The 60,948-nt window shown below is 43.8% G+C and overlaps 1 protein-coding gene across 10 annotated transcripts; it reads right to left on the minus strand.

Annotated features, from left to right (window-relative positions):
• Positions 1-9,030: 9,030 nt before the first annotated feature.
• On the minus strand, positions 9,031-59,591 carry MREG (melanoregulin). Of its 10 annotated transcripts, none has more exons than XM_072121379.1 (7): positions 59,429-59,591; positions 54,184-54,258; positions 38,887-38,980; positions 32,656-32,812; positions 24,981-25,071; positions 11,835-11,998; positions 9,031-11,751 (listed from the first exon to the last, which is right to left on the minus strand). In XM_072121379.1, exons 1-7 carry the CDS (start codon positions 59,493-59,495, stop codon positions 11,650-11,652), a joined length of 750 nt encoding a protein of 249 aa, XP_071977480.1. In that variant the 5' UTR covers positions 59,496-59,591; the 3' UTR covers positions 9,031-11,649. The 10 variants fall into 10 exon arrangements, with proteins under 10 accessions (XP_071977480.1, XP_071977479.1, XP_071977486.1 ...); XM_072121378.1 differs by having other exon boundaries at positions 38,887-38,983; positions 59,429-59,589; XM_072121385.1 differs by lacking the exon at positions 59,429-59,591 and adding an exon at positions 58,422-58,549.
• Between the last annotated feature and the right edge of the window lie 1,357 nt (positions 59,592-60,948).

A 60,948-nucleotide genomic window follows, 5' to 3' on the forward strand; every position in this document is an offset into this window, starting at 1 on the left:
GTTTTCGGATGAAGTTATTGACACATTGGCGGCCTCTAGGAAGCCGAAGACGTTAAAAGTCTACCAACGTGTCTGGGGAATCTATAAGCAATGGTGCTTATCAAGAAGAGCTTCTTCTACTCATGTTCCTTCCCTCCTTCAATTTCTGCAGGATGGCTTAAAGAAAGGCCTGAAGTTTAATACACTGAAAGTCCATTTTACCGCCATTAATTCTTCCTTAGGCGGAATCTTCTCTGAGAACCTGTTGGTCAGGAGATTCTTCAGGGGTCTGAAGAAGTTAAAGCCTACAGTTATGTCACCTCTACCGTCTTGGGATCTTTCCATTGTTTTAAAGCATTTATGTCAAGAACCATTTGAACCAATCTCAGATATCCCTCTGCATCTTCTCTCCTGGAAGACTGTTTTCCTGGTGGCCATTTGTTCTGCAAGGAGGATTAGTGAAATCCAAGCCTTCTCCTGTAAGGAACCATATCTGAGAGTCATGGAAGACTGCATAATTCTTCGTACAATGCTGGGTTTTCTGCCGAAAATACCTTCTCAATCAGCTTTAAATCAAGAGATCTTCCTTCCTGTCCTGGGTACAGATGCCCCGGAAGAAGAGCAAGGGAAGCTTCAAGCCCTGGATGTGAAAAGATCAGTTCTCGCTTATCTCCAGAGGGCAGAAGTTTTTAGGGAATCTGAAGCCCTGTTCTTACAGTTCAGAGGTCCTAATAAGGGAAAACGGGCTAGTAAGTCTACCCTAGTCAGATGGATTAAAGATACAATTTCCATGTGTTATGATCTAGAAGGCCTTCCATCTCCTCTTAATTTGAAAGCACATTCAACGAGGTCAATGGCTGCATCCTGGGCGGAAATATCCCATATATCATTGGACCAGATATGCAAGGCGGCAATGCTAGTCCGTAGGCAACACAAAGATCCCCCCAAATAAAAAGTACTTATTGCTGCATAAAAAAACACGTGTGTTCATTGGCTCAGGGGTATTTTATAGGGAGTCAACCTGCCAATCTCTATTGCTAATTAATTGTTATCTTCTGTCCAAAAGGAGGATGTGAGACTTAACCCATTCAGTGCCGCCTACGGACTACAGGAAACCAAAATTTCGGTGAGCAAATTTCGATAATATACTGTGTATATGGGTATATATGCATCTACTGTGTATATACTGTGTATATGGGTATATATGCATCTACTGTGTATATACTGTGTATATGGGTATATATGCATCTACTGTGTATATACTGTGCATATGGGTATATATGCATCTACTGTGTATATACTGTGTATATGGGTATATATGCATCTACTGTGTATATACTGTGCATATGGGTATATATGCATCTACTGTGTATATACTGTGCATATGGGTATATATGCATCTACTGTGTATATACTGTGCAAATGGGTATATATGCATCTACTGTGTATATACTGTGTATATGGGTATATATGCATCTACTGTGTATATACTGTGTATATGGGTATATATGCATCTACTGTGTATATACTGTGTATATGGGTATATATTCATCTACTGTGTATATGGGTATATATGCATCTACTGTGTATATGGATATATATGCATCTACTGTGTATATGCCGTGTATATGGGTATATATGCATCTACTGTGTATATACTGTGTATATGAGTATATATGCATCTACTGTGTATATGGGTATATATGCATCTACTGTGTATATACTGTGTATATGGGTATATATGCATCTACTGTGTATATACTGTGTATATGGGTATATATGCATCTACTGTGTATCTACTGTGTATATACTGTGTATATGGGTATATATTAGAGTTGAGCGAGCACTAAAATGCTCGGGTGCTCGTTATTCGAGACAAACTTTTCCAGATGCTCGAGTGCTCGTCTCGAATAACGAGCCCCATTGAAGTCAATGGGAGACCCGAGCATTTTTCAAAGGGACCATGGTTCAGGAATAAAATGTGTTATTTAATTGAAAAAGAATGTCTTCTGATAAGTTAGCAGATGTATGCAAACATCTGCAATCTATTCTTCACTGTTCCGCGCGTATATTATCTCCCGACAAGTTAACAGATGTGAAGAACAGTGAAGTATAGAATAAAAACAGTGAACACAGGATCATTTAAGTGAAAAACGCAGTGAAAAACACAGTGAAGAATAGATTACAGATGTTCGGCACATCTGCTTACTTGTCGGGGTGATACGCTGTCCCGGGATCGCTCCTCTTCTTCCACTGAAGTCTCCCCGTGCTGCCCGATGTCTCCCCCGTGCTGCCCAATGTCTCCCCCGTGCTGGCCGATGTCTCCCCCGTGCTGGCCGATGTCTCCCCCGTGCTGCCCGATGTCTCCCTGTGCTGCCCGATGTCTCCCCCGTGCTGCCCGATGTCTCCCCCGTGCTGCCCGATGTCTGCCCCGTGCTGCCCGATGTCTCCCCGTGCTGCCCGATGTCTCCCCCGTGCTGCCCGATGTCTCCCCCGTGCTGCCCGATGTCTCCCCCGTGCTGCTTGATGTCTCCCTGCTGCTTGATGTCTCCCCCGTGCTGCTTGATGTCTCCCCCGTGCTGCTTGATGTCTCCCCCGTGCTGCCTGATGTCTCCCCGCTGCCCGATGTCTCCCCCGTGCTGCCCGATGTCTCCCCCGTGCTGCCCGATGTCTCCCCGTGCTGCTTGATGTCTCCCCCGTGCTGCCCGATGTCTCCCCCGTTCTGCCTGATGTCTCCCCACTGCCTGATGTCTCCCCGCTGCCTGATGTCTCCCCGTGCTGCTTGATGTCTCCCCGTGCTGCCCGATGTCTCCCCACTGCCTGATGTCTCCCCGCTGCCCGATGTCTCCCCGTGCTGCCCGATGTCTCCCCCGTGCTGCCCGATGTCTCCCCCGTGCTGCCCGATGTCTCCCCCGTGCTGCTTGATGTCTCCCTGCTGCTTGATGTCTCCCCCGTGCTGCCCGATGTCTCCCCGCTGCCCGATGTCTCCCCCGTGCTGCCTGATGTCTCCCCGCTGCCCGATGTCTCCCCCGTGCTGCTTGATGTCTCCCCCGTGCTGCCCGATGTCTCCCCCGTGCTGCCCGATGTCTCCCCCGTGCTGCCTGATGTCTCCCCACTGCCTGATGTCTCCCCGCTGCCTGATGTCTCCCCGCTGCCTGATGTCTCCCCGTGCTGCTTGATGTCTCCCTGCTGCTTGATGTCTCCCTGCTGCCGTTCCGCGCGTATCTTCCGACAAGTAAGCAGATGTGCCGAACATCTGTAATCTATTCTTCACTGTGTTCTTCACTGTCTTTTTCACTTAAATGATCCTGTGTTCACTGTTTTTATTCTATTCTTCATTGTTCTTCACTGTGTTTTTTTAATTAAATGCTCGATCTCGAGCAGGGGAAATACTCGTCCGAGCAACGAGCCGTTTCGAGTACCTTAATACTCGAACGAGCATCAAGCTCGGACGAGTATACTCGCTCATCTCTAGTATATATGCATCTACTGTGTATATACTGTGTATATGGGTATATATGTATCTACTGTGTATATACTGTGTATATGGGTATATATGCATCTACTGTGTATATACTGTGTATATGGGTATATATGCATCTACTGTGTATATACTGTGTATATGGGTATATATGCATCTACTGTGTATATACTGTGTACATGGGTATAAATGCATCTACTGTGTATAGATGCATAAGATGCATATACTGTATGCATACATGCATATATGTGTGTACATTTAAGTTATATTTATATATTATGCTGGGTATATGGTATGTATGTATATGCTCTATATACTATGTGTGTATTCCCATATGTGTGTGTATATACTGAATGTGTGTGTATTTGCTGTATGTGTGTATATACTTTATGAGTTTGTATATACTCTGTGTATTAGTGTATAAATGTATATGAGTGCATAAATGTGTGTGTATATATGGGTGCAAGTATATGCGTGTAGAACTTTATCTGTGTGTATATAAGTATATAAAGGTGTGTATATATCAGTCTGGGGGCGAGGCGGCTGTATGTAGCTGTGTTACTGGGGGCCAGGCGGCTGTATGTAGCTGTGTTACTGGGGGCCAGGCGGCTGTATGTAGCTGTGTTACTGGGGGCCAGGCGGCTGTATGTAGCTGTGTTACTGGCAGGGGTGCACCTAGCCTTTCTGCTGCCTGAGGCGAGCTATAAAAAGACGCCCCCCCCCCCCCCGACTCCATATATGTAATATATCATGGAGTGTCAGGACCAGACGCTATCATATTGGTTTAATGTGAAAATAAAGCAATGAAAAATACATAGAACATCCTACCGCGTATTACAGAATAAACACAGCGAGCTACTACAAAGCACAAAATACATACAACAATCCGCCATATAATATAAAATACAGCGTACCGCCACATACCATATAATACATACAGCGTGCCGCCATACACCATATAATACATACAGCGTGCCGCCATATACCATATAATACATACAGCGTGCCGCCATATACCATATAATACATACAGTGTGCCCCTATATACCATATAATACATACAGCGTGCCGCCATATACCATATAATACATACACTGTGCCTCCATATACCATATAATACATACAGCGTGGCACCATATACCATATAATACATACACTGTGCCTCCATATACCATATAATACATACAGCGTGCCGCCATATACCATATAATACATACAGCGTGCTGCCATATACCATATAATACATACAGCGTGCCGCCATATACCATATAATACATACAGCGTGCCTCCATATACCATATGAGTATACATACAGCAAATACACATATATAAACAGTATATACAGCAAATATACACACACATACATTTACAGAATATACATATATACAAACACACATCTATACAGACATTCATACAGACATATATATATATATACATACTTACATATACAAACATACATAGAAGTTATCTTCTTTCATCATCAGCCTTGTCCTCCAGGTGGGGGGGGGGGGGGGGGTTGCCGGGGAGGTGGGAATCGGTCCGGAGAGGGGGGGGGGGGTGAATCGGAGCCTGGGGGGAACCAGCGTGGACTTAGTGCTGGAGCAGGTACCTGTGCCGGCAGGTGGATGTGCCGGCGGGCATTTGGAGGGCGGGGGACTTTGGGCTGTGGTAGGTACCTGTGCTGGCGGGCGGGGGAAAGTGCCGGCGGGCAGGTGTATGTGATGGACGGGCCGCCGGGGGAAGTGCCGGCATGCGGGGAGATGTGAAGGGCGGGCCACAGGACGATGTGCGCGCGGGTGGACGTGTTGGGGGCGGGCCGCCGGGGTAGGTATCGGGATGCGGGGAGATGTGATGGGCGGGCCGCGGGGCGATGTGTTGGGGGCGGGCCGCGAAGGGGAAGTGCCGGCATGCGGCAAGATGTGATGGGCGGGCCGCAGGGGGAACTGCCGGCATGCTGGTGGATCTGATGGGCGGGCCGCGGGGCGATGTGCGGGCAGGTGGATTTGATGGGCGGGGGAGCGTGCCGGCCAGCAGGCGGGTTGATGCGATGGGCAGATCCATGTGGCGGCCAGAGGACATGCCGGCAGACAGGAGCCCGACGCCGCCCCCTCATCTAGCAGGAGGCGCGCCGCCTGAGGCGAGAATCTCAACTCGCCTCATGGCAGGTGCGCCCCTGGTTACTGGGGGCCAGGCGGCTGTATGTAGCTGTGTTATTGGGGGCCAGGCGGCTGTATGTAGCTGTGTTACTGCGGGCGAGGCGGCTGTATGTAGCTGTGTTACTGGGGGCCAGGCGGCTGTATGTAGCTGTGTTACTGGGGGCCAGGCGGCTGTATGTAGCTGTGTTACTGGGGGCCAGGCGGCTGTATGTAGCTGTGTTACTGGGGGCCAGGCGGCTGTATGTAGCTGTGTTACTGGGGGCCAGGCGGCTGTATGTAGCTGTGTTACTGGGGGCCAGGCGGCTGTATGTAGCTGTGTTACTGGGGGCCAGGCGGTTGTATGTAGCTGTGTTACTGGCAGTGAGGCGGTTGTATGTAGCTGTGTTACTGCTGGGATAGTGGAAAGGAAGCAGGAGGACGTGTCTGTACGCTACACTCAGTGGGGGCCTCCACCTGATTTTGCGCCCAGGGGCCCCCACCAACCTTAATCCGGCCCTGGACACAGTGAAACTATTAAAAAAATGATGATGCACAGCGTTCAATCCCCAGCATAGTGATCAGTCCATGGCACAGCACTCGTCACGGCCGTGACCACGGACTGATAACGGAATAATGTGAAACGGGCCTAAAAGCATCCATACCAACCAATCTGAGCTCAGCTTAAAACTTCTATAGAAAATATAAGCTGAGCTCTGATGCTTGCCATGAATAACATAGACAATTTTACCAAATACTGCTTTAAAGGGGTTGTCCGAGTTCTTGAAAAAAAGCTAAAAGTGGCCGGGACAGGGCTGCTTAAAAAAAATAAAGATGTACTTACCTTCCGGTGCCCTCCGGTATCCAGCGCTGGATTCAGCTTCCGGCCGGCCGTGGCCGGGCACGCCTATCCGTCCCTATACACAGCATTGTGTACGGGGGCCGGAAGGTTGTCGGGTCCGGCCGGAACTGAGTCCGGTTTGTTTGTTTACATGGCGCCCAGACCGGAGTGACAGCAGCGCTGGATACCGGAGGGCACCGGAAGGTAAGTACATCTTTATTTTTTTTAAGCAGCCCTGTCCCGGCCACTTTTAGCTTTTTTTCAAGAACTCGGACAACCCCTTTAATAAATGTGTCCATGATATACAGAGTGGCTTCAATTGTACTGTCAATCGTCAATTTACTAATATATTACCACATTCCAGAAAAAGAACAAACATTATCCATAATACTGTGCTATACAAGGCTTTGGTAATTAAGAGATCCACATGCTAATCCAAACATCAAACATCACATTCTCCAATTCATTTCATTTATTTACATATTAGTTTTTATTAACCGAGCCTTAGGGTCAATAAACTCCTAATAAATCATAATTCCCCATATACACACATAAAAGCAAATCATATGATATGCTGTATCAACACCACGATGATTAAAATGTCAACCTCCTCATGATCGTCATGCTTCAGACGTAAATATCTATCTACATTAACCCCTTAACTACCAGGCCCTTTTTCGTTTCTGCGCTTTCATTTTTTGCTCCCCACCTTCAAAACTCTATAACTTTTGTATTTTGTAAAGAGCATAGTGATGGTATTTAATATTCCTTGCCGTGGACATGGTGAGCGGGAAAAGAATTCTGAATGCAGTAAAACTAATGAAAAAATGCATGTGCGCAATTTTCTAGTATTTTACAGCTTTCACTGTGTGCCACAAATGACATGTCTACTTTATTCTTTGGGGTCGCTATGATCACCATGATACAAAATTTGCATAGCTTTGATAATGTTTTCATACATGTACAAAAATTAAAACCTCCTGTACAAATAAAAATTCTTCGTTTTGCCGTCTTCTGGCGCTAATAACGTTTTCATACTTTGGTGTACGGAGCTGTAGGTGGTGTAATTTTTTGCAAATTTTGATGGTGTTTTCAATGCTACCACTTTGAGGATTGTACGGACTTTTGATCACTTTTTATTGAATTTCTTATATTTTGCAAAAAAGTGTTCAGTAAAAAAGTGCCATTTTCAAATTTGGGCACTAATTTCCGTTAAGGGGTTAAACACTGGTGTATATTGGTAGCATGGCCTATCTTTCTTCTATAAATGGTATATTCTACCCCTACCATGTCCCCAGTATAGTGATATCCCACATATCCAAATTATCTTTGGAATAAGGTCATTATAAACCTATATTTCTCACCACTGGACACTCTCCCTAAAAATATGAAATTTCATCTGAGTACAAAGTGATGTGAAATACTTGTAAGGCTGCAGCGCCAGAACTATTAGCCCTCATATTACAGGGTTTCAGCAGCTAGCATTGGTCCCATAGTTTTGAAGTCCTTGTATCAGATTTTGTTCATTCGTCTTCTGTGCAGTCCGTGGGATTTGGCCAACATACGGGCCTGTATCATTAAAATCCTCACCTGCTACAGAACCTGATAGTACACAGCTCAGCTAATCCAAAACCTTATAATACTCATTGCAACAGAACCTCATAAAACAAATACAAGTTACTCCAGAACTCCATTATACGGTTTCTGTAGAATGTGTTCGACATAACTCCTGAAGGTGAAAAGGGGACAAAAGATAGGTCGTGTGTAGTGTGCCCTTAAAATCCAACCTAAACACCACCCTTTACACACCCACACCCTTTTACTCTCCAGTTTGTGCCCCAATCTCCCCCTGACATTTCCCTTTTACATTGTGGACTCCCCCTCACATTATGCCTCTTCCGGGTGCCTCTCACAATGTGACCCCCTCATATTGTACCCAGCTCCACCTGATATTGTCCAGTCTTTACATTGCCCCCCCCCCCCATAGTGTGGCTCCCCTCAAATTGTGCCTCTGCCTTCTCACACTAACATTGTGAGCCTCTCATATTGCTCCCCCCAGCTCCCTCCGATATTGTGGCTGCTTCATACTGTGCCCCTCTCCACTCCCCCTTGTTTCTGCTTAACAAAAGAAAATAATGAACAGACGGTAGGTATTTCTCCCCGCAGCAGCTGTATTCAATTCTGCAGAGTTGATGATCCAGGACATACCTCCCACCACCTGGGATGGCATGAAGGAGGAGACGTGGACTTGGTCCATTGTAGCTTCCCAAAGTACTGGCAAGGAGCCAGGTAATAGGAATTAACTTTTTAAAAGAATTCATTCTAGTAAGAATGCCAACAAGGGCAATTTGAAATCAACATGGTATATAGGCTATTGGAACTTGTTGTCACGTATAAATGGTATTTCTGATGATAGGATCCCTTTAAGCCAGTCATGATAACCAGTGCTACATCTGTATAACACACCAAAGCCATCTAATGGTAGATATCAGAAAATTCACTTTTCCCTTTGTAAATCATTGGTGTGCAGTGTTATGGTACTATGGACATTTGAATATTTTGTATTTGAAGTAAAAGAGAAAAACATAAAATAAGGGTCTAGTAAACACAAGCTTTTTATTTGGCACCTCTTTTTGCTGATCAAAGGAAACGAAGAAACATCAGCATGATAATAGTTACACTTTTGTTTACTGACTTTTTTTTGTTACATACACAATAGTATAAGAAGAAATATAAAATATCTGCAATGCACAATAAGCGGAATCTGTACAATATTATGTATTAAGTATATGGATTAGAACACTAATCAGTAAAACACGCCTTTTGTGGGCCTAATTCTTGAAAGAAGCAGTTTTTTTTACCCTTAAACTTACAGAAGTTTGCAGCATATGACTACACATCAAGACTTTGCTGGGTCTGATTTGATGCTGTTAACCTTAAAAGGATCCTGTCACAAGAGACCCTTTTTTAGCTTCCCTATGCACCCACAGACATTTAATAGCATATCTACACACAGTTTTTTTTTATAAACATTCTGTCATTTGTGGATCAAATGATAGTTTTTATTAAACTTTACTCCCTGCTAGCCGTGTCTCGTGGGCGTGTTACTCATAGAGGCAAGTCCCTCCAGCTCCTGTGTAAAATGTTCCCTTTCCTTCACTTTGTGAAAAAAACTTCCTCCTTCCTCCTTTTTTTTTTACAAAGTGAAGGAAAAGGAACATTTTACACAGGAGGGGGAGGAGACTCAGTGGACACAACTGGCAGGGAGCCAGGTAAAGTTTAATAAAAATTATTATTTGATCCACAAATGACAGAATTTTGATAAAAACTATTTGGGGATATGCCATTAGTTGTCTGTGAGGCATATGAGAGGCTGAAAAGGGGTTTTGGTGACAGGTTTCCTTTAAAGGTAGTCATTAATCTCTGCAGCTTGTTCATATTTAAAAGTAAACCACTTAAAAAGTAAATTCAGATTTCCATTGGATATTCAATTTATACAACAAATAGCTAAAATAGCTGAGCCATCGTCAACCATTGAATGATAGTCATGCAATGTATATCCATGTATATATCAGGTTTAATACCCTCCTCCCTATTATGTAACATAAGTGGTTAAAGGGGTTTTCTTTATATGAGCAATTTTTAGAAAATATAATAGCAGATTGACGGGAAATGACCCTGGAGCCCCTCACAGATTGTCTTTTCTAAATTAATACATTGAGAATTGAAGCAGACATCACTGTTCTCCGTTTAGTGGTCAGACAAGGTTACTGCAGATCAGCTGACATTCTGATATTGCACGTGTTGCACCTATTGCAGTCAACATTACAGGGATTGCTGGTTTTATTTAATTTTCTATGAACCACCTATTAAAGTTTGCGGTAAGAAGGAAAAGAAAAACTCTCACATTCCCAGGCTTATCTTTAGGTGGAGTCCTTTACGCAAGTGCTCCTCGGCATCTGGCGTGCGATGCAATCCATAAACAAGGTGAAAGAAAGCCGGGGCACATCAAGGTAAAATCCAAAAACTTGTCTTTATTGAAGATTCATTTAAAAATAGCACATGGCAAGTGTGCCTGCTCACACACCTAGGCTTTTCAGCTTACCACAAAGCCTTAGTCATTAGTCACCATGATTAAGGCTTTATGCTAAGCTGAAACACATAGGTGTGTTATACCTACACTGAGCAGGCACACTTGCCATGTGCTATTTTTAGATGAATCTTCAATAAAGACAAGTTTTTGGATTTTACCTTGATGTGCCCCGGCTTTCTTTCACCTTCCACCTGAAGACTTCCAAAATAACTGCCCTTTAAAAAAGGGCATGAACCTGAAAATTTCACAATTGCTCTATAAAACAGATAAAGTCTACATTGAAATTAACCTAAATGCTTGCCTTTTAATGTATTTTGGTCTTTTCTTTTAACAATTGCACTGTTGAATGCAAACCTCCACTCCCTCTAAATGTCACAGCAGCACAGAGGATACTGCCAACAGTGCATAGCGCTGGCACATCAAGCTGTGCATGCTCAGGTCCCTTGTGTGGGACATCATTGATGATATTCCATACATTCAGACACAGAATTGGATACAATCTATGACTGCACCAATGGAAAGTAGAACGGTGGAAGTAGAAAGGAAATTAGAGGCACTTGCCACGTAGTCAAGACAAAAATCTGAACAATTTCTGGAAATGCAACTGAGATATTTAGGAGAACCCCTTTAAGCACCGATATAAAATAGAGGTTGGCCTTTGGCCTAAAATTCTGTCTCTAAGATATAATGGAGTAAATATTATTACTGTATGTATGTAGTCTCTGCCGCCAGGAAGTACAACCAGAAGATCAAGGGTCACATTTATATTTGGCCATGTTTCTAGTCTTGCAACAATGATGAAGAATCAGTTCTTGTTATTGGAAGCTTGGTAGAGGTAAGTGACAAGTCTGTCAGCAGTGCAGCAGTGGGACCAGAAAGTACTTCCAGTAGGTAACTAGTCGTGACATCAAATCTGCTAAACAGACATAGAATCCAGGATTGAAGGTAAAGGATTTTGCGTCCTTTGTACAGAGAGACCCATTTCTTTGCAAGGTGCAGACTGTGAGATTACTTTGATTCAGATCAGTACTTGAAACCAAAAACAAAGTAGGATCCCACAACCAGGACTCAGAAAGGCTTTGTCTTGCTCTGAGCTCTGCTAGAAGGACATGCAAAAGAAGCATCACTTCATCATTTTAGATCCGGTTTCCTCGTGTGTTTTAGGATATCTCTCGTGCGCGATGTTAAAAAAATCTTCTACTGCATCAAGACAGATCAGTCGGTCCTATGTGAAGAAACAGAATGTACAGTATGAGAAAGTGCTCCTCGCCCCAAAGTTCACCCCTGATAGAGAAGTAGGATTTTTACCATAATATAGAGGTATCTCTCTGGCAGATCCCATCCTGCTGGGAAGATGGTTGTATCATCGGCAAGTCGCAGAAGAAGCTCCATTGCCTTCTTCATGTTTTTAGGGCTACTGATAGTACTTTGCTTTGTAACAGACAAGAGGGACTCAGCCTCTTTTTGGAATCCTGGAAAGAACAAACAAATGGTCGATGTCAATGTATAAAATCTTATGTAATATTTAACAAACTTTCATAAAACCAATGCAATAGCCAGTCATTTTCCTACTCCTGGCATCATGGCATAGTTTAGAAGGCTTAGAAGGCCTCCCCTGAAAATAAGAACTAGCGGCAGTCATTGCTACATCTCCCCCGATACAATACATAACATTAGTAGCTCATTTAGATCCTGCAAGGGTTGTGACTTCAGTGAAGAATTCATTATAAAATCACTAACTATTGCACTGCAAATGCGATACGAGCAGCTTCCTGGACAAGAAGGGGTCATTGAAGTAGAGTGGAACTGCTAAACATGAGATATTGGGCCGATGATTCTAATGAAATGTAGTAACAAGAAATTCAGCATGAAAGTCAGAGTTTGATTTCTCTATGCATTTACATTACAATACGATTGTGTGTGTTTAACTTACCTTGCACCCGGACAGCATCCTCTGTGTAGTCCCAGAGCTTGGGCTTTGGTTTGCATTTATTTAAAAAAAGAAACATGAGCCTTGTCTGTGCTGCAGCTCTCAGCCCCCACTTTTGTGCTCCTGTACAGCACAAAGGTCGGGGCTGAGAGCCGAGGAGTGAGGAGCACAACCAAGTCACATGTTGTTTTCTTAAATAAATTCAAACTAAAGGCAACTGCTGGTACTACACAAAGGGTGCTGTCAAGAAGCCAGGTAAGCTAGAACACACAATTACATTGTAATGAAAATGCTTAAAGAAAGCAGAAAGACAGATTTGTAATGCAGGTGTGATGGGCTTCTGTAACCTGTCTTAAGTCAGGTCAGGTTCCCTGTAAATGTACTATAGATTGTTGTATATGGAAATTGAATTTCATCAGAAGAAGTCTTGTGACTCTACATTTATTGCTGAAAAAAAAAAAAAAAAAAAAAAAAAAAAAAATCAGCATAACAATCAGATTTTTTTTCATGGCAAAATAAGACATCACCTGAGAATAGGATCCAGTGCCTCTTTAGGAGCAAAAATTGATGTATTTTGTGGAATATAGCGGTAGTTTCTGACACTTTACAGTGACATGGACTGATGCAAATGAATATAGATTAAATGTAAGCACCACTAATGCTAATGCTATAGACAATGTTGTGCCTATTGCAGAAGACAACAAGGTGTGAGAGATTACAGTTTCCACCCAGCCGGACTGTCACAGGACAAGGCCCATCCATCTGCCTTGGCAACTGGGTCAGAGGCGGAGAGGAAGCGGACACACTTCTGGATCAACATGGTATAATATAATAATTTGACCTAATAGAAAGATGTCTTTTTCTAACCTTATTTACTATGACACTCAAGATCACTCTTTAGACTGTTCCATTCTTTGCTGCACCTTGTGTTTTTTGCTATATTTTCTATGTGTAAGGAGAGCAGTTTTGTATATAGAAATGATTCCTCAATGACTTATCACTATATACTGTCTTCAACTCCTACTTATCCTTAGGAGCTGTTCATCATGGGTTAAAACAATAGTGCAGAAGTCTACAACTAGAAGGAAATGGTCCTAATGTCAATTTACCCAGAATGGAGTTTATTAACAAAACCCACTTATGAGGGTAGTAATAAGCCTACCCCAAACCCACTGTATCATTCCACACATTCTGTATCCACACTGTATCATTCTTAGGCTACATTCACACTGACGTATGGAGGACGTATATACGGCCGATATACGTCCTCCATAGACGTCAATGGGCGCACGGCGCCCTACCGTGACCTATCTTTTCCTGTAATACGGCACCGTGCGCCATTAATTCCTATGGAGAGGGGCGGGGGTGAGCTGCACTCACCTCCTCCTCCTCTTCCCGTGCACTGCCGTTGCCCGCTACGGTACGGGTGGGCAACGGCAGTGTGAATATAGCCTTACTTAATACTGGATCCAAAATCAGGATCTGAATTTATTCAGCTTAAATATATCTTGTAAATAGCGCTATATAAATGGTGCAAACGCTGCCTGGATCTATGAGTGAGTGTCCCTGGTTTATCCACGCTTGATTTTGATGGTAGATTTTAATGTGACAAAAGATCACAAGCTACAAGTGTCTCTTGACTGAAAGTACATGTCAGTGAAATATAGGGCTGGAGTGAATAATAATAATAATAATTCCTTTATACTATAGGTCTGAGGAGCTAAATTCTGCTGCAGATGTACTAAGAATTAATTTTTGGGTATGTACCATATGTAGAGCTGTAAAATAAAGAAGAGACTTGTGGCTGTAGAATCTTTTATTCCTCATATCCTCTTACATGCCTCAAACCTAAAGATGTGTAGGACTGCAGCATTTCCCGGTGTCTCTTCCCATATGTGGCTTCTGCAAAAAAACATGGGTTTCTGCTGCAGTTCATTTGCAGTTTCCAACCTGTGCATAGCAAGTTAACATTAACAACCTGGGAACGCAGCCTGAGGGCTAAATCCAGAATAAAATGAGAGAGACATTTTTAAAGAAAACCTCCCACCGGATCGACCGGTACAGTTCTAGAGCCCTTTTTAGGGCTAATTCTTCTGTGGCTGATAACTTTAATAAACTTTAATTCACCCAGTATGTAAATTTTCTAAAGAGGCTACTGGGGCATGGAGTAACCGGAGCCGAGGCTACACGGTATGGCTACTCCACACCCCAGTAGTTTCTTCTTCTGTATAAACATGGGCTGAAAGGCCCTTCTGCTAGGAAGAAGCCATTACTCCAAAAGAAACATAAGAAAACTGATTAATGTATGCAAATGCACACAGGAACAAAGAAATTAATTTTTGGAGACATGTCCTGTGGTCTGATAAAACTAAAATTGAACGGCTTGGCCATAATGATCATTGTTCGGAAGAAAAAGGGGCGGAGCTTGCAAATCTGAGAACACCATCCTGACTGTGACACACGGGGGTGGCAGCATCAAGTTGTGGGGAGGTTTTGCTGCTAGAGGGACTGCTGAATTTCACAAAACAGATGCATCATGAGGAATGAACATTATGTAGAAACCTTTTGTCATTGATCTTTTTATTTTCATAATTTGTTTTACGTTTCCATTTTTTTGTTTAAAGAGGTGAGAAGGTTTCAAGTTTTAGTAGCAACTTCTGTGGGTTACCCCGCTTGACGGTAATAATCTGCAGGATGGAGACACGACAGGGCTCAGGAGGAAAGGAGCAAAATGTAGGTGTTAGAGCTCTGTTTTCACTAGATTGGTGTTGGGGGTGCCCCTGAGGTACCAGTACAATAGAAACCCCCAAGTAGTGACCCCATTTTAGAAAGGACACCCCTTAAAGAATGTATGTTGGGTTGTATGAGCATTTTAACCACTAAAATGCTGGCTCAAATGTAATACAAAGTGAGTACTGCAGAGTTAAAATTGTATTGCAATTTATCTTCCCTGTAACACCCAGGAAGGGGAAGCATTCTGGGGGCACTACAGTGAAGTCCTTCCCTTCATATACCCTGAACTTGTAGGTATAGCCTCATGTACTTTCACACAGCTAATACATCTTCACGCCATACCTTGCCTTCTTATTGGGCAGCTACTGTCAGAATTGAAGTCTCCCTTTAAATTGTACCAGGGTCTCATCCAGGGGCGGACTGGCCATAAGACCCACCGGGAGAAATCCCGGTGGGCCGACTCGTTTGGGGCCGGTCTGACATCTGTGGGGCCGGAGAAAAAAACCAAAACATTAACTCACCTTGGTAAGGATGGACTCCACGCTGAGGACCACAGGAATGGGAGGCTGGGCGCAGCGCTGCAGGGACTTCCCCCTGCTGTGCTTCTGCTGTCTGATGCCAGTGTCATCACGTGACCCGCCTCATGACGTCCCCCCCGGCATCTCTCCCTGCTAGATTTGGAGGCCTGAGCACTGCTGTGAGCAGTCAGCTCACAGAGACCACCGCACCCCCCCCCGCGATCGCCCCCCCCCCCCACGATCGCCTCCCCCCACGATCGCCCCCCCCCACACGATCGCCCCCCCCCCCCCGACGATCGCTACGTGGGACCGTGTGGCTGGTGTGTATGCCACGTGGGAATGTATGGCTGGTGTGTATGCCACGTGGGAATGTATGGCTGGTGTGTATGCCACGTGGGAATGTATGGCTGGTGTGTATGCCACGTGGGAATGTATGGCTGGTGTGTATGCCACGTGGGAATGTATGGCTGGTGTGTATGCCACGTGGGAATGTATGGCTGGTGTGTATGCCACGTGGGAATGTATGGCTGGTGTGTATGCCACGTGGGAATGTATGGCTGGTGTGTATGCCACGTGGGAATGTATGGCTGGTGTGTATGCCACGTGGGAATGTATGGCTGGTGTGTATGCCACGTGGGAATGTATGGCTGGTGTGTATGCTACCTGGGAATGTATGGCTGGTGTGTATGCTACCTGGGAATGTATGGCTGGTGTGTATGCTACCTGGGAATGTATGGCTGGTGTATATGCTACGTGGGACCGTATGGCTAGTGTGTATGCTACATGGGACCGTATGGCTGGTGTGTATGCTACTATTATAGTAGTTATATTCTTGTACATAGGGGGCAGTATTAGAGTAGTTATATTCTTGTACAGAGGGAGCAGTATTATAGCAGATATATTCTTGTACATAGGGGGCAGTATTATAGTAGTTATATTCCTGTACATAGGAGGCAGTATTATAGTAGTTATATTCCTGTACATAGGGGGCAGTATTATAGTATTTATATTCTTGTACATAGAGGGCAGTATTATAGTATTTATATTCTTGTACATAGAGGGCAGTATTATAGTAGTTATATTCTTGTACATAGGGGGCAGTATTATAGTAGTTACATCGGAAAGTAGTTGTTTATCGGAAAAGGTAGTGTAGTATTAAGTTGTGTTCTCTTAAAAAAAGAAGCTTTATTCCTGTATAAGGAAGGTAGTATGAATTTCTTTCTTTGTGCTGTACATGTTTATTTAGACCATCTATAAAAACAGTTTGTAACTCCACCCACATCACATGGCCATGCCTACTTGTTTTGACCCCGCCCACAGAATGGGGCCACTTTAAATTCCCAGTCCGCCCCTGGTCTCATCTATGCTCACATGTTTGGTGGGGGTATATGCCTGGGCAAACTTGGCACTAAAATGATCTAATATGGGTCTGACCTTAAATAAACTATCATAACTGGGGTCACCTCTGGGTGGGCACTGGGTGTTGTCGGTGTATTGCATAAACTGATGGATGGCTTCAAAGCGCATCCTGCTCATTGCCATGAACATCAGGGTGTGGTACAGAATGTCTGTGCTCCAGTAGTCAATGATTGCGGACTTCTTTACAATCCCCATAAACAGTATTATGCCCCAATACTTCATCTCTGCTCCAGTGACTTGTGCATAAAATAAAGAGGGGTTTTGGGCAATATGCTGTGCAGCGTATAGATTGGTCTGGACTACAATTAAACAGCTCCTCATCAAAAAAAAAAAAAAATTTAAAAGTCAACAGCTCTGAGCCCTGCTGTGTGAAATTTAATTTGAGGTTGGCCCACAAAGTCGGGGAATTGAGGAGTATAGTTATCTGGGGCTACCAATGTGGGGTCAGTGGAAGCCCCAGGCACTTCAACAGCAGAAGCCCCAGGCACAGGAACCCTATGACGCCTTCTCGAGGGCCCTTCCAGGTCACTGGAAGATGAGCAGGAGGATGATTATAGCTAAAAAGGGGACATCATCCCCACTTGCTGACTCAGTGTCAGAGGAAAGCATGTTGTGTGCCTCTCTCTCCTGGCCAGCGTGGCGTTTGTGACATTTACCTATCCCCATTCCTGTTCCCGCTTATTCTGCTTTGTGCGTGTCCCTGACTCCAAGGGTGCACGCTGGTTTGCAAAGATTTATAGTGCCAGCGCACCGCTGATGGTGCTGGCCATTCCTGGCTATGGCTAAAGGCAGGCCTCTCCCAGCATTCCCTGCCGGATCTTCGTGCTCTATGCTATTGAAAAAGTATATACCCTTGTCTGGTACTGGTTTGTTGATTTCCCGTTGTGACCCTTGTTCAGTGTTTGACTTTGATCCTGTTCCGCCTGCCTTGACCTGTTGCTACGTCCCAACTCTGATCCTGTGCTGCCCGTTCTGACCTACTACCTGTCCCCGACTACGATTCTGCCTAACATCTATGTACCTCACCTTGGCTGCCAGCGCAGACAAAGTCGCACCTGTGGAACGACCTGGTGGTACCACACCGCAGAAAGTCCAACCCGCTTTGCAGCGGGCTCTGGTTGAAAACCGGGTGCCACTAAGATTAAGGTATCGGCTTACATCATCATCCATGGTGCTCCAGTGGGTCCACTATCCCTGGAGCCTGACAAAGGGACTCAAATTATGTCCTAAATGGGAAAATTAAGCACTAGAAGGGGCGTCTACACAACAGAGACAGATCGCCACTTGAAACGCCAATATTCAACTACTTTGCACCTCTCCAAGAGAGCTCACCCTCTCCTGTAAAGGTCTCTATGAAGGCAGAGAAGGATCTCCCACCCCTGGTCCATACAAATGACATGGACCATACCATCACTGCTCCCTCTGATACATCGGTTATGGCTGCAGGCAATATTGTCCAGCCTAACCTACCTCCAGCTGAGGTCGCTGTTCTCATGCTTCAAGGCCACCCTTAACTTTTGGCTTTAATTTTTCTAAGGGAGACATGGACACGTTAGCAGTGAATCTCAAGGGAGCTTGGCACCAAGATCTACATAAATTCCAAGTGGAGGTTGACTCCTTACAAGATAGTCGAAAACCTATAAGCTTTAAAACTGGAGGTCTCTGCAGCGATTTATGAAATTCAAGACAAGGCAGAGACCCAGTCTGTGCAATTCTGGAATATTGAGGGTCATCTGGAATAATATAAGAATACGGGTGACACACCCCCGAGACCTGGTCCCACGGGCATCTTCAACATGCTTCTGGAAGCTCAGACCTGACTAGACCTTGCAATGTTATATGTAGGATCCACTTTTACTTTCTGAAATAACAGATAATGCAAAAAGCCAAGCAAAAATAATACCTGGACTTCGATGGGGCGAGGATTACCTTTTGCCCGGAATTATCCAGACGTACACTTCGACAGAGAGCTATCCTACATCCTCTCCTTCAAGTACTTCAAGACAGGAACTTGATGGGGCTTCCCCTTGCGCTCCATGCACATTCTGGAAACGGTCAAGGACCTATCCTCTTTCCTATAAGCCCCAAACCTTCCACACATGACTCTTCCAGTCTGGGACTTGTCATCTGATAATCCCGTTCCACCACGCAGATGACCTACCCCAAAGGGGACTGAAGGGACTCTGAGATCAGAATTGCCTCGCCCCAACAACAGAGATACCATGAACGTCCTTCAATGGACAGTTCACGCTTGGGGTTTTACCTCCAAAATAACTTTCTGTGTAGTATCCTTTTATTTGAATCAACATGATGCATGAAACGTTGGTCCTTATATCTTTTTCTTGCCCTTTAATAACTCACTTCGTGCATCTTAGTGTCTCCACAGTGGCTATCTTGCAATTTAGCTCCATGAGCAGTAATAGGCCACGCTCCATTAATATTCCCCTAATTACTGAAGAATGGTAGCAAGTCACTTTGTAGCCTCCTATAACGCAAAAGGCTGGAACTTGCCTGAAAAACACCAGATGTTGTACCCCTATTACAATCAGAGCGTCCAAATTCTATGAGTTCAGGAAACTTATTTCATGACAGACCATCAGAAGGCAGATATTACCCTACGCATTTCCACTCCCTGAACCCGTCGGGTAAATCTAAGGAGGTTTCTATTTTCATACACCAATCTGCACATGTACTGTTCTAGACACAAAGTTAGATGTGGAGGCTAAATACATCTTCCTTTGCTGCTCACCTTCTTAACAATAGGTAATCGCATATAACTCTCATTAAAGGGTGGTACAGGTAATATCCTATGCTTGAAGTTGGTGATTGGCATTAAGCTGCTCCGAGGCTCCAATATAACCAGTCTCCTAAGTAGGGGCTGGTAAACAGAAAAAATTGGGTATTTGGGGCTCTGATGGGGTCGCTATACCGAATCAATATAAGTATCAAAAATGACACTCCTTAATGAAAAACATGCATTTTTTATTCGGATAAAAGCATAAAATAGGATACCAATAGGTGGGAAAGGATCAGCTGTGCTCTAGTTTTCAGCTCATCTCCCTCATTAACACAGACACTAAAATTTATGCCAAACTAATACCCTGTCGAGTCACTCGCATCCTGAGATACTTGTAGAAATTCCACTGCACTCCTGTTTCAGTATTTGATGGTGCCAAAATAGGGTCCCAACCCCGTATGCAAGTAAGGAAATGGAAGATGGCGGAAGGATCTGAAGCGGCGGATACCGCTTCTATCTTCCAGGCTTAGCATCGCTATACAGTACAATCCGCATCTGAGGAAGGCTTTTTGACCGAAACGTCACGTATATGTATTAAAGGAAACCTTCCACTTCTGATGGTAGGTATGACATGTAAACACCGGGCACCAGCTCAGGGTGAGCTGGTGCCGGAGCTTACCTTAGCGAGTGTTTTAAACCGCTATATCGCGGTTTAAACACATTTTGATTTACAGCCCCGAGGTAGCTTCGGCGCTGCGCGTGGCCGTGCGCGCGTGACGCCTCCGGCACTTCGTATGGAGGCGCGCGCGCGCACGCCTCACCCTGAGCTGGTGCCCGGTGTTTACATCTCATACCTACCATCAGAAGTGGTAGGTTTCCTTTAAAGTGGATTGGTACAAGAATGAAAACATTTATTTTCAAAATTGGATGGAGTGCCATCTTCCATATCTTTACTGGCATCCTGAGAGACCTGATCCACCTGGACCAGGTGGGATTCATTCCTATCAATGAAGCTAGAGATAACACGCTGAAATCCTTCTCTTTAATACACCAAGTCAAGTCTGCAATAATTCCCAAGCTTGTATTCTTGATGCTAAAAAGGCATTTGATCGAGTTGATTGGGCCTTCCAGGTGGGGACCCTACTGCAGATAGGGCTGGGCCCTAAAATCAGGATAAACATCTCCTTCTCCCCTCCTTTCTATATTAACAATGGAACCAGAAAGGGCTGCCCTTTGCCCCCCCTCCAATATGTCCTAGTTATCGTGCATCTCCTCCATGCAATACATTCCCATTCGGATATCAAGAGGGATAGAGTGGGCAACAAGGAACATAAATGCTCTGGTTCTGCAGATGATGTTCTGATATACCTCACAAATGCGGAAACCTCCCTCCCCCTGCTGATGGAGGTTCTTGAAACCTTTGGATACTTTAGTAATCACAAAACTAATGTAGCAATGGGACTGGGCCTCTTAGATTGCGTGATCCATAACCTCCGCTTTAGATAACCATTCTCCTGGCAAACAAAGGCCATTACTCATCTGGGGATTCAAATCCCTGCTCTCATCCACATATCCCTGATCTATGACAATCTACTACAGTATCTTCAGAGAGACTTGACAAACTGGGCATCCAAGCTCTTCTCATGGGTGGGCAGCATTAACTGTATCAAAATGACTATACTACCAAGACTACTCTCTTTCAGACAATCCCGCTTGCTCTTCTGGAAACTAACGGGGATCATTAACAGATTATTGTGGTCTCCCTCTAAAATAGCTAAGGCTACATTAATATGCAGGAAGCTGCAAGGTGGGCTAGGCCTTCCTTACTGTAAAGGATACTTTCTTGCTGCTTCATACGCCATAATCCTGGACTGGTTTCATAATAGCAAATATAAACTAAGGGTACCGCTGGATGATACCCTAATCCCTGCCTTGTTGAAAAGGTTTCCCTGGTCTTACACATAGCGTAACCTTCCATATGTCACCTCTCAGTTCTTGAACACACTAAAACAGCTATGCACACAAGCGTTTTTTGACCCAGATGACCTTATGGTTCCTATCACAGATAACCCGGACTTCCCTCCAGGCTGCTAGCCTGGAATTTTTGCCCCCCTCTCGTATTCAGAAAACACCTACAGGGTTCCTCACTCATCCCACTTAACACAGCCGTTACCTCAGCCCTATACAGCTCACAAGCATCCTGGAAATACACTTAGCTGAAAAACTTCTATAACACCAATAGGAGTTGCCTCAATCTACATGGAGAGCTTAGGCCCTTCGAGTTACTATGTATATCCCCCAACACAATTCCTCATTCAATTTCAGTGATCTACAGCATTTTCTTAGATGGGAGGAGCCAATTCCCCCTTTTGCGAGATCCTAGGAGAAAGAACTTGACAAAAACATTTACCCCAGATGACTGGTCAAAAGTCGATGAACTCTGCCAAAAGATGTCGGTTTTCTTGAAGAGCGGAAGAAACGCATTACAAAACATTATCTAGAAGGTACTGAACCCCAGGTAAAGTTCATTCCTGTCTTGTAAGGAAAGCAATAAGCGAGAAAGATAAGGCGTTTAAGGTGCTCAAACTTGAAGGTAGCTATGAGGCATTACAGGATTATAGCGAGAAAAATAAATCCTGAAAAAGCAGATAAAGGCTGCAAAAATAGAGAATGAGAGAAATATTGCCAGGGAGAGCAAAAATATTTTTCAATTTCAATTATTTTTCAAGTATATAAATGATAAGAAACTAAAAACGGAGAGTGTGGGCCCTCTTTGGAATAACATGGGGTTCACGGAGGAAGGAGATGAGGAAAGGGCCAATCTACTGAATGTCGCCTTCTCAACTATCTTTACCCAGGAAAATCTCCTGGTGGAAGACACGATGAGGAACAATGTAAATTCTCTTTGGAATGTCAACAGTTTAACCCAGGAAGAGGAACAGCACTGCCTTACAACCACTAAGATGGATAAATCACCAGGGCAAGATGCCATACACCCCCAGGTTCTGTATGAACTATGTACCGTGATAGACAGACCGTTATTTTTAATATTTGAAGATTCACTGAGGACTGATTATGTTCCACAGGACTGGCGCATAGCAAATGTGGTACCAATATGCAAAAAAGGGTCAAAAAGCAATCCTGGAAACTACAGACCTCTGACTTCTGTTTGTTAGAGATCCTATACTGGAGTATCTCACTGTACATAACCTCATAACCCAGCATCAGCATGGGTTTATGAGAGATCGGTACTGTCATACTAATCTGATTGCTTTCTATGAGGAAGTAAGTTCCAGACTGGATCTGGGGGACGCTGTGGATGTTGTATATCTGGACTTTTCAAAGGCATTTGACACCGTGCCGCATAAAAGGTTGGTATATAAAATGAGACTGCTGGGACTAGGGGAAAATCTATGCATTTGGGTAAATAATTGGCTTAGTGATAGAAAACAGAGGGTCATCATTAGTGGTGCATTCTCAGATTGGGTTATTGTTACCAGTGGAGTGCCACAGGGGTCAGTATTGGGGCCACTAATGACCTTGTAGTGGGTTTACACAGTCAAGTTTCAATATTTGCAGATGATACTAAGCTGTGTAAAGTAATAAATACTGAGGTTGAGAGTTTAACATCACAGATGGATTTGTGGAAGCTTGATGAATGGGCAGAGAAATGGTTGATGAGGTTTAATGTAGATAAATGTAAAGTTATGCACTTGGGCCATGGAAACAAAAAGTATAATTATGTTCTAAACAGTCAATTACTTGGTAAAACTGGAGCTGAAAAGGACTTGGGGGCATTGGTGGATGGTAAACTTAATTTTAGTGACCAGAGCTAGGCGGCTGCTGCTAAAGGAAATAAAATTATGGGATGTATCAAGAGAGGAATAGATTCTCATGATAAAAACATAGTTTTGCCCTTATACAAATCCCTGGTCAGACCACACATGGAATACAGTAGAGCTGGAACAGGTGCAGAGGAGAGCAACCAAGATTATTAGGGGAATTGGGGGGATTAGAATACAATGACATTACAAAATTTGGGATTATTCAGTTTAGAAAAAAATACCACTGAGGAGAGACCTCATTACAATGTACAAATACCTGAATGGACAGTACAAGGAGCTCTCCAAAGATCTTTTTATACCTAGTCCTGTGACCAGGACAAGGGGGCATCCTCTACGCCTAGAGGAGAGGCAGTTCTACCATCACCATAGACAAAGGTTCTTTACTGTAAGAGCAGTGAGATTATGGAACGCTCTGCCGCAGGAGGTTGTTATGGCGGACTCGATGTACATGTTCAAGCGAGGCCTGGATGCCTTTCTGGAGAGAAATAATATCACGGGCTATGGGGATAAAATATTTATTTAATTCCTAAAGGTTGAACTTGATGGACTTGCGACTTTTTCCAGCCTTATATACTATGATACTATGACAACAAGTGGCAGAGCAGGAAGGGTATCAACCTGATCAGAAAATTGACAGGTCGACAACTAGATAATGACCATGCCCACTTGCTTTTGTCTATGCTCCCTGTAGCTATACCAAAGGCAAAACGTTCATTGATGGTGTTTCTACTGATAGCAGTGAGGTCACCGATTCTGAGGCTTTGGAAATCCACCTGTACCACAATGGTGTCCTCATGGTTTGCAGAAATCTTATCACTACAAAGGTTGGAAGAATTGTCAGCAGAGGTCAACCGATCTGCCTTGACTTGGGGCCATGGATGGAGTTTATCCGCTCACCTGAGTACTGCACACTAGTGGATTAAGACATTCCTTAGCCCTCCTCCCCATTTTCCCCTCCGACTTTCCTCCCCACACTGTTTACCAAGTCTTACCCGTTTCATTTGCTTTGTAAGCATAAAACTGTTGCGCAGAAGCATATATTGTAAGTTATACTTTTATAGATAACGTCTCTGCGGATTTGTAAGTCTTCCACGACTAACTCATATTTTGGAGTCTGATGTATATGGGCTCTCTACCGCAAAGCTACGCTGTCATTAAGTTGTGTCCATATCATTTTGTTGACTTTCTTTTGCACCCAATAAAGAATGAGAAGAAAAAAAAACCCATTAAAATCCCGTAAGGGGATTTTTTTTTTTTTTTTTTTTAACTTACCCAAGTCTTCCAGAATTCGCTTCCACCTTGTTCTTACTTCTCTTCTTGCTTGCCTTAAGGTGTAAATTTCATAGTTGAGTTTTTGCCATTCCTATAAGGAAACCAGAAGGTAAAACAGAACATTTATTTCTTGTTAGCTGTCAGAGGATGACACACACAGCTGACAAATGTACCACAGCCTTACCAGAATCATACCAACCAGTATATGCAACTGGAAATCATGACTCCTGAAGCCAATACTAGATTTTCTGTGTTGCTTTAACAGTGTTATTTATTTATGATTTCACCAGAATTTTAATATAAAACCTATGAAAATGTGTTCATGTCAGACTGGCATATGTTAGGCCTACCAGAGGTGGTGATCTTGAGGACTCACCCTTCAACCATAAGATACCATTAAAAAAATAAATCATATCATGTAGGATGTATCACCAACAATTTATAATATTGGAATGATCTTATACAAAATAGATCATAATATCAAATTATTATTCCATTCACTTACAAATGAAGATCTCTGGGGCCCAATTTAAAGTGTTAAAACCAGGAGCCCACCAGAGGATTCTCTGATGCTCTGGTGGGCCAGTCCGACACTGGATAGGTTCCATCAACCCCGATGATCATGAGAATCAGCTGGTATGGTAAAATTCAACTGAACCGAGCTGTGCCATGTGCAGTATACATGTAGTAGTCTACTTGGGGTCATATTAAAGTGACAAATGCCACAATCCCTTTAAAATAGTCTAGCCCAACATCAACGCTGGCCCTAGAAACCTAGGATTCGTATACAAGTCCATACATCATAACATTTAAATCCGGACGGGCTCCAATTTCCCTACATCAGAATTACTTGTTTCTTTTGTATGACCCATGTATGAGATTTCCAAATTGTTGTACAAATAAGCCCCCTTTTACATAACTGCGTAGAACATTTCACGTGTAAAAGCCTTAATAATAATCCTAGCTGCACAAACACAGATTATGAATAAAACTAATTCCACCAGCTCAGAAAGTTGGATCATCGACCAAGAACAGTCACAAACCCTCATAGTATAAATCAGTAATGTCAAGCTGATTATTTAATGTGAGAAACATGGTTGAACCTAGAATAAACTTTTGAACAGCAATTGTTAGAACATGCATCTTTGTAAACAAAGGAGTCACAGAAACTGTATCATACGTGACTTTTGTTAGCATCACAGGTTAATCCTGCTGAAAGAATGCATTAAACTACAATACCTTTCATGACTGCTGCTAAGTAACATTTAATAGGAAGATGGACTAACACTGAATTGCTGTAGCAGGCACATTAGCACCAAGTCCCCCTTAAATGTGTATGGGAGAAAAAGGTACAGGGACTATTAACCCCATAGCGCAATAAGACGTACCCTTACTTCTTGTTGCTCATGGGGGAGTATGAAGAGGGCTCACGGTCTAAGCCCTCTTCATACTCAATGGGTGCTTGCTTCACAATGAAGCAAACACACGTCGCTAGCACCGATTGCGGGTGTTAAACCTTTGATCGCCGCTGGAGGCATTAACGCCGCCATCTTGGCTCCGATCGTCGCTCTCCATGACGTCATTGGGGAGCGGCGATCCGTTGACATGACAGCCTCAGGTCACACAAAGATCTGAGGCCATCATGTTTTAGGCTATTACAATGTGCAATTTGCACATTGTAATAGATGGTGTGCAAAATCCCCATATACTGTCTTACTGTAGTATGGAAGTATATGGTAGGATCAATCAGACAACCTAGGGTTAAAGTACCCTAGGAAGTCTGAAAAATAGTAAAAATAAAAAAAAAGTAAAAAAAAAAAAAACATTAAAAATTAAAATAACCCCCCTTTCCTTAGAAGTCCTATAAATAAACAGTAAAAATCATTAACACATTAGGTATCGCTGCGTCTGAAAATGCCGATCAAAATATAATAACGTTTTTCACTGCATTTAACCCTGTAACGGAAAATAGTGCCCAGAGTCACAAATGGCATTTTTTTGCCATTTTGAAAAATCCAAAAAAATTCAATAAAAAAGTGATCAAAAGGTCGTACAGTACTAAAGTCAAAAGTCGCAAAAAATGATACCACTCACAGCTCTGTACATTAAAGTATGAAAAAGCTATTAGTGCCAGAATTTTTTTTGTACAGGAGGTTTTAATTTTTGTGTGTATGAAAACATTATAAAACCTATACAAATTTGGTATCCCCATGGTTGTACTGACCCAATGAATAAAGTAGACCTGTCTTTTGGGGCGCTCAGTGAAGGCCGTAAAATCCAAGTCCACAAGAAATGACAATGTGTTTTTTCATAATTTTCACTACATTCAGAATTTTTTGCCCGCTTCCCAGTATACGGCATAGAATATTAAATACCGTCACTATGAAGTGCAATTTGTTACGCAGAAAACAAGCCATTACAGAGCTCTCAAAATAAAAAAAAAAAGTTATAGATTTTTGAAAGTGTGGAGTGTAAAATAAAGATGCAAAACCGAAAAAAGGCCTGGTCCTTAAGGGGTTAAGGTCCTTTGTTGGCATAGGGTGTTGTTATAGGAAGCCATATAACAGAACTCTGACATCTATGGGGCTCTATATTTCTTAGGGATTTAATGTAATGTAGAAACCAAATCTTTTTTATCCCTTTTTTCTGTCAGGTTTGATATGAATCCTAAAAGAAAATATAAAATCGAGGCACTTTCCACCTGAGCTTGTTTTTCATTAGTTTGATTTGATCAGAGAGTAGGATATCTTATACTTTTAAAATATACAGGCATTTAAAATTTTGCCCACAATTGTTTATAATATCATTGCAAAGCAGGAAACAAATACTAGGGGGGGCCGCGTTGAGGAGCATGGAACATGTAATAAGTAGAATAAATAAAGTTACATGAAGTGTATTGTGTACTAAGGGGTAACAGCTTCGCTGCGCAGTGCACATAGTGCAAGTACAAGGTGAGGGAAGGGCTGCAGCATTAGATAGAGAGACAGAAAGTTCTGTAGAATCACTGACTGGGACAGAGGAACTGATAGGGATCAGGTGACATCTTGTACCTTCTGTGTAGTTGACATCTGTACCCAAAGTCCTAAACACACTCAGCTCTGCTACATACACAGAAAGAGTTCTTGAAGCAGGAAGCAGCAGTCCCTCCCCTCTTCGGAGACAGATTTGTTTGTCAGATGGATTCACTGGGCTTGTCAGCATAGACAGGGGTAGGAGCTACTTCAGCAATGTGATAAAACAGAAATATAGAAAAGAAACTGATAGATATAGGTAACAAAATTAACAGGCAAAGTTGTTCTACATCCCTAGAGCTATTGATTTGTAGAAGAAAAGCTTAAAAGCTTTAAACCTAGTTCTTTAAGAATATTCTTAAAAAGGAAATCTACCATCAAAATCAAGCATGATAAACAAGGGGCACTGTCATTGACCCAGGCACCGTAACTTTGGTAATTTTCTTGTATTTGTTATTCATGACCTTGTGCCCTCTAACATCCACTTTTAAAAGTATGCTAATGAACCTGAGGGCCTCTGGTGGGTGTTTCCTCTCTATTATTTTCTTTATCTAAAATGTTCTATAACAGTGATGGCGAACCTTTTGGAGACTAAGTGCCCAAACTACAACCAATTTTTATTACAAAGAATGGACCAAGGGGGTTTATTGCTCAAAAAGACACCAAGCTGCCACTGGCAGAAAAAAAATGTGACCATATCCGGACAAAAATGTGTGTCATAATATATTATAAAACATCACTTTTATTATTCACAAAGCTAAAAAATATGTGTAGTAGCGTTGCTACAAAGTGCTCTAGGGAATTAATACTAAAAGCACAGTAGGGTAGGCTCAATAAGTCAAGGAAGAGTATTCACTCACTACTGGTATGTCACATTGTCGCCAGAAGGACACATCGCCTTCTGGCGACAATGTGACATACCAGTAGTGAGTGAATACTCTTCCTTGACTTATTGAGCCTACCCTACTGTGCTTTTAGTATTAATTCCCTAGAGCACTTTGTAGCAACGCTACTACACATATTTTTTAGCTTTGTGAATAATAAAAGTGATGTTTCATAATATGTTATGACACACATTTTTGTCCGGATATGGGCAAATTTTTTTCTGCCAGTGGCAGCTTGGTGTCTTTTTGAGCAAACTACAACCAACACCCACTTATTTACCATGAAATTCCAACATGGCATTTGAAGCAGTAACTTATTGCTACCCATTCTTCCACATATTTCAATCGTATTGGCCCCCTGAGGCAACCAATACAGTTAATAGAAGGAGGACAAATTCAGACTTCTCTCGCTAGCTTCTCTGCAGAGGAAGAATGTTGGGTCCAGCAGGATGAGCTTCACAGATATTGCAGTTCTGTTAGCACCACCTCACTTTTACTGCAGTTCCAAACAGACAATGAAGTGTCACTTTAAAATAGAGCTGAGAGCAGAATCTCTTACTGGGACTGCAGAAAGTTTTGGTGGGTTTGGTCCTATTTGGTGAACTCTGTCTTGAGCAATGGTCTGAGTGCCACCTCTGGCACCCGTGCCATAGGTTTACTAAAATATTTATGTCCTGTCCAACAGATCGGTCATAAATATCAGTTTAAAGTGGATCCAACATCCAGACTTACCAGATCTTCTTGAAAACTCCTCATTTAATGTAAATTATACCATAAAGCTAATACTTGAAAAATGTAAGGTCAAGAGTCCCTAGCACACCAGAGTATCCCAGTAATGGTTGAGGTGGCATGGCTGTCATCCCGAGAGTTGTCATTTTGAATCAAGGGCAAGTTTTTACAATGGGAATGCAACATATCAAAGATGACTTGGCTCAAAAATCAATTGCTGTAGTCTATTGATTGCAAAATCTCTTTCGGTTCAAAATTTATCAACACAGAAAAATTCTCCATAAATTCTCATGCTGGTTCATAATGATTGGAGCCAATAGGGGAAATTTATTATTAGGCAGCTATTCGTGATAGTTCTATGTCTGCCTTCAGATTTATGAAAGTGGCAATCGCCCTTCAACAAATCTCTTGGTAGGATCTGGGAGTTCTTAAATACTCACAAAATAATCACAGAAATAAAATAATTGTAGTAGCACATATGCCAGGAGAGGAGTGGAGTGACCTTGCTATTTTTTTTTTTGCGCAAAATTATAAACAGTCGCAAATATAAATGCACCATTACACGGTGTTGTACACCCACAAACAATCCATAAATTTGTTGCGTTGGTAACATTTGCTACAATGAAGTTAAAACACCTTTGTGATTAGATTATGAAAAAAAATTGCAAAAAATAAAACAATGCGATTTAAAATGATAAATGTGACGCAATGGTGGGGATTTATAAAAACACTTTCTAAAATGCCTTGCACCACTTGCTTTTAGACTTTTTTGGGGTATTTCCCAACTTGTCCTGATAAAAGGGCATCACCTTCGGAGATGGGCGTGGCCTCGCGTGAAAGGGGGGTGGCTTGAGGGAAAACATCCGTTCGCCCAAAATTCTTTAGTTTAGATCAACTAAAAGTAAGTCTAAAGTAGGAACTGACAGTCTTATATTGCACCAGGAATCATCATCATAGTGATAAATCTGGCGCAGGAAAAGATTAGTGTTTTCTAGCTAGAAACTGATGGAACCTGAGACTAAGGTCTTCAACACCATAGACAAATCATTAAATACCTGTTCATCACAAGGAACATTTTCAGTTGTTGTTTCAACTATTTGTATTAACTTTTGAACCACAAGATATATTGCACCTCTAATTCAATCTGATGGCAATTGTTTTCTGGGACAATGCTGGTCTTATTTGAACGATTGGCCTCCTTCCCATTGGATAAACTTGTCCTTGAGCCAATGTGGCAGTTTTCATGATGGTGACAATGTTCTAGACAGGACTTAAATTATAGACCCTTTCACACAATATTCGCAAATAAAAGGGTGAACTTTTGAATCACCCTTTAGATTCTAGCCAGAATCTACTTCCTAAAAGTATTCTTCTTCACATACTCATATAGCAAGAAACCTGGAAAAATTGTACACAATCCGGAAAACATTGTAAGACACATTCATCTTGTGTTTCAGTGATTTATTTAGCTGTATAACAAGTTTAGCCATGTCACAATTGATGTGTTTTTTCCCACACAGTTTATTCTGTCTATTTTGTGGCAAATTTATGTTATTTATGATATGTCATTGTAATTTACTACCTCCATCATGTTTTTCAGGTTTTCAAAGGCTAAAAACAACTGTACCATATCCACAGAATTGCAGCCAATATTTGTTGCTAGTCACAAGAAATTACATGGGAAAAGATACAGAACTGTATATGTATGGTAATGAAGAAAGATGGATCCGGCACCAGTAGATTAGTGCTAAAATCCAGGAATCTTTATTGAATTCCTCATTAAGTTCAAATATTAAATCATCCATAGTCACATCTCAGTACACACATACTGCATGGCCAATCTGGATTTTACTGCTAATCCACTAGTGCTGGATCCATCATTCTTCATTACAGTTGCATCATCCCCCACAGGGCCAAGTCTTTTCTTTTCGACCTGGAGCCAGCCGGGGGCCAGAATACCGGAGTGGCGGGCTAGTGCGGCCTAGGGCACGCTGTGGTCGCGGTGCTTGGTATGGGGACCGGAGGGCTGTGCTACAGCCTGGCAGTTCTCCAGCAGGTGGTGTGTGCAAGAAATATGGAGAGAGAGGCTGATGTACTGGTTTCTCTCTGGGGAAACCCCTGAGGTATCTGTAGGATGAGTCGCTGGGTAATGGATGGGGAAGCCGTGGTGGTAAGCAGCTGTATCCAGGGATCAGACGGAGGCAAAAATGTGCAAATCAACTTACAGTTCTTTATTGAACAGCAGGCAGAACGGGTAACAGCAGGTTGCGGTTCCTGGGGTGGTCAGGGAGAGGGTTCTGCTTGAATGGTGCACCAGCCTGATAGTAAATGCCGGCTGGGATAGTTGAGGTGGAGCTGTGTCAATAGTGGAAGCTGCAGCTCTGGGGTTAGAGTCTCCTGATTCAGTTCCTGGGATCAGTATCTGTGGCAGCACTGAAGGTGTGCTACACACTGTCTCTCTCTTCACTCTGGCCATGTGGTAAGACCACGAGGTAAAACCACAGACCGTGTGCTCCCCCTGCACAGGGGTTTTAACACCCCCCCCCCCTTGGTCAGGTGGTAGCACCTCCTCAAACTTACTTCTCCAGCTTACAATACAGCCACATAATTAGATGAATACTTACACCAACTTAACTGTTGCCTTTCCAGACAGAATCTACAGATGCAATACACTATATTCTCCTAGCATTATCTTCTGGGTGAGTTGCGCAGGCTCGCCAGATAGATCCTGATATTGAGAGGGCACTATTCACAACAACACACACACCCTGGTCAGGGAACAGAGGCAAAGCAAGAGCAGAAGGTGGTGAGCAGTTTCTAATCATCCTTACTCTAAATATATGCCCCTTGATGGGTTCCAGCTGCAGCTATGTACACCATCCTTGATTATAGTTTGTGTTTCAGCATCAAAAAGGGACTCCTTGCATCATATTTTACCATAATGCAAGGAAACCTGTACATGACACTGAGCTTCATGGAAGCTGACTGCACAGAGTCCAGTTTTCATGGACAGATCGAGGTCATGTACTGTTGACCTTACACTCAACCCACCTCTGTGTCTTTCTCTAGTTGACGTCTCGTCTGGATCCAGGAGTTCAACATTCTGTCATCAACAGCCTCAGTATGAGACAGGTCATGAGGCGAGCTCCACAGGTTTCTCTCATCATCATTATGGATCACAGAGTAATTCTGGATGTGGTTGTTATTACTTATGGAAAAAAAAGAGAGTTATACATGTTAATATTATAATGGATTTATAAATAATATTGTTATAAGGCTGCTGTCACACAGGGCGTTCTTAGTGCGTTTTTGCATGTTTACCATGTGTTTGGATGGTTTGAATCTGTTTTTCTTCAAAGTGCAAACGACCTTGAAAATGTTAATACAAGATTCAAACCCTCCAAACACATAGTAAACATACAAAAATGCATGCGTTTTCAGTCTGTTTAAAAACACACTAAGAACGCCCTGTGTGACAGCCCCCAAAGTCCCATGGAGGTTGACTTACATATGTGTTTGACAATTAGAGTACAAGACACAGACAAAAGATCCACAGCCTCCTTGACCACTTTTAAAGGAAATCTACCACCAAGATGAAAGATTGTAAACCAAGCACACTGACATACTGGTGTGCGCCCTGTCTGGCAGGATCTGCTCTTTTTGTAGCTTTGTATGCCTTTGTTTTTAAGAAAAAGAGGTTTTTAAATTATATAGGTGAGGCCGTGGTCACACGTCCTTCATAACGCGACGCTAGCACACAGGGGAAGGTCCTCGGCCCGAACGCACATGCGATTGTTAAGCCCCCTGTGCGCTAACGTCGCGTAACGAACAGACGTCTAGCGGTATGTGTGACCGTGGCCTGAGCCTTCGGTGCTCCAAGCTCCATTGACATCTATAGAGTCTGGAGCCCGGCTCATTTGCTCATTTGTGAAACCTTTTTCTTGTAAAAATAAGGTCCTAAGAAGCTAAAAGAAAAGCAGAACCTACCAGAGGGGCACTCACAAATATGTCAGTGTGGTTGGTTTACAATTCTTTATCCTGGTGGTAGATTTCTTTTAACAACAGTGACGAAAACAGTTCTAAAAGGTAAATAGTCACTTTTTTCCACAGAATGCACTTAAAGTTGTTGTTCAACATCAAAGAATTTTTTTTTATTAGCCCCATATGGTGTAAAATATACAAAGAATGAACACCTTTGTTGGTGTCCCGTGGTGCAGTAGTGATGCCATGTTGACTGAGTGCACATGCTACAGCCTCTGCGATACAATACCAGGGTATATGTGTACCAGCTTAAGCCGATTGTGATGGCACCGTGGCAAGAACCAAGGTTTATTTTAGTTTAGCTTTGCTATTTTTAGACCACCAGAGGTCAATAGAGGTGGAGGGATGTAATCCCGGACGGCATTTCTTTACTATACATACATATACTATATATATACAATAACATACAATGAGCATTTTATTGTGGATGACATTTAAACTTTATATAATTACAGTTTATTAAAAAAGAAAGGGAAAGAAAATAAAAAGATCAATGCCAGACCAAAAAAAAACAAACAAACACACACTGGAGGGGGGGGGGGGGTAATATATAATTATTCCAGCTCCTTGTGACAGTTCTTTGACTGCCTGGAGCTCTTCTGCCCTCAGATTCATTAGAGCGGCTTTCGGCCCCTGATAAATCTGTTGGCAACGTTCTTTTGCTATCGGTCACAAAAACACATCAAAAGTCACAGGACGTAGACCGGGAGGAGGGACTGTAGTCAATTTTTGTCAAGAATAATGAATTTGGTGCAAGAAAAGTCTATTTTGAAGTGATTTTCCATTGTCCTACATTAATTTGGCACAATGGAAAGTCGCAAAACAGCAATTGCACCACAACTGCGCCAAAACAATGTCACAAAGACAGAAAAATAAAATGACACATCCCTCCCACTGGCTATCATAATCCACCTGAGGGGTAAACTTTTTGTACCCCCCTCTTTTTTTACAACTTTTTAGCATAACTGCACCAAAATTTGCAACTTTTGCACTTGCGTGGCCAAGTTTGTTTTTGCAGAGTTTTATCTCACTCATATTAAAATCCAGATGTGGAAGTCTAAAAAACATGCACATTTTGCACAATCACAGTGATGCATAATGCAGTGTCTTAAGGAAGGAGCTTGACTCCTTTTTATTGTATTCCAAGAACCTAGAGTCCATGCCAGATACCTATCGACTTAGGGGGAGGGGGTTTGGGAGCGTGTTAGTGTGCTTGATACCTGTATACTGAGGAGTCAGTGTGCTGGATACCTGTATACCTGGGGGGGGGGGGGGGTCAGTGTGCTGGATACCTGTATACCTGGGGGGGGGGGTCAGTGTGCTGGATACCTGTATACTGGGGGGGGGGGGTCAGTGTGCCGGATACCTGTATACTGGGGGGGGGGGTGTCAGTGTGCTGAATACCTGTATACTGGGGGGGGGGGTCAGTGTGCTGAATACCTGTATACTGGGGGGGGTGTCAATGTGCTGGTACCTGTATACTGGGGGGGGGGCAGTGTGCTGGATACCTGTATACTGGGGGGGGGGGTCAGTGTGCTGGATACCTGTATACTGGGGGGGGGGTCAGTGTGCTGAATACCTGTATACTGGGGGGGGGGTCAGTGTGCTGGATACCTGTATACTGGGGGGGGGGGGTGTCAGTGTGCTGGATACCTGTATACTGGGGGGGGGGGGGTCAGTGTGCTGGATACCTGTATACTGGGGGGGGGGTCAATGTGCTGGATACCTGTATACTGGGGGGGGGGGTGTCAGTGTGCTTGATACCTGTATACTGGGGGGGGGGGGTCAGTGTGCTGGATACCTGTATACTGGGGGGGGGGGGTCAGTGTGCTGGATACCTGTATACTGGGGGGGGGGGGGGTCAGTGTGCTGGATACCTGTATACTGGGGGGGGGTCAGTGTGCTGGATACCTGTATACTGGGGGGGGTCAGTGTGCTAGATACCTGTATACCGGGTGGGGGGGGGGGTGTCAGTGTGCTGGATACCTGTAACCTGGGGGGGGGGGGGGTTGGCAGTGTGCTGGACACCTGTATACTGGGGGGGTGGGGGGGTGGCAGTGTGCTGGACACCTGTATACTGGGGGGGGGGGGGGTGTCAGTGTGTTGGATACCTGTATACTGGGGGGGGGTGTCAGTGTGCTTGATACCTGTATACTGGGGGGGGGGGTCAGTGTGCTGGATACATACCTGTATACTGGGGGGGGGGCAGTGTGCTGGATACCTGTATACTGGGGGGGTGTCAATGTGCTGGATACCTGTATACTGGGGGGGGGTCAGTGTGCTGGATACCTGTATACCGGGTGGGGGGTGGGGTGTCAGTGTGCTGGATACCTGTATACTGGGGGGGGGGGTTGGCAGTGTGCTGGACACCTGTATACTGGGGGGGGGGTTGGCAGTGTGCTGGACACCTGTATACTGGGGGGGGGGGGGTGTCAGTGTGCTGCATACCTGTATACTGGGGGGGGGGGTTGGCAGTGTGCTTGATACCTGTATACTGGGGGGGGGTCAGTGTGCTGGATACCTGTATACTGGGGGGGGGGGGGTCAGTGTGCTGGATACCTGTATACCGGGTGGGGGGGGGTGTCAGTGTGCTGGATACCTGTATACTGGGGGGGGGGGTTGGCTGTGTGCTGGACACCTGTATACTGGGGGGGGGGTGTGTGTCAGTGTGTTGGATACCTGTATACTGGGGGGGGGGGGTCAGTGTGCTTGATACCTGTATACTGGGGGGGGGGGGTCGGTGTGCTGGATACCTGTATACTGGGGGGGGGGGGGGTCAGTGTGCTGGATACCTGTATACTGGGGGGGGGGTCAGTGTGCTGGATACCTGTATACTGGGGGGGGGGTCAGTGTGCTGGATACCTGTATACTGGGGGGGGGTCAGTGTGCTGGATACCTGTACACTGGGGGGGGTCAGTGTGCTGCATACCTGTATACTGGGGGGGGGGGGGTTGGCAGTGTGCTGGACACCTGTATACTGGGGGGGGGTGGCAGTGTGCTGGACACCTGTATACTGGGGGGGGGGGGGTCAGTGTGCTGGATACCTGTATACTGGGGGGGAGGGGTCAGTGTGCTGGATACCTGTATACTGGGGGGGGTCAGTGTGCTGGATACCTGTACACTGGGGGGGGGTCAGTGTGCTGCATACCTGTATACTGGGGGGTGGGTTGGCAGTGTGCTGGACACCTGTATACTGGGGGGGGGGGTGGCAGTGTGCTGGACACCTGTATACTGGGGGGGGGGGTGTCAGTGTGTTGGATACCTGTATACTGGGGGGGGGGTGTCAGTGTGCTTGATACCTGTATACTGGGGGGGGGGGGGGGGGTCAGTGTGCTGGATACCTGTATACTGGGGGGGGGGTCAGTGTGCTGGATACCTGTATACTGGGGGGGGGGGTGTCAGTGTGCTTGATACCTGTATACTGGGGGGGGGTCAGTGTGCTGGATACCTGTATACTGGGGGGGGGTCAGTGTGCTGGATACCTGTATACTGGGGGGGGGGTCAGTGTGCTGGATACCTGTATACTGGGGGGGGGTCAGTGTGCTGGATACCTGTATACCGGGTGGGGGGGGGGGGGTGTCAGTGTGCTGGATACCTGTATACTGGGGGGGGGGGGTTGGCAGTGTGCTGGACACCTGTATACTGGGGGGGGGGGGGGGGTGGCAGTGTGCTGGACACCTGTATACTGGGGGGGGGGTTGTCAGTGTGTTGGATACCTGTATACTGGGGGGGGGGGTCAGTGTGCTTGATACCTGTATACTGGGGGGGGGGGTCAGTGTGCTTGATACCTGTATACTGGGGGGGGGGGGTCAGTGTGCTGGATACCTGTATACTGGGGCGGGTCAGTGTGCTGGATACCTGTATACTGGGGGGGGGGGGGTCAGTGTGCTGCATACCTGTATACTGGGGGGGGGGGGGGTTGGCAGTGTGCTGGACACCTGTATACTGGGGGGGGGGGGTGGCAGTGTGCTGGACACCTGTATACTGGGGGGGGGTGTCAGTGTGTTGGATACCTGTATACTGGGGGGGGGTGTCAGTGTGCTTGATACCTGTATACTGGGGGGGGGGGGGTCAGTGTGCTGGATACCTGTATACTGGGGGGGGGGGTCAGTGTGCTGGATACCTGTATACTGGGGGGGGGGGGTCAGTGTGCTGGATACCTGTATACTGGGGGGGGGGGGTCAGTGTGCTGGATACCTGTATACTGGGGGAGGTCAATGTGCTGGATACCTGTATACTGGGGGGGGGTTGGCAGTGTGCTGGACACCTGTATACTGGGGGGGTGGGGTGGCAGTGTGCTGGACACCTGTATACTGGGGGGGGGGGGGGTGGCAGTGTGCTGGACACCTGTATACTGGGGGGGGGGGGTTGTCAGTGTGCTGCATACCTGTATACTGGGGGGGGGGGGGTCAGTGTGCTGGATACCTGTATACTGGGGGGGGGGGGGTCAGTGTGCTGGATACCTGTATACTGGCGGGGGGGGGGGTGTCAGTGTGCTGGATACCTGTATACTGGGGGGGGGGGTGTCAGTGTGTTGGATACCTGTATACTGGAGGGGGGGGGGTTTGTCAGTGTGCTGCATACCTGTATACTGGGGGGGGGGGGGTTGGCAGTGTGCTGGACACCTGTATACTGGGGCGGTGGGTCATTGTGCTAGATACCTGTATAATGGGGGGGGGGGGTCAGTGCGTTGGATTCCTGTATACTGGGGCACACTATATTTGTTAGAAATCATTTGTGGGAGACATGTCTAAGCTAACTTAGTGGGAGAGTGCTGCATTTACTATACCATACATGAATGCATTGTTAATATTCTGAATTTGGTGAGGGTGCAATTTTTTGGGGGACATTGTATATATTTTAATGACCTTTGTGTGGGAAAGAGGGAGGGCAATTTTTGGAGATTCGCCCTGTACAGCAAAGTACATAGAAACTGTCCTCAGTCATGAAGCAGCTTTGAATGGAGTGTTCCTTTAAGATAAATATGACATATTCACTAAAAGTAGCATAAACAAGCGTGACAAGGCCAATTTTTAAGCTGCTCATTCTGTTAAGAATTTGACATGTTTTCATATAGTGAAATTTAAGGTCTGGTCATTTCACATACCAGGATTGTCATATAAACCCATCCTTAGGGGTTCCAAGATGCAGTGCGTGTAGCTACATGTGCTTTTCATGGGGTGTATGCTGGTATTACTGTCATATATAGAAAACAATACACACAAACCAAAATGTACTTACTTTACGAGAGGCTGCTTCTCATGTTTGGGGTAATCAATACAGCCGAGTCTAAGGCAACAAAAGGCACAAAACCAATCCTTCATACCCATGGGCTCTGCTGTGAAATATAAAGAAATATGCTGTCAGAAATCAGCTGTGTACCTGTCCTCCATTCTCTTGTAAGACTTCTTGTACTGACCTTACAGAGTTCTGCGCAAATGCATCAATTACACACAGAAGAAAAACAGGTATTCAGTGAAAATCCAGGCCTTCACATTATTCCTCATCCTCTGCAGGGATTTAACATTCCCTTCAAGGATCATCCAAAGCAGCAAGTGGAATCAGCCCAAGGCCTCATGCATAAGGTTGTGTAACACTGCAGTGTAACTACCAAACTACAGGTTAACTGAATGTTAGCAATTAAATAAAGTTACATAATGCATGAAACTACCAAAACAACCCGATTCAGACAAACAAACCTCTCGAAACAAACGTATACGTCTTGAATTCGCCAATGGGAAATAGTTTGCAGTAGAATGTCATCTACAATCATCTCTGGACATGGGTTGGTTCTATGAAACTTCCTCAGGACTTTCAAACTTTACATTGCAAAGTTTGGACTTCATAAGATAAAATATGCAGAAAATAAGCAATTTAGTTTCATGCATGGAGGGTTTTCTTGCAGCATGTTAATATAATTTAAATCCCATCCACTTGGCTCCATCTGTGAATTGCCAAGCTCATACATTTTGCATGGCAAAATTACAAAGTTATCAGCAAGTAAGTTCAATCCAGTGATCGGCAGTTTGGGTCGGGAGATCCCTACAGTGCACGGAGCAATTTTCACTGACTGCACTCACTCATGGGCAAGAGGCCTACATGTTGATATATGTGGGTGAAACCCGCAAAAATCAACAGCTAGCTGCCAGTAGAAGCACAAGTACCTTTGCATTGCAAGTTTTTAACGCACCTAATGGCTATGATTTGCTGCAACTAAAACTTGCCATGGTTCAGCCACCAGCGAATTCATAGAGGCTTACCTGCAGCAATTACACCTGGTCTGCCCCAAGCCTAAGGACACCAAGTGCTGCAGAATTTCCCAGTGTCTCCTCCCACAAATGGCTGCTTTACATCACATCTGACATTGGGTGGATTTCTGCTGAAATTCATTTGGAGCTTCAATGCTTCTAAACGCATTCCAAACCGAACACAGAGGAGTTTTGCCCGATAGCATATGCATTAGAAGTGAAATGCATAAGATTGGGAAGTAGCTCCATGTGTTTTGTATTGTTTACATGAAAAACATGTGGTGCTTATTACCGATTGCATTCATTTCCCTTGAAACGCATATGTAATAGTTCCAAGCCCCTCTCAGTTCCGACTAGATTGTATTTAGAAACACAATCCAACTGGAACATGTGAATGCAGGCTAAGGCTGGTGCCACACGTGGCGCTTTTGTCTGCGTTTGCGAACGCAAACGCAGACAAAGTCGCGCCCACCGGGGCGGGCCTCGGCCCGATCGCATCGGCGTTTCTATGGAAACGCCTGCGATCGGGAACGAGACGCCGGTGTTTCGCGTTAAATTAACACGAAACACCGGCGGCTCGTTCCCGATCGCAGGCGTTTCCATAGAAACGCCGATGCAATCGGGCCGAGGCCCTCCCCGGTGGGCGCGACTTTGTCTGCGTTTGCGTTCGCAAACGCAGACAAAAGCGCCACGTGTGGCGCCAGCCTAAGACCCTGTTCACACATGCCATTTGGGTTGCATTTTGTAACACAATTCAAGGTTATACGGCATGGAAGCACAATGTTGACTCAGCATGTGAACATGGCAGGAACCTTTGTAATGCATTTCAAAATGCAATGCAAACGTCATATGTAAACGCTGCCTGAGAGTTAAAACACGCAATTGTGCTGGATTCCTGAAGCCCAGGATGCTGGGGGGGGGACTCCAAGCATAGCTACATATGATGTAAGGAGATGCTACATAACCTTGTGCCAAGCTGTATAATTATTAAAGTATGCCATGGTTGTCCTGCATAAATAGAAGGCGGACACTAAAAATCAACGAAGACAGCTGAAGCTTAAGTATGCGGTCACACGTACCGCTAGCTCTGCATTTACATACTCAGTGCTAGCGTACGGGTGCCAATCGTGTGAGAGTTTCTATGGAAACGCATGCTATCGCTAACCAGAAACCCATGTCTTGCATTAAAACAATGCAAGTCACCGGCTTCAGGTTACCGATTACTGCAGAAACGTATATGCCCGATACGGCCAAAGCCCATCCCTGTACCCATAGCTAGCAGTACGTGTGACCACAACATACAATGGCAGATGACAAAAATATTCCCAGTACAGCAGAAATAATAGTCTCTGTAAAACTTCTGATTGTGCCTCTCTATATTCCTATCCTGCATATACAGTGTGGGCACATCACAGTATTATTATTATTATTATTAGTGAATATCTGGAATGGCTACAGCACTATACTACTCCTCCTATCCTGTATGTATGGGCACTGCACAATAATACTACTCTTATCCTGTATATATGAAAACAATACTACTATTCCTGTTCTGTATATATGGACACTTAGCATTGGACTGGGATACAAAGGTCCCACCTGTAAAATCCATATTTGAGGTTCATCTGTCACATGGAAATATTACCAGGCACCAATTTTCTAATTCCTAAAACATAGCTTTCACAAATTTCTTTCAATAGTACCTTATTTCCATGCCCCTAACTTGGATTAAGATGGTCCTGGGAGCTCTGTTATTAACCTGGGGGCTGTCTCTTGCCTTCAATATACTATAGGACCTCTTATCTATGAGCCAAGAATACAAGCCCTAACAGTAGATTGAGAAGGTGCATCCTTGGAGAAATTACACTAGTAAACCAGTCACCATCAGGGTTGGACTGGTTCACCAGTGGGCCCCTGACACCTACACTATGATGGAAGACAACATATAGAATAGATGCAGGGCGTAATATAGAACGGATGGGGGGACAGTATATATAACGCAGGGAGAATAGATGGGGCACAGCATATAGAATGTATAGAGGGAACAGTATATGAATGGAGGGGACAATACATAAAATGAATGGAGAGGAACGGTATATAGAATAGATGCGGGGGTCCAGATGTTAATTATTACTTTGGACGGGGGCTCTGTATCATTAAAAATTGTATTACAGCATATACTGTATATACAGTATGTATGTATATATATATATTTGGGGGGAATGTTGTGTAAATTTATAATTTACATAGTTTTTATGTAAATGAATATTTGTGAGAAGAATAAATATAGAATAATAATAATACCTGGGCATTAAACATGAAATAATTGATTTGGAATTATTAGTATAAAATATTGATCCGAGAGCACTAAATATAAAGAAAACAATAAAGGAGCATGTTATATAAAACATAATTCATATGAAGTGACCCTGCATAAAATAATTAGAGGGGGCATGGCAGAGGTAAAATAATTTATTGGAGGGGCTATATATAATTCATAGGGAATCATTTTTCAAATAATTAATATGGGGGGCATTATATTGCTTATTCATGGGCTATTGTATATATTGAGGGGTTGCAGTATAATCCTTGATATAAACAGGGGTAATAGCATTTTATGGGGGGTATATTTGTTTGTGGTGTCAGTGTTGAGGGGGTGCAGAATGTGGGTCATACCTGTTATCCAGGTGCCATTATACTGACAGTGATATTTTTAGGGGTGCAGTGTGGAGAAATATGCTGCTCTAAGACATAAATGGTGGGAGATTTTATGATGAGAGAAGTCTTTACACTGTTCTGGACCTGAAGAAGTCATGTCACCTGTTAGGTACTATACTCAACTTCTGCTGATCCTGATTATTTCCAGTGTCAAGAGTCTGCCTTGTCCATGTGGTGCTGTGACCCAAGAGATGGGATATGGAATGGATATTGTCATCAGTTATTATTGTTGACAGCATTTGGTAATTGGTAACACTGATGCTGAAACATACATTCCTAACCAAGGTCCAGCCACCAGCAGAAAGCCCTGGAAACTACGGGTAATTCTTACTATAGTCCCAACATTAATGCCCTAACATTACATCACCACTACAGTTATTGGCCCAGATATATTATCGTGTCTGTGCCAGTATTTTTGTCTATGTTTGCACTAAAAGAAGTTTTTGAGCTTAAACATGTAGCGTTTGCTCCACAATTGCACGGTCACGGATGTACTTTGTCTGACACTTTAGGAAACTGTGCACCTAAAGAGGTGTGGTAGTGTGTGTTCCTAGTTTGTGCCACATTTATTACTGTGCTTCAACACAAATCTGTCACAACAGCATGAAGCAAAATGCACCAAAAAAAGATGAAACTGTGTAACATCCTGAAAACAAAGCAGATTTACTAAGAGCGTGCGCCACTATTAAATAATGCAGCACAACCAGCACATTTGTGAGACAAACTGCACTAAGGCGTATTGCATCAGTTTTCATAAATCTGGGCCATTTTGTATAAACCAAGAGCCTTGTATTAGAAGAGAGGATAGAAAAATGGAAGCACTATATATACGTTACTGCCTCCTCCACCAGTGGCAAGAAATTAAACTGCAATATAGGTAATAATTAGAGATGAGCGAGCACTAAAATGCTCGGGTACTCGTTATTCGAGACGAACTTTTCCCGATGCTCGAGTGCTCGTCTCGAATAACGAGCCCCATTGAAGTCAATGGGAGACTCAAGCATTTTTCAAGGGGACCAAGGCTCTGCACAGGGAAGCTTGGCCAAACACCTGGGAACCTCAGAAAAGGATGGAAACACCACGGAAATGGACAGGAAACAGCAGGGGCAGCATGCATGGATGCCTCTGAGGCTGCTTAATCGCACCATTATGCCAAAATTATGGGCAACAGCATGGCCATGACAGAGTGACAGAATGAAGCTAGATAGCATCTAAAACATCCAATAATTGACCCTGACACTATAGGGGACTTCATGCAGAGGCAGCGGCAGCAGCGGCAGGCTAGAGAGTGGCATGGCGACATACCCTAAATGGACTCAGGCTTCAAACCAATGGGTGGCAGAGAGGAACCAAAGGAGGTGAGCAAGAAGCGCTCAAATAATATCGGTACATGATAAAAGTTTGCCAGTATATTTTGTGGATTACACAGCAGGGTGGCGACAAAGTTAACATGGAAGCCATGAAAACAACCCAAAATTCTGCCTGACACAGCTCGTTTGATAAGGGGACCATGTATGGAGGCAGTGAACTAGTAGTAGATTAAAGGTGCTGCAGTTAAAACTATGTTAGTTGGATCTTGGCATGGAGCTGGCGCTCCGCTGCCAGGCGAGCTTTCGCCAATCCAAGCCCCTGTCTCTAGGCTACTCCCCAAACAGCACTTCTAAGAACCTTTTGTATAAGATCAAGTGTAATAGCGTTCTTATAAGTTTAGGATATGGCGGGTGAGGGGAATGGAAACAGATGCGCAAGAAGCGCTGAAATAATATTGGTAAATGATAAAAGTTTGCCAGTATCTTTTCTGGATTACACAGCAGGGTGGCGACAAAGTTAACAAGTTTGATGTGGAATGCCCTGTAATAGCTCTTGGGCGGTGTGCCTTTTATCGGCTAGGCTCAGCAGTTTGAGCACCGCCTGCTGTCGCTTAGCGACGGCACTACTGCTGTGCCTAGAGCTACCGACTGATGGCGCCATGGCCACGGATGGTAATTCGGAGGAGGAGGAGGTGGAGGAGGGGTGGGAGGAGGAGGAGGTATAGTAGGCCTTTGAGACCTGGACCGAGGTAGGCCCCGCAATCCTCTGCGTCGGCAGTATATCACCAGCCCCAGGGTCAGACTCGGTCCCAGCGTGCACCAAGTTAAGTGTAGTAGCGTTCTTATAAGTTTGGGATATGGCGGGTGAGGGGAATGTAAACAGATGCGCAAGAAGCGCTGAAATAATATTGGTAAATGATAAAAGTTTGCCAGTATATTTTGTGGATAACACAGCAGGGTGGCGACAAAGTTAACAAGATTGTTGTGGAAGCCATGAAAACAACCCAAAATTCTGCCTGACAAAGCTCGTTTGATAAGGGGACCATGTATGGAGGCAGTGAACTAGTAGTAGATTAAAGGTGCTGCAGTTAAAACTATGTTAGTTGGATCTTGGCATGGAGCTGGCGCTCCGATGCCAGGCGAGCTTTCGCCAATCCAAGCCCGTGTCTCTAGGCTACTCCCCAAACAGCACTTCTAAGAACCTTTTGTATAAGATCAAGTGTAGTAGCGTTCTTATAAGTTTAGGATATGGCGGGTGAGGGGAATGTAAACAGAAGCGCAAGAAGCGCTGAAATAATATTGGTAAATGATAAAAGTTTGCCAGTATATTTTGTGGATAACACAGCTGGGTGGCGACAAAGTTAACAACTTTGATGTGGAATCCATGAAAACAACCCAAATTTCTGCCTGACACACCTCGTTTGATAAAGGGACGATGTATGGAGGCAGCTATATGGACGACTTTTGGAGGAAGCAATGGAGACAACGTGTGGAGGCTGCTATGGAGACAATTTAATTTGGATAGTGCCTGTATGTGGCAGTCCAAAAAAGTTTTCAAACCAGAGGAGCAGGTAGGTGGCCCTCCAGAAAAATGGAATAGATTGAGTGCCTGTATGTGGCAGTCCAAAAAAGTTTTCAAACCAGAGGAGCAGGTAGGTGGCCCTCCAGAAAAATGGAATAGATTGAGTGCCTGTATGTGGCAGTCCAAAAAAGTTTTCAAACCAGAGGAGCAGGTAGGTGGCCCTCCAGAAAAATGGAATAGATTGAGTGCCTGTATGTGGCAGTCCAAAAAAGTTTTCAAACCAGAGGAGCAGGTAGGTGGCCCTCCAGAAAAATGGAATAGATTGAGTGCCTGTATGTGGCAGTCCAAAAAAGTTTTCAAACCAGAGGAGCAGGTAGGTGGCCCTCCAGAAAAATGGAATAGATTGAGTGCCTGTATGTGGCAGTCCAAAAAAGTTTTCAAACCAGAGGAGCAGGTAGGTGGCCCTCCAGAAAAATTGAATAGATTGAGTGCCTGTATGTGGCATTCCCAAAAATTGTTTAAAACAGAGGACCGGGTCGGTGGCCCTCCAGAAAAATTAAATGCATAAAGTACTATAGGTAGAGCCAGTGGGCCCTGTCAAAAAATAGCCAGTTTCCTCTGCTTTACTGTACAAAGAGCAGGAGAAGGAGGAAAATGAGGAGGAGGAGGAGGAGTGGATAAATTATTCAGGTTGAGCTTCCTTCACCTGCTGGAGATTGGAAATTAGGAGAAATCCATGCTTTATTCATCTTGATAAGCGTCAGCCTGTCAGCGCTGTCAGTCGACAGGCGTGTACGCTTATCGGTGATGATGCCACCAGCTGCACTGAAAACCCGCTCGGACAAGACGCTAGCGGCAGGGCAGGCAAGAACCTCCAAGGCGTACAGCGCCAGTTCGTGCCACATGTCCAGCTTTGAAACCCAGTAGTTGTAGGGAGCTGTGTGATCATTTAGGACGATGGTATGGTCAGCTACGTACTCCCTCACCATCTTTCTGTAAAGATCAGCCCTACTCTGCCGAGACTGGGGACAGGTGACAGTGTCTTGCTGGGGTGACATAAAGCTGGCAAAAGCCTTGTAAAGCGTACCCTTGCCAGTGCTGGACAAGCTGCCTGCTCGCCTACTCTCCCTCGCTACTTGTCCCGCAGAACTACGCACTCTGCCGCTAGCGCTGTCAGAAGGGAAATACTGTTTCAGCTTGTGCACCAGGGCCTGCTGGTATTCATGCATTCTCACACTCCTTTCCTCTCCAGGGATGAGAGTGGAAAGATTTTGCTTGTACCGTGGGTCCAGGAGAGTGAACACCCAGTAATCGGTGCTGGAATAAATTCTTTGAACGCGAGGGTCACGGGATAGGCAGCCTAGCATGAAATCTGCCATATGCGCCAGAGTACCAACGCGTAAGAATTCGCTCCCCTCACTGGCCTGACTGTCCATTTCCTCCTCCTCCAACTCCTCCAATTCCTCTTCTTCTGCCCATACACGCTCAACAGTGAAGGACTCAACAATGGTCCCCTCTTGTGTCTCGCCAACATTCTCCTCCTCTTCCTCCTCCACCTCCACCTCCTCCGATATGCGCTGAGAAACAGACCTAAGGGTGCTTTGGCTATCAACAAGGGAATCTTCTTCCCCCGTCTCTTGTGAGGAGCGCAAAGCTTCCGACTTCATGCTGACCAGAGAGTTTTTCAACAGGCCAAGCAGCGGGATGGTGAGGCTGATGATGGCGGCATCGCCACTGACCATCTGTGTTGACTCCTCAAAGTTACTCAGCACCTGACAGATATCAGACATCCACGTCCACTCCTCATTGTAGACTTGAGGAAGCTGACTGACCTGACTACCAGTTCTGGTGGAAGTTGACATCTGGCAGTCTACAATCGCTCGGCGCTGCTGGTAAACTCTGGATAACATGGTCAGTGTTGAATTCCACCTCGTGGGCACGTCGCACAACAGTCGGTGAGCGGGCAGTTGGAGGCGGCGCTGCGCTGCCCTGAGAGTGGCAGCATCTGTGCTGGACTTCCTGAAATGCGCACAGATGCGGCGCACCTTCGTGAGCAAATCAGACAGACTGGGGTATGTCTTGAGGAAACGCTGAACTATCAGATTTAACACATGGGCCAGGCATGGCACATGTGTCAGTCTGCCGAGTTGCAGAGCCGCCACCAGGTTACGGCCGTTGTCACACACAACCATGCCTGGCTTCAGGTTCAGCGGTGCCAGCCACAGATCAGTCTGCGCCGTGATGCCCTGTAATAGTTCTTGGGCGGTGTGCCTTTTATCGCCTAGGCTCAGCAGTTTGAGCACCGCCTGCTGTCGCTTAGCGACGGCACTGCTGCTGTGCCTAGAGCTACCGACTGATGGCGCCATGCCCACGGATGGTCGTTCGAAGGAGGAGGTGGAGGAGGGGTGGGAGGAGGAGGAGGAGGCATAGTAGGCCTCAAACACCTGGACCGAGGTAGGCCCCGCAATCCTCGGCGTCGGCAGTATATGACCAGCCGCAGGGTCACACTCGGTCCCAGCCTCCACCAAGTTAACCCAATGTGCCGTCAGAGATATATAGTGGCCCTGCCAGGCAGCACTCGTCCACGTGTCCGTGGTCAGGTGGACCTTGTCAGAAACGGCGTTGGTCAGGGCACGGATTATGTTGTCTGACACGTGCTGGTGCAGGGCTGGGACGGCACATCGGGAAAAGTAGTGGCGGCTGGGGACCGAATACCGAGGGGCGGCCGCCGCCATGAGGCTGCGAAAGGCCTCGGTCTCTACTAGCCTATAGGGCAGCATCTCCAGGCTTAGCAATCTGGAGATGTGCACATTAAGGGCTTGGGCGTGCGGGTGGGTTGCACTATATTTGCGTTTCCGCTCCAGCGTCTGGGGTATGGAGAGCTGAACGCTGGTGGATGCTGTGGAGGATCGTGGAGGCGACGATGGGGTTTTTGTGGCAGGGTCCTGGGCAGGGGGCTGACTATCAGCTGACACAGGGGAAGGAGCAGTGGTGTGCACGGCCGGAGGTGAACGCGCTTGTTGCCACTGAGTGGGGTGTTTAGCATTCATATGCCTGCGCATACTGGTGGTAGTTAAGCTAGTAGTGGTGGAACCCCTGCTGATCCTGGTTTGGCAAATGTGGCACACCACAGTCCGTCGGTCATCCGGTGTTTCCTTAAAGAACCTCCAGACTTCTGAAAATCTAGCCCTCGCCGCAGGAGCCCTCGCCACGGGAGCTTCACTAGTTGACACATTTGGCGCTGATGCACCAGCTCTGGCCCTGCCTCTCCGTCTGGCCCCACCACTGCCTCTTCCAACCTGTTCTGGTCGAGGACTCTCCTCCGTCTCAGAAGCACTGTGTTCACCCGGCCTCTCAACCCAGCGTGGGTCTGTCACCTCATCATCCTCCGATCCCTCAGTCTGCTCCCCCCTCGGACTTCCTGCCCTGACAACAACTTCCCCACTGTCTGACAACCGTGTCCCCTCATCGTCGGACACCTCTTTACACACTTCTTCCAGTACGTCAACAAGGTCATCATCACCCACAGACTGCGACTGGTGGAAAACCTGGGCATCGGAAAATTGCTCATCAGCAACCAGACAAGTGGTTTGTGACTGTGGGAAGGGTCCAGAAAACAGTTCCTCAGAGTATGCCGGTTCAAATGGCAAATTTTGCTGGGAGGGGGCAGACTGGGGGGGAGGAGGCTGAGGTGCAGGAGCTGGAGGAGTGCCGATTTCGGTGACATGGGTGGACTGCGTGGAAGACTGACTGGTGGACAAATTGCTCGAAGCATTGTCGGCAATCCACGACATCACCTGTTCGCACTGTTCTGGCCTCAACAGTGCTCTACCACGAGTCCCAGTAACTTCAGACATGAACCTAGGGAGTGTAGCTCTGCGGCGTTCCCCTGCTCCCTCATAAGCAGGTGGTGTCTCACCCCGCCCAGGACCACGGCCTCTGACCCCTGCAGTAGTTGGACGCCCACGTCCCCGCCCTCGTCCTCTACCCCTAGCCCTTGGGTTAAACATTTTGAAAATGAGAGTTATAACTTGAATTTTTTTTTTACCTTTTTTTTTGTTTTTTTGTTTTTTTTTTGTGTTTTTTAGTTTTTAAAACCAAACGATGCTATCCTATTGCTATGGCTATTTTATAGCCAAGTATGAAAGCACACTGCTATGCCAGATGAGATGACGCTGAGTTATGAAAAAAATAAACGTAAAATAAAAAAGGAAATGACAGACTGTGCCTAATTGAAATACAACCCCGGGCCCTAATAAATTTTCCCACTTCGGTCTTTGCGATGGATATGTGCGTCACTAAAACACAGTGGTCGCAAGTCTGACTCCAAATTGCTCACAATTTACTAGTAGATGCACTGCAACAACTACAGCCACCAGCAGATCAACCAGAAATCAAATATATATAACGCTACTGTAGGCGTAATTAAGCCGTTTGTATTCTCCTATGGCTATTTTCTAGCCAAGTATTACAGCACACTACTATGCCAGATGAGATGACACTGAGTTATTAAAACAATAAACGTAAAATAAAAAGAAACTGGCAGACTGTGCCTAATTCTACTCAAACCCCTAATAAATTTTCCCACTTTGGTGTTTGAGGTGGATATGTGTGTCACTAAGAGCTAAACACAACGGTAGCAAGTCCCCCTGCAAATTCCTCACAATATGGTACTAGCTGCAAATTAAAAAAAAAAAAAATTATAACGTTATTGTAGCCCTAAGAAGGGCTGTTGGGTTCTTTTAGAATCACTCCTGCCTAACAGTAAGCTAATAGAACACCCTAACGCTTTCCCTGACCAGTAGCAGCTCTCTCCCTAGCGGCATCCAGACAGAGAATGATCCGAGCAGCGCGGGCAGCGGCTAGTCTATCCCAGGGTCACCTGATCTGGCCAGCCAACCACTGCTATCTACGTGTAAGGGTACCACGTCATGCTGGGTGGAGTGCAGAGTCTCCTGGCTTGTGATTGGCTCTGTTTCTGGCCGCCAAAAAGCAAAACGGCGGGAGCTGCCATTTTCTCGAGCGGGCGAAATACTCGTCCGAGCAACGAGCAGTTACGAGTACGCTAATGCTCGATCGAGCATCAAGCTCGAACGAGTATGTTCGCTCATCTCTAGTAATAATTCTATGTGGGAGTAGGGAGGGCCCGAAGATCAATTTCACTACTGGGCCTTAGGCACCCCAGTCCGACCCTGGACACTAAATCTACAATGTAAAAATAATTATCATGAAGGGGATTGTTAAATAATCTACCCATATTTTTCTATGAATAAATATCTTGCTTGAGATGTTGTTTGCTCAATAAATGCATGAAGTGCACCAAGTGAACTTTGTGGATTAAACTTGTCATCTGTGAGTTGGTGCAAACCTGTGGGTACTGCACATAGTTACTACTCAAAACCCATATGGGCATAGCACAGAAGGTCATCACTTGCTCTTTATGCTGTTTTTGTACAAAGGGGAGGTGGTCCCTATCAGACCTTCCTTAGGCCCCATGCACACGACCGTATAAAAAAACAGTATATATGGCTGGAATACAGCCCCATGCATTCCAATGGGCAGTACAGCCATCCATGTACATGGCCATATTATCCACCGTACCGTAAGCGAGACGTATAAAAATATAGAGCATGTCCTATTTTCCACCATATTACTGTTCCGTACGGCCCATAGAAATCAATGGGAACATATAAAAGGGTAAGGGTGCATTCAGATGGCCATTTCGGGAGAAGTATATGCGGCCGCAATTTGTCCCCATAGACGGAATGTGTGCCACCATTCTGCGCCATACACAGGGAAAAGATAGAGCATGCTCTATCTTTCCTCATGCGCCCGGCCGTGATCGCGCTTTTCTCTATGGAGGGGTCACATCCTCCTCTTCTCCAGCGCACAGGGGAATGCCCTCCTGGCCACATATGGCTGTGTGAATGTTTCCCTAATATGTGCTGCATACGGCTGTGCACTGTATGTTGCCGTATATACGTGCAGTATCCAGAACCAGTGGGAGGTGCATTCTGTCAGCCAGCCAATAGTCAGCCATCCATCATTTGCCAGCCTACCGTGTTTTTTACAGACATTTTTCATACTTATGCTTATACCTTTTAAAGTGCCATTTTTTGCAAGATGCTACTATTTTGAGGACTATATGATCTATTGATCACTGCTTATAAAAGTTTTAATGTGTTTAAAAATGGTGTTTCTATCATTTGGGTGTTGTTTTCCGTTGCTGGATTCATCACCGGGAATAACCGTTTTTATATTTTGATAGATCTGAACTTTTGGGACACACATTCAGGATTCATAATTTTATTTGTTATTTTTATATCAGTTCTAGGGAATGAGGGGGTGATTTAAACATTTTTTTACTATCTTTTAGACCCCTTCTGGTTACTTTAACCTAATGAAGTAAGCCTGCTCCTACTATATACTGCAAAACTCCAGTACTGTAGTAAATGGAGAATTTTCTATAGATATGTAAAAGTGTGCCACTGGCACACTGTTGTAGATCTTTAGCAATGACAGGCCCTGGAGTCTTATGAAGAGCGTACATTATGCGATTAAGGCTTTTGGCTTAGCTATTAACTGCTGTGGCAGATTAAAAAAGTAGCTTCAAAAGTTTAGATACTCTTTAAGGTAACCAAACTTAACCCAAACTTATTGTAAGACAATGTTCATTATATGAGTTTCAATTACTCGTCTAGAGTCATAATAAATGTTAATTGTGATGAGCAACTAGAAGCCTAATTTTTTGCCATAATAATAAAAACTGTAACATACTAATAAAAGTATGTCGTGAAATATATAAAAAAAATCCTCCTCATCAGTTACTTTATTAAAAGGGTATTCCCATTATAACAAATTAATGTTAGTGTTTGTATTATAAAAATTTGTCCAATTTTCCAATATACTTTCTGTATCAACTCCTGACTGTTTTCTAGCTCTCTGCTCGCTGTCATTCTATAGAAAGCTTCTATGTTTACTACCAGTGGACATAAGTCTGACCATGGTCACACAGGTGCACAGCTCGTTAGTATCATAGAGAGTAATCAGAGCTGTGTCATAACGAGCCGTGCACCTGTGTGACCATGGTCAGATTTCTGTCCACTGGAAGTAAACATAAAGGCTTTCTATAGAATGACAGCAAGCAGAGATCTAGAAAACAGTCAGGAATTGATACAGAAAGTACTTTTTATCATAAAAACATTAACATTAATTTGTTGAAATGGGTATACCCCTTTAAGGCTGTGTTCACACACCTACAATCATATTTGCAGTTCATGTTCAGAGGTACCATACATTCTATTTTGACAACATGTTTCATAATGCTAGAGGAGAAGTCACCAAAGTAGCTGGAAAACTAATAATTGTAGAAACTGTTTTCACAATTTGACCAACGTGACACAGCAATGTAGGGGTCGTATATGGGTCTTCAGTGGACAAATCTGATGAGTCTGGCAAATCTGATGACCAAAAGAGGCATGGAAACACAATCAGCAAACATACTTACACTTTCAAATCAGTAGACACACCAGGATTGGAATATTATCATAGTAATGCGCACGTGGGTTCAAAGCCGAGCAACCAAATTAAAAATGTAATGTGTGGAGCACTATATTACCATGATACATATGTTTGTAATGAAGCAACTTGTATACAACTTGACTATTTCAAGTCTTCTAAATTGTGACTGAAATGTAAGAAAATATGCAGGAATCAGAACCTGTGCTTTATAGTCCTTTATTTAATCCTTTCATTGCTAAGGGGTAAATTCTGAACTTTGATACATCACAAATTACATTTCTCAATAGAAGAGAAGCTTAGAAGCATTCCAGTCATTTCACTTCCATTAACCTCTTAACGACACATGACATACCTGTATATAATGGTGTTAGACCTATACAGAGAGGACACATGGGCTGAGCCCTCTCCATACAGGGTTAGTATCTGCTGTTTTATACCATGCTGTTAATTGTTTCAGGCACTGATCGCAGCAGTTTACCTGCTACCATAGATGTCACAGTCAAATCTCTACAGGGACATTGCATGGACGCTGCCTAACTGGCACTAATCTCAGAGGCTCCCAGGTCTGTCCTGTCCAGTACCATAACAATATACTGTAATACCGTTGTATTGCAATATATATAGCATGGACGAGCAGACTTCCTAGGGTTCAAACACCCTAGAGGGCCTGAAATAGTACTAAAGCAAAAAATATATATTTTTAATGCACATTTCATATATTTCATATAACATATTTTATTTAATCAACCCCTTTTCTTATAACGCACATATTCATTATCAAAATATACAGTAAAAGTAATTATTCCACGTGGTGAATACCATAATGGGAAAACCCATCCAAATCACCATATTTTTCCCATTTTGCGACAAATAACGTATTTGTAATACACAATGATCATAAAGTCATAGAGTATCAATGAATAGCTCAAGAAACAAAAAAGTACCTTCACAGCTCCATACGACAAAGTGCAAAAAAATATGAGTGTTTTGCAATTTTTACATTTTTTTTTAGCTGCAATTTCACTACCATGATGCAGTAGGGATTTGAAAAGCAGTGGATAACCTGGATTTTCTGTAGATTTTTGGTGTAAATTTCACAATACAGTTCAATAAACACTTATACTGCAACTCACATATACTTTTATCAATTTAAAAGTAGATGAGCCCTTATAATTGTAACTAGTACATTATAAACTTTTTGAAGGCTTATAGCACTCACCATTTGGGGCATTGACGCATAGGGTTTTATTGATGATTTTCTTAGGGACCAGGAGGGCTTCATTGAGATTAAAACCTAGAGAAAAACATAAGAATAACTTCACAAATTATTCTTTATCCTGTTTGTAATGATTACCCCATTTAGTATTAAGCCCTATTTGTGATGTCAATATATGAGATAGTAATGCTTTAACTTACCAAAGTGCTTTTGAGTTATTCTTGTGACTTTATACTTGTAAATTTTAGTTGATATGTTTTGCATTCACTTATGAAACGATTGGTAATTTGGTGACATTTAGGAAATGCTTATTTAAGTGATATTCAGTATGTTATAGTTTTTATTAAAAAAATGGAGCCATTGATAAAAAATAAAGTTACTTCTGGTTTAAAAAATGTGAAAAAAATCCAATAATGCTGTCTTTTTCAAAAGGAAATCTTACATCAAAATCCATCATGATAAACCAGGGACACTTACTCCTAAATCCAGGCAGGGTGACTGTGGTAATCTTCTTCTTTTTGTTACCCATGGCCTCCTTCTTTGTAAAATAAACTTATGAATTTATGCTTTTGCACTAAAAGGGCCCTTGGGGAAATTACAAGAGCACCTCTGTGCTGTACCTTCACAGACTGTAGGGAGGAAATGCTCCTTAAATAATAGGCTGACAGTTAAAGCATTACAGAAACTACTTTAAGACAATGGTCCCAAGCACACAAATATCCACACCAGAGTGGCTAAAAAAGAAATGAATAAATGGCCCATTCAAAGCTTAGACAAAATTATTATAGGTCTTATATAAGACACATCCCCTATCCACAAAATAGGGAAAATGGTAGGTGGGAATCCCAGTGTTTGGAACCCCAGCAACCTTAAAAATGGCGGACCATCAATAAATGCCTGCTAAAATGTCTAGGTTCATATATAAGGCGCACTGGACTATAAGGCGCACCTGATTACAAGGATAAATGATCAGCAGGTGGCAGACCTGTGCACAGTTCAAGGCAGATGTTGTCTGTAAGTAATATTCATATATAAGGCGCACTGGACTATAAGGCGCACCTTTGATTTCTGAGAAAATCAAAGGATTTTTTGTGCACCTTATAGTCTGAAAAATATGGTACATAAATAATGATGCAGTGGAACCTAGTTTGTACTGTTCATCAAGGTTGCATTGGAATAATCTTGAGACTTTCTAAGGACCAGATGTCTTTTATCTCCATATATATAAAACCAGAGCATTCAAGGAAGGTGTATTTCTTTTTCACATAACTGTATGTGGTTTTAGAAAATGACTACACAAAGTGGATGAACTTTCTTTATATATATTTTGTTGGAGTATAGATTTTAAGAGAAACTCTGATCTTGTTGTTTTGTGCCCTATGTTATACAATTTCCACTAGGCCGGTATCCTACTTGCCTGTTATTTTCACTCTTGTGCTGATTTACTTTTTACTGGTCCTATCAGAGGTTGGTATTTTTATTTGTTTACAACTACCATCTTAAAGGTCCACCATAGGTGGCTACTATAAAAAGACAAACAACAGAAGCAGAAGGATAATCGACTAGCCGACAATTTGTAACAATATGACTATAAACAAGCATTAGTGGGGAGAAGTACAGAGACAACGCTGGAGAGCAGGGGTCTTTAGGAGGCAAAAACACCCTTTTAGATATCTCCACTTTAACTGTAATGAGCTAGTTCTGAGCTAATTAGTTTAACCTCTAAGGCCCCTTCCACACTAGCGTTGCATTTCACGTCAGGGTGCAATGCGTGAAAAACTGACGTTTTTGGCTGCGTTTTTGTTCCATTTTTCCTTGGAGTAATTAGCGTTTTTGCGTTTTTCACGCGCGTGTTGTTAGCGTTTTTTTTGCGTTTTCGGCGCATTTTTCACGCACGAGTCAATGGGAGACTTGAGCATTTTTCAAAGGGACCATGGTTTGGGATTAAAATGTGTTATTTAATTGAAAAATAATGTCTTCTGATAAGTTGCAAACATCTGCGATCTATTCTTCACTGTTCCCCGTGTATATTATCTCCCGACAAGTTAGCAGATGTGAAGAACAGTGAAGAATAGAATAAAAACAGTGAACACAGTGAACACAGGATCATTTAAGAGAAAAACACAGTGCAGAACACAGTGCAGAATAGATTACAGATGTTCGGCACATCTGCTTACTTGTCGGGAGATACGCGCGGAACGGTGCGCCCAAAATAGCATATGAAGAACAATATATATGTGTGTGAAGAACAAATTGCAGATGTTTAAATACATCTGCAATGTGTTCTTCACACATATATATTGTTCTTCACATGCTATTTTGGGCGCACCGTTCCGCGCGTATCTCCCGACAAGTAAGCAGATGTGCCGAACATCTGTAATCTATTCTGCACTGTGTTCTGCACTGTGTTTTTCTCTTAAATGATCCTGTGTTCACTGTGTTCACTGTTTTTATTCTATTCTTCACTGTTCTTCATTGTGTTTTTTTAATTAAATGATCGTTCTCGAGCAGGGGAAATACTGTTATTCTGGTCACCTAGCAACCCTTACGTTTAAAACGCATTGCACTCGCATTGCACTTGCAATGATTGCGAGTGCAATGCGTTCTTGATGCATCTCCATAGACTTGAATGGGACGTGAAAAAACGCGCGTGACACGCAAAAGTAGAGCATGCTGCGATTTTGACGCGCGTGAAAACCAACGCTAATGAAGAAAGACCCATTGAATACAATGGGACAGAGTGCAATGCAAGTTCTGCGCGTCAAATGCACGCGCAGAACTTGCGCGTGAAAAACGCCAGTGTGGAAGGGGCTTAAGGCTCAGTTCACATCTGTGTGTGGCCTTTTGATTCTGTTTCTAGCAATGCTCAGGTTCCTACAGACACAGTAGAGCATAATTTAAAGCTGTTTTTACAAAATCTCTAACATTTATGGTTAATGAAATAAATTAGATTAAACTTGGCTCCCTGGTTCCCTGTCAGCTTTCAGATTCAAGAGTATGTGGTCCACTGATTTAATGAGCCATTCGCAGTTTCACCGTAAAGCAATCGTTCCTCAACTTCTACATTCAAATTTAGATCAAGGGTCCCTCCTCATAAAAGTTTGAGATTTTGTAAAAACAGTTTTAGATTATGCTTTACTGTGTCTGTGGGAACGTGGGCACTACTTAAAGGGAACCTGTCACAAGCAATTGGCCTAATAAACCTCTACTTGTATTTGACAGGTAGAACAACACCTTCTAGTTTCTGTTTCTTTCAAGGTCCAGTGTGGTGGCATCATCCAGAAAATCAACTTTGAAGTTAGATGACATCATGCATCTGGTTAGTGATGTATCTGGATGCAGGACCATCTATTACAGTAAAGGCTTCTGAGGAAGCAACAGCTTGACTTCAGTGTTAAAAACTCCACCTCCTTGACTTTATATAACAACTTTACATCTCACTTCAAAGTTGAGTTTCTGAATGATGACCACACTGGGTCATGAAAGAAACACAATCTGGAAGGTGTTCAGCTGCTTGACAACATCCTGTTAGTGGTTAATTAGGTCACTTTCTGTTGATAGGTTCCCTTTTAAACTTCCCACTGGTTACAGATTCCCTTTAAAAGTCCATTAACATCAATAGACATTTTAATCAATCATTTTGTGAACGATGTTAATATTGAAAGTCCGAACCAAGGTGTGCCAAAATCTGTACAAGAACTAACACAGCTCCATAAACAAGAGTAGATAATCCTTTTAAAGGGAGAATCTTGTGGTGATGGACCATTTCATCATGTGGCTGCTTAGTTAATAATCCTGCGATAGAAATTAAATTCTTAACAGCTAAAATATTTATTTCTATTTATGCTTTAAAGTTATCTGTGAGTTATTAAAAGCCTATTAAAAGTGATTCAATTACAAGCGCTTGCGCTCCATCTATACGGCATTTTATTGCGTATGGTCTTATGCATTAGACTAATGGTGTTACCATGGGGACGGTAGAGACACATCTATCACGCTGGCTGTTCAGCATCGCAGGCCCATGTGATCTCAGCATTTCTCTGCCTAATTGGAGACCCGGCTGCTTGGCACAGCTAAACACTGCAGATTCAGCCAGAGATCCAGCACAATCATTGCATACAACACATTTTGCAGTAGTCCTGCAGACATTGCTTTACTGTCTGTGTCCATTAAGGAAATTGCAAATGACAGCTTTCATTACTCTTCTGTCTATCTTATGTTGTATTCTTGGATGCATTTACCTTGTAATGTGCGTCATCCCCTTTATTCCTTGCTGTGTCCTTTCCTGTCACCTCCTCTACTAACCAGAGCAGCTTCACACCTTCCCTCTACAGTCTCACCTCGCTGTAGAGTAACATCTGTGAGCACAGCTGTGTCTGGTGTTACCAGCTATCACACATAATCATTTATTCATGTTACTATCGAGTCACTGCAGCACGCTGCTATAGCCGCCTATCTCCCCCCAGACATCAAGTCTATATTTACTACCTACGTCATTACATACGTCTATACTCACCCGTTCCATAATACATGTCACCCACTTATGACATACAAACACGGTAAAAAAAAAAATGTGTAAAATAATTTGTATACCAGCTGTAATCCCATACCGTACCAATATAACATCATAGTCCTAGATTTACATTCATCTTGTTATCACATATATTCCAACATAGATATCATTTCTAAGAAGTAGATACAATATGAAAATATGTATTATTCCTCTAAAATGTATAATCCATAATATCTCATATCTACTATCACTGCAGTAATTACATCAGCACCCAATGATATCTCCCTAAGCATATACTGTAACTGAGAATGGAAATGAGCTGCCTCTATTCTCTGTTGTTTGATCAAACCATCAATCATTATTATAATGATACAGTTTTACTCATGCAGAGATACTGTGCCGCGTTGTACGTTGACATTGATTAAAATCCATTCTGAAATGACATTGTCAAGGAAATGTGTAATTTCCTAAATTGAGAAAGGCATAACCAAGTATATTCTGCTGAATATTCTATTATTTTATAATTTTCCAATAATAGTTTGAACATGTTTTATTTTATTTTAGGTTATATGCAACTATATGTAATCTAAACTAATGAATATACAATGGGTATTTATACACTAGACCAGCATATGCAATGGATAAAATGTTATCTGAGCATCAAAGCTATAGATGATGGATGGATAGGTAGATAGATTGATATTCCTATATAGATGTACACAATTCTTCCCATACCTTTTGTCTTTAGATTTGATCCCTGCTTCTGCACAGCAAAATTCTCAGCATTTGGAGGATCCTTCATTTTCTTTATCAGAAGGTTGAGCTGAAATCACTTGATGCTCAATGACTGCCTGCAAAACTGCACAGGCAGCAGCGGAACCAACACAGGTGGGGAGAGGAAGGAGCAGGGGGAGAAGTGTGGTGGTACAACCGCTCCGCAGGAGTATCATGCAGCTGCCGATTCCTGGCTGCAAACCATCTGTATACTGAGAACTCTTAGGTCCAAATCTGGTTGTTCTCAATTAAAGAATTTTTTTTGGAACTATTATTCCTGTATATAGTCTGTATAATGAATATACCTGTTATAGTGTATAACTAAATAATGGCAGCAAATGCAGACCCAAAAAGACCAATTCTAATTTCATAAGATATATTCTCAAAGACCAATTCTAATTTCATAAGATATATTCTCAAAGGGAAATGTCAGTTATAAGTCACCCAATATGACAAGTTTTAAGAATCGCCTATTTTTACACTGAACATTACTACAAAACAAAAAAGTTTTTCATTTACAAAGAAGATTGGTATTCAAGACTTATACAGAATTGTCTAGACATAACCCTGTAACTTGTGACTTTGGGTTGGGGGTGCCATCTTGGATTTCATAGTGTGACAGCTGTGCTGCTTTCTGTCTCTAGCCCTGCCTCCTTGCAGTCCAGGAGATAACACTGACATATACACTAACTTCCTGCCAGCAGCAGCAGCATGAGAAGAACTACAAGCTACAGGCAGATATGTTCTTTATTCGGGGGGAGTACAGCAGATCTAGTGTGTTGTGGTGTAACAGAGATGTAGAAGGGCTGACTGTCATCGTGTGTAAATAGACATCTCATGGATCTCATCTTGTCCATCTCATCTCTCTATTTGTGTCAGAAGCTAAATGAAAGCTCACAGAACTAGATGGATCGTAATTTGTTTACTTAGAGAGTGACATTGACCATCACTGAGTTATATAAATAATAATAATAATACAGCAATAAAACTGAGTAAAATTGTGAAGTAAAGAGTTAAAATGATCTTTATTGTGTGAACGTCACTAGGGGGTTCCGATTTGAGACTTTTCTTTCATGTGAAATCCCCTTTAAAGCACTGTTCTCCCATGCCACTGCCAGAGTCTATACAGATAGCCTCCTCTCAAATGAATTTATCCTATTTAATGGTACAAATTTATCTTGCCCAACGATAATGCTCCCCCATATTTTTCACACTCTCCTTAGAGCCTATGGCTGAATTAATTAGATCCAACCACAATAATTTGGATATCAAGGTAGGTCCCACTGACCAATTGCAACACCTTAAAAATAGTTTCATCTTGATTTGCCATTACCTCCTGAAGCTGCATACGCACAAACATATGCCCGCCGGCCGCATGCTTGCGGCCATATCTACGTCCCCCAACGGTCGTGTGAATGTAGTCTTAGTGATTCAGTTAACCCCAACAAATTGTGACAAAATGCAAGCATTGATTGTGGAAG

This window comes from Engystomops pustulosus, chromosome 8 (genome assembly GCF_040894005.1).
Source record: "Engystomops pustulosus chromosome 8, aEngPut4.maternal, whole genome shotgun sequence".
Classification (NCBI taxonomy): domain Eukaryota; kingdom Metazoa; phylum Chordata; class Amphibia; order Anura; family Leptodactylidae; genus Engystomops; species Engystomops pustulosus.

What these genes read in the sequence shown, in the direction of transcription:
- MREG (XM_072121378.1), bottom strand. Translation starts at nt 59,495, where the DNA reads ATGAAGGATCCTCCAAATGCTGAGAATTTTGCTGTGCAGAAGCAGGGA. An exon ending in GAGAAGCAGCCTCTCGTAAA is followed by an intron (nt 32,813 to 38,886) that starts GTAAGTACATTT and finishes TTTTTCCATAAG; the next exon opens with TAATAACAACCACATCCAGA. An exon ending in AACTAGAGAAAGACACAGAG is followed by an intron (nt 25,072 to 32,655) that starts GTGGGTTGAGTG and finishes GTTTCCTTATAG; the next exon opens with GAATGGCAAAAACTCAACTA.